At 38.9% G+C, this 60,948-nt stretch overlaps 2 protein-coding genes across 3 annotated transcripts; both read right to left on the bottom strand.

Moving 5' to 3' along the window:
* Nucleotides 1–22,123: 22,123 nt before the first annotated feature.
* On the bottom strand, nt 22,124–40,824 carry atf2 (activating transcription factor 2). Its single transcript, XM_073474032.1, has 12 exons — nt 40,770–40,824; nt 40,053–40,125; nt 38,356–38,452; nt 38,157–38,275; nt 37,923–38,048; nt 37,311–37,489; nt 36,335–36,449; nt 34,634–34,732; nt 31,153–31,407; nt 29,967–30,173; nt 27,122–27,227; nt 22,124–24,078 (listed from the first exon to the last, which is right to left on the bottom strand). Exons 2-12 carry the CDS (start codon nt 40,098–40,100, stop codon nt 23,864–23,866), a joined length of 1,566 nt encoding a protein of 521 aa, XP_073330133.1. The 5' UTR covers nt 40,101–40,125; nt 40,770–40,824; the 3' UTR covers nt 22,124–23,863.
* A 1,027-nt stretch (nt 40,825–41,851) lies between these two features.
* On the bottom strand, nt 41,852–44,317 carry atp5mc3a (ATP synthase membrane subunit c locus 3a). Of its 2 annotated transcripts, none has more exons than XM_073473694.1 (5): nt 44,291–44,317; nt 43,994–44,090; nt 43,128–43,202; nt 42,522–42,712; nt 41,852–42,417 (listed from the first exon to the last, which is right to left on the bottom strand). In XM_073473694.1, the coding sequence occupies exons 2-5, from the start codon at nt 44,030–44,032 to the stop codon at nt 42,303–42,305; spliced, it is 420 nt and encodes a 139-aa protein (XP_073329795.1). In that variant the 5' UTR covers nt 44,033–44,090; nt 44,291–44,317; the 3' UTR covers nt 41,852–42,302. The 2 variants fall into 2 exon arrangements, with proteins under 2 accessions (XP_073329795.1, XP_073329794.1); XM_073473693.1 differs by having other exon boundaries at nt 44,203–44,301.
* Nucleotides 44,318–60,948: the final 16,631 nt, after the last annotated feature.

Below are 60,948 nucleotides of genomic sequence, written 5' to 3'. Positions count from 1 at the left end.
TATAGACCTTCCAGATAATAACCATGAAATTGTTGGATAAGAAAAGGAAATAACTGAGTCAGGGGCAGCTGTAGCTCAGGAGGCAGAGCGGGTCATCTACTGATCACAGGGTTGATGGTTTGATGTGTCCATGTGTCCAGACTGGTTTGCTCCCCAGCTACTGCAGATGCACAAGTCAGTGCATTCCACATTGAAGGTAAATGGGGACGGTTGCAGATGGGATTTGTATTAAAAAAGCCTACGTCAAATCGCATATGCAGGTCATCCATGATGGCTTGGGAAAGGCCCACTTTACAAGCAAGATGGAAACAAATGATCTGTTGAAAGAGGAATAACCTACTGATAAATTAAAGCATTAGGCCTAAGGCAAAATTTGGAATATCAGGTAGAAAAGCGTAATATAAAGGCAGTTAATTTACCATTTATCATAATCATTTGGGAACAATTAGGAAAACCATTTGTATATCAATCAGGAGAGACTTCATTCTCAGTGAATAAATCGTATTTTCTTTGCCATGTGCACCATTAGATGAGAAATATAAGTCTTTGACAATGTGACAAAAATCAGTGATGTCCATTATATTTTAAGAATGAAGGTGAAGCTGAAAGTAGTTTTGGGACGGGTGTGAATGTAAGAATGTACATATGATTAATTATAGTGAAAGGTACCTGCCTAAGTATTATGTAAACCTCCCATCTATGTTCATATTAATTTGTGATTACAATCAGATAAGCCATAAGTTGTTTGTAAATTAGGCACTAGTGGTGGTGATGGGATGAAGATGAATGACTGAGGATCTGTATGTGATGATGAGTGCACTCTGATGAGCTGAGCCTCGGCGCTGGATATGTTGAATTGGAGGTGAATGGGGAGGAGGAGAGTCGCAATGACATGACTCTGAAATGACAGCTGATGACAGCTGACAACAGCTGAGAGGAGAACAGATTTAAAGTTTGACAGCAACGACATGATGGTTGATTTAAACTGTGGTAAAATTTGGTTGGTTTAAGGATGGTTTGGTAAGCTATTCTAAAAGCATTTTTATTATATTTGTAGAAAAACCTGAAACATCCCGACAGAAAGAAAATGCAGCCAGAATTTCTCAATAATAACCTACTAGCTTGACAACAGTGAGGAATAACAATAGCCATGTTTGTTGTGTTTTGTTCATTATGATTATATTAATGTCTTCTTACATGTGAGGGAGACATAACAGGACAATGCCCCTAAACCTGCTGTTCAGCAGCTAGCTAACTCTGCAGCACTAAGCACATACCCCCTGAGCCAAAGAGCGAGTGAACAGCAGCAGCAGTCATTCAGCTACTAACCGAGTAGCACAAAGCACACTGCCCCTGACCCAAAGAATAGAGCACTCACCTACCTAGTAAGGAGCAACTGTTGTGCCAGGTCACCCTTCTAGACTGAGGTACGTTTGTGGCGGTTATTTTGCTTTTGTTTATATAATTGTGGCATTAACAGTTGCTTATATAGATATTTATGTATTTATTAGATTGAAAAAGCTAAAAGAGCTTTTTTGAACGTAGCTAACTAGCCGCTAACACATTTCCCAGCTTCCTTTTGCTGGTTTCTACAATCTTACAGACCCCGGCATTAACTGAGTCCCATAGTCAGCTGATTGAGAAGCTGCGATAGAGTAAGGCAGAGGGAGAACTGCGAAAGAACGAGCATTAAGATAGTCCTCCGGTAATGTTCACAGAATCAAAGCTAAATGATACAGTACCTTTAATGAACGTAAGGATGCATGTTTCAGTGGAAAAATGTAGCTGCTGTGCCAGTAGATTTTCCAGCCTTTGTGGACAGGTGGCCCAGTGTCACTTCTTGGCAGCGGGGCTCGACTCTCTGATCAGTAATCTGCTCGGTGTCTGCTCCGGCTGAAGAGGACACAAACCTGTGGAGTGCCACCATATTGTGTCTTATTATATTTCAGTCGCTGTAGAAGAACAGCATCTGTTTAGTGTGCCATGTTCCCATGAGAACAGTGTTTCTGAGCCGGTGGACTTCTTTTATACACTGCTGGTTATCTTACCAGCTCAAATTAGCTGACTGGTCCCATGAGGAGGTAATGTTAATAGATATTTTAGAGGTGCTGATGTATGAATAATTTGATTATCGCGCTTTATACTACACTGCATTGCAAACATATTGCTTTCTGAGTAGCAGAGTGAGTTCTTTGCGTTAAACAAAAATGCTTCTTATATTTGTAAATAACACCAGGAGGAAAGAATAAAAGCCGTCACTGAGAGAGCAAAATTAGACATAATAATGTAACACTGTGAGAGTTATATCTGTCAGTACAGAGCTCTCCAAAACTGTGGCAAGGCAGCCTGAAGCTCCAATCATCCCTAGAAATATTCTGGGCTCAGCTCATGATAAAGCGTGACAGTTTTAGAAACAGCAGTGTGAACACTTCTGCACTGAATGAGAGTAAGTTAAGCACAGAGGTAAAAAGAAATTCAACATTCTTCTATCCTAACAAACAGTACTACCCCCAAAGTACTAATGACTCACATCCTGTCTGCCTAAAATTTGGTAGTTTTGTTCTTCATGGAGAAACTACGCTTTGGTCAGCTTGAATTCATTACAGTGAATGTCAGTGGTGAAGAGTCCACTTTGTGTTACTGGTTGTGAAAGAGCAGCTAAGGCTGGCGGAAATGTCATTAATTGTATAGATACCTGTATTGGACAAATTTTGACCTGATGATGGTGCTAGATAATCATCAGAGGGTTACCAAATTTAATATTAAGGTTGCAAAATGTAAGAATCGTTGTTAAAAACATGAAAAAAAATCACTAAACTTACCAACAGAATGTGAGGAAATAAGAGCTTTCACGTTATATTAAAGACATCTATGGTTTGAAGTTAGCATGCTAACAAGCTAGTCCTGGCCAGTTCTTTCGCATAATACCACTCCGAGCTCCCAGTCTGGGCCACTACCTGCACTGCTTACTGAGCTAACTAGCTAACGTTAGCTGTAGTTAGCAGCAGTAAGCAGTTACTCTAGAGATATGCTGCCCCTTGTCTTGTCGTTGGTGAGTAAATTCGAGAGGTGGCCAATTGTTACATATTGCACCTTTAATATTAATTGTGAGGGGAACATGAATGTCCGTACAAAATGTCAATGCATCCAATACTTGATGAGACATTTCGCTCAGCACTTAAATAGTTGCTTGTGACAGCTGAGGAAAGGTCGGGAGATCGTAAACTCGTTTGGATAAATTTACTGTTTACTGCTGAACTCGGTGCTGCTGAACTGCTTCTGCTGTTCAGTTGAATGCCCTTGAGATGCAGACAGCTTCACTGTGCTGTGTTCACACATAGATCGAGCAGATTGAGCTCACAACAGTCACCTTTCTTGACTATATTTAACTCTCAAACGAAGGCTGTATGTGCGATCCTTTGCGTGATCATTTGTCAGTTTCTCGCTATCACACTTTTCACATGAGCACAGACAGAAAAAGTTGCGAAAATCAATTAATTTAAGGATTTTTATAGCAAATCCTTTTCAAAGCAGTATGTGTCTTTTCACAGACTGTCAGAATGGTTCTGTGCCTCAATTCAAGATCAGCTTTCAATGCAATACTTTGTAATACTTCCAATTACAATACTATTAAAGTTTATCACAGCTTTGATCTTATTTTCATTATTCGAAATTCAATATTTGGACCATTGTTTTTATCTGTAATAATTACGCTGTACTCACTTACTTATCCGAGTTTGGACATTACTAAGGCACGGCAGCAAAAACAAGCAGTTAGACAATCAGCCCCAAGGTCAATCTCGCTCCTGCCTGCTGGTCAAACTTCGACCGACCGCATGTGCCGTAGTTTTGCACACACACAGTTTTCTGCACAATGAAGGATTATTATTGATAATATGTGTGCACTCAATTCTGGTTTAACCGCCAAATAAAGGATTATCCAGCTTAACTGTTGAAAAAAACCTGTCTGATTGTGTTTCTTGCCTCATTGGACTTTCAACCCAGTCGGCAGAGTAAAATGTTGGCAGTGTACTGGAAACCACAGATTCATTAAACTTGTACACACGATCTGATATTGTTGTGTATTGTTACTGGAACATCATAATTAATGTTGCTCCAAGGCCATCTTGAAACTGACAAATCCAGTTTTTGTGGTATTATAACTTACCGGAAAAAGGCCTGAAAAATACACACATGGGAGAAGTTATCCTTTCAAACATGTTTAACGTTGTAAAAGGATCTATTTCAACCTAAACCATGTTATCCTAAACCTAACCAAGTATTTTGTTGCCAGTACGACGTAGCAGTGACATTTGGAACATTGTGCAGCCGACTTCGTAGCAACAAAATCTGGCATTTGAAGCCAGAAAATAATCTTTTCCTCAACGTAACCGAGGGGTTTTTGTGCCTAAACCTAATCAGACCTTAAGCACAGCAACATACAATTTTAAGCTGAATAATAATGAAATGTTAGGTTTCAACATATCTGTGGTTTGCAGAAATGTACAATGCCAACATTACACTGGGGATTGGGTTGGGACTTTTAATTGTACACAATTAATTGTAGGGCATTTCAACAATGTTTTCAACAAAACTTTGAGTGCACAATGTTTTCATGACCAATTAAAACAATGGCATGAACGTATATGCATTAAAGTAAGACCCAATTTGTAATAACCTTGAATTATCCTTAATGAAAACTTATTTAGTTTAACAGAGGCACCTGTATCAGTCATCTGTATTTCTTCTTATTGCAGTATTGTGGTTTCATGGCAGCTGGTAAAGGCAGAATGACTGGCACTGATTGTTGCATAAACAGCAAACCAGCAGTCAGAAATGAATGTATTTCTGTCTGTCCAATCTAATGTATTTGGCTTGAGGCAGTTTTCAAATCAGCAGCCCATGAATATCAAATCATTCAACATTACCCAGAAGAGAGCGACTGGTGGACATCTGTTAAACTGGTGTGTGTGGATGAAACTCTCCCCCTGCAGCTTGCTGGTTAGCATATCAAAGACAGGAATGTATCTGTCAGACAGAAAGAGACAGAGAAACAGAAATAAACATTTGAGCTGGGGTATTTTCGTAAGTATTGTTGTGTCTGGACATTTTAGTCCACACAAAAGTACCCTCACCTTACATAATATCTGGGATAAGACATTACACAAGCAGCAGGCTAATGACTGTAATCTGCCAAGATTTGACAACAGAGTTGCTCTTTGTTTACAAGCACCGAGGTAGAACCCCCCCACCACTAACCCTATTATCCAACCTCATTTATGAGTCCCCTGCACTGTGAGAATACATAACACACACAGCGGAGAAGAAAGGGGAAGTTTGCTGCCGAGGTAATTCAGCAGCGAAGAACGCCCAGAACTGTTCTCCATTCTCTGGATGTATTTCAAAGCGATGTGAGATTGTCAGTTTGTACGTAATCTCTTCCTGCGCCGTTAAGCAAGGACAATCTCACTCATTGTCGACACGCTGCCTTGCTCGCCTCTGGCTGGTTGTCGGCTCTCAGAGAGCTGCATGCTCCTCCAGAGGCATGAGAATCAGGGATCATTTAACATCCTTTGTATCATCGGATGAGTAAACAACGTGCGCTCAAACTCATGATGGATCAGAGTTAACGTTGACCATAAATAAGCAAAGGTCCTGAACCCAGCTATCTGTAACATCAAAACGATTGTGCAATAACTTTCTCAGATGGATAAATGGTTACCCTGTGGCTATTGTTATATAAATTACAAAAATAAAAAAAGAATAACTTTACTTATATACTTTAAGAGCTCTTCTGTAGTGACCTCACTGAACTGTACATTCCTGAAGCAGCCCCAGTTCACAGATGAAGACACAAACACCATAGTTAATACAATGCATGTCCAGTTGTACAGCAAACGGCAAATAAAAGCACTTTTCTAAACGTTTGTATCATGTGCTAACGCTACCTTGCTAACACTAGCTAGCAAACTTTGACGTTACAAAAGCCAGCTAGCTCAAGTAAATGTTGCTTACGCTAGCTAACATTAATGTTGCTAATGCTAGTTAATGTTAATGTTGCTAATTCTAGCTATGTAACGTTAGGGCAGTACAGTATGTTGGGTGCATATTGTGGAACTCAACCATTTTTACTTTTGTTTCCACAAACTGGCAACTACAGAGACTGTTGATCTGTGATGAAACACAGATATCAGGTGATACCAACGGCGTTATATACTATTGACAAACCTTGTTAGAAGCTGGAACAAACCGTCATAAGCTATTAACTCACAATCATGATAATGTTTTTAGGGAAAATGTATTCTGAACATTTCCACGAGCTCTGATTTGTCTACATAGAATCAATATGACCTTTAATCTTACATGATCTATTATTGGTGCTTTGTTGTTTGACTGTATGAAAGATATAAGGTATTATTATTATTATTATTATTATTATTATTAGAGATTCCTATGGCATTATAGTTTGAGGCTTACGGCCACTGACCAAAGGCACCATAGTGTCGAGTTGGGAATGAAAGCATGGTGGATGTGACATGTAAATAGCTATCGACTCGAGCATTGAATTCAAGAGCAGTGATGTGGAAACCATTTTTCATTTTGATTATCGGGGCCTCCTCTCTCTGATTGCTCAGCCCCCTCCTCATGACAAACACAACAGACTGTCACTGATCGCTCTCTGATCATTTACCAATCAGCTGTCATTGAGAGAGCTCCAGTGTTTAATTGAAAGTAATGGATCAGGAATGCAGTAGATGAAGAAGATGTTATGAATGCAAAAACAAAGATAAAAACTTTGAAACCTTTTCCTGTTGAGTGTACTGTTCAGGCTGTACTCTAACATGTTATGTCGAGGAGAGCTGTGGCATAAAATGCACAGTTGACTGAACATTCAGTCTTTACCTGGCTTATGAGGTGGACAGAGTGGTTGAGGATAAAGTCGCCCTAATTCCCCATTATTGCTTTCCTGACCAGGGGATTGTGGAAAGCTGCAATTTTAGATTTGACCCACTATGGAAGGCATTAAGTTTGTTTGCAGTGAGACATAAATGTAATAAAAAGGTGAAAATATCAGCACATGGAGCGATCAATATCTGTCACGGCTTACGTGTACCAGAGCTGCAGGTTTACACAAGGACAGTCCAGTGTGTGTCAGGACAACAGGAGCAGTTGCTAACAGTGATACTATAAATGGTAACACATTGTGTTCAAAAAATCACAATATCGAGGTTTTTGTTGTTGTTGTTGTTGTTGTTTTTTTTTTTTGGTTATTTACTGACTAAAAATGTGATTGTTGAATGCTCAAAAATAAAAAGTTACTGCAAAAAATGTTACTGGTTAAACTATCAGCTGGTGACCATCGGATCGTCTAATGAGTTAAACATGTTTTAGATTTGTTTAAAAGGTCATTTTACGAACATCTGAAAAACATATTTTCTCATTTGCCTCCGGTGGAGAATTTTTTCTTGATTTGTTCAGAGATATCACTCGATGATTTCTGCCTCCACATCAATTATGAAGGAGATGGATAGGATATCTATTGTGGTGCTCAGGGGTTGAAGATTATATTTAAAAAATGATAGTAATGTTTCATTTCAGGTTACATTGTCTGCATAATCTATTAAAATACACTATTTTTAGTTATATTATTAATTTTTAGAAGATATTTTTAATCAAAACTACTTGAAATGGAAAAAGGAAATGTAATTTGGGTGAAATAAACCTTTAACAATGAATATTCAAGACTGGTCAATGTCTTCTTTCAGACTAGTGGAAATAAAAATTAAAAAGTATCATTAGCATTTAGGTGTTTATTTTAGTTCAGACCTCTCTTTGGAAATGTTTGCATATTGGCATATTTCATTATATTACACCTCATTTTCATATTTAAACATAAAATGTCATCATATAAGTAATCAACTGTTTCCTGGTGACATCTACTATTTTAATTCTTTAATTTGTTCACCTGAACTGTTTTGCCTTAAACAAAACTCCTATGTTATTTATACCAGGTTAAAGGTTCGCCCAAATTACCAAACAAAACAAATAATAATTTTCTCTCTTACCTCTAACAGTCACTTTAAAAAGACATCTTGAAAAATCTGTCATTTATTATTTGTAGCTCAGAAGAGAAGAGAAGCTTATGTTTGACCTTGGAAACACAGCTTACAAAACAATCTCACTACAGTACGTGTTTCACGAGGTAGGTTTTCTGGTATTACTCTTGTATTACATGGACTTCCCAATTCTCAGGAATTTGTAGATGTTGCAAAATTGAGGTGAAAGTTAATTCTTGAATATCTTGTTTCTTAGGAGTGAACAGCTGTTACAGAGTAACTGGGTCACTTTATCTGGAAAGAAAAACATAACATAATTCTTTGATGCTGTGAATGCTCACATACATTTCCATTCACCTCCATAAATCTTCGAGACAAATATATCTAAACTTGGACAAACTAAAGTACTTATGGTATAATTTTGTTGTATAAAAGCTTGTATCACACACATAGATGAAATAAAGTCTGTGCACATAAACATAAAAAAGATGCTAACATCAGTGTGAGGTTAGAATCACAGTTTTTTTTTTAGAAATCAATCAGAGACGATATCTGACTTCAAAGCAATTTTAAAAATCCTGAAAGCCCGTCTTAAAGCACAAACAGTAATTAGCCGTCACTTCATTTAATGGGCGAATGTTAAAACAGTGATTAGCTTGTCTTTGTTGTTGATTAATTCATTCGCTGGAGTGAAAGCAAGCAGCTGCAAGTCTGCTAATCAGTGGCAACAATCATCACAACACGACAATCCTCACCGCTGTCTGCTGTGGATGAAAGATATTATAGAGCAAATTAAAAATCCAAACTATCGATCATGATTTCAGGACAAAAACATGTCTGAAAACCTCAAGAATCTGAGCTTGTTAAAGAAAAAATATGTTCAATGTGCCAGACATTTTGCTTTGTTCAAATTTTAATCTTTTGCTTTGTGCCAAGAATTGTAACGTGCTCTGCATGTGCCACACAGAGGGACACTAGATCAGATATTCAAAATTTACATCCCATTCAACATGAAATATTTATGTGAAAGAAATGAAAATGAAATGAAAATAGAAGAAGGGAAAGGAGTAAGAATAAGGAACAAGATGGATCATGCTTAATCTAACAAACAGATTTATTTGTTACATTTTTTAGAGATGTAATCCGAATGTCTTAATGTCATTTAAAACAAAAGACCCAGTCATGTACAGGTCTGCGAGCTACTGGATGGTCATATATGTGCACATTTTGGGTTTCTGCGACTGCCAGCATCTACAAAGACATGTTCAGTAATCACCTATAAACTGTGTCTTTCTTGAAGGTTACTTTGAATGTAAAATGTTTGTAAACAGATGCAAATGGTGCATGATTACCTGTTAATGTCTGTGGATAACAAGCTCTCATTCCTCTTTACACTGGATGATCTAATTAGTCAAGCCCAGACAACAGACACAGTCGCTCTCATCAGCATGACAATATCATGACAGTGAATCAATAAAGACAATCTCTACATTCCCCTTGTCCAAAATAATGTCAACCAGATCTGTTGAAAAGTGCACTGTGTAGTTTTGGGGAATACATTTTAATCAGAAGAGAACGATCTTCATTGATCTATTTTTATGGCTAAACAAACTAAATAAACCTGGACCTGGACCCTGCCACCTTTCTAGCTTCAAACAGAGTCATAGGGACCTTATTTTCGTCTGAGAACAGCTTGTTTATTCAGTTATGGACAAATAAATACTTCTTAGTTTTGATTTTTACCTTATTAATTTCCTCTCCAAAACTACACAATGCCCCTTTAAGACCATACATGTTTATATATATAAATAAAAAACAAGAATCTGAAAAAAAACAATAGCAACGCGAGTGCTTTTCATGATTTCTTTTAAATCACCTCAGAGCTTTCCTGTTAAAGTCGACATTTTGACATGTCATTGCAGTAAAAACCACAGGTGTAATTAATTGCACCTTGATAATGACTATTGTACCTGCTGACACAGCGGCACTTGAATAAATGGAGCCACTGTTGGTGTTATTAGGAACACCTTCCTATAGTGACAAGTCCAAATGTCTGCTGTGAAAAAATCCATTATTTACAATGGCTGTATGAAATCACTTCATCTTCAGTATATACGTAGATCACTAAATAATGTATATTTTATTGGAGCGGCAGATTTCTATGTGTGCAGTGTACACACTATATGCAGTATAGTGCCCTCAAATATTCCCACAATGAAACAAATAAAAAGCTTGTACACCACTTGCTGCTAACAATCCCACAATGCAATGTGTCTCATATTAAAGATAAGAAAATAAGAGTTCAAATCTCACTTTACCATCGACTGTATTGTAAACTATTGAGTGTCTGTAAGGAGGCATCAGTGAGTAAACAAGGCTTTTGAACAGGATCAAAGACTTATGTGATGACAGGTAGTGGTGTGCAGATCGATACGGAAACACAGATATTTCCAATCCCAAGCTTGTCTTTTCTTGGGTTGATTTTGAAATTAAAAGATCAGCGTTTGAAGTAATTTGGGGTAAATGTGTATTATCAACAGGGACACAGCAGAAAAAGTAACTAGGCTGTCACCATCTTGATCTAGTGTAGATAATACCCAGTTGATAGGAACCATTCCTCCTTCCGCCCGTCAGGTACTGTGGCAACATCACAAATGTTTTGAGCATCTGATATTTAATCACAATACAGAATGTGATGAGGTTTTGCAGTGGTGGTCTGAAGCTGAGGAGGAGAAAGGTGCTCAATCACTGAGCCCTTCAGCACTGGCAGGTATTATCCAGGTACAGAGAAAGAGAGAGAGTCTAGCTACTGATGTTTATCACTGTCACTCATCAAGAGTGATTTACGTCTGTCTAGGCTTCAGTTTGTGTGTTAATGTTCAAACAATGGGAATTCCTGCATTCCTAAGACTGAGGTTGTGTCCGAAATCACGCAGTCGTTCATCATGTTCGTGATGGTATGTAACGCTTGGTTAGTGACCTTTGGTGGCACACTACTTTTCACAATGCATTGTGGGATACTTTGAGTTGACTTAGTATAGTAGTAGTAGTATAATTATTCCCACTATACATTCGGACGACACTACAAAATGGCAAAGTTACTATATAATCCACTATATAGTTGGTAGTAAGTGATTTTGGACATTAGTACATTAATTTTAAAGGATAGACCAACACTAACAACCATGTATGAGTCATCTTTCAGTATTTTCTCACTTCCTGTCTCTGTAATATCCATTCTGTTTTCAGCTGCAGATTAAAGAATAAGTTATTTATTTACACCCTTGTAACAGGTGAGCTTGTGCACCCACTTCAGGTGTGGTGCACACTGATGGCTGAGTGATGAGTGAATTTTCAAAATTGGGTGAAATTATCCTTTAATACATATTTGGTGCTTTTGTGATTATTTACAGCAGCAGGATGCTGTGTCTGGCAATGATACAACTAGTATGTGTGTTCAGTGAAGGAAGGTTGTGCTTCATTTACATGTTTTATTGTTGTTGGACAACAGTGGAGCTCTATGGATGAAATGAGCTATATTAGACTTTAGCGACACAGAGAAAACTAAGTGAGTTCAAGTTGTTGGCTTCGGTCTTTCATGGGATTTGCTGAAAATGAGAAAAATATTAAATATCATCAGATTCAATCAGTGGATGCTCATTCAATGAAAACTGAAGACAAAACATCCTGAGTGCCTCTCTCTCAGCTCTGTTTGGAGCCACAGCAGCTGGGACAGCAGAGCTGAGCAGTTTACTTTGTCTCTGTAGACCCGTCAGACAGACACGGTCCTCGTTACACCTCTCTAACACAGTTTATGAGCATGAGAATCATAAGACAGACTTTAATACCGCCAATAAAAGCGGTGACCTCACAGTCCCTGGTGTCATCTGATAAACCAGAATAATCCCGCTCTCCTTCATGTGTGATGAGAAGATGCCCTCATTAGCTCGGCGCTGCTCTTAAACATCGGATAGTTAAATTGTGGGTTAGCAGCGTCTTCTGTAATCCCATTAACTTCATCAAGCTCAGCCCCGACTTAACTGCCGGGGCTGAGTCTCGCTCAGACAGAACTAATTCTGTCAAATTGTGTGCATCTTGAACACATTTTCAAAGTCCACATAAGGATTTCTGAAATCCACATCAGGGTGAGGCTGTTTTTAAACCCATTTAGTAGATTTATGGAAATCCCATTAAAGGGTGACTGCCTTGAGTTAGTGCTGTAGAAATTGGAAGATACAGCTGTTGTGACAAAAATGGACTTGGCTCATTTTTTATGGCTCATGATGAATATAAAAATGCAGTAGCACAATCAGAGACTCAGGGACGGAGATAGATGCCTGTTCATCTGACTCATTATGGTCATTGATGGAAAGAAAAAGATTCATCGACATCATAAAATACAATTCAGGGGAAAATAGAACAGCACGGAGTGTCTTGATTGATTTAATTCAGAGTGACAGTAGAAAATGGGCGCTTTGCATACTGTATTTCTTACATTCTCATCCATATTCTGCAAGGTCATTTCAGATAACGGTGAGTCAAACCTCAGACAGCCGCTTCACACATTTAGAGAAAATGGAGCCAAGCATCATTTAGAAGTTAATGAATTTCACATGCAAAACAGAGAGCAAAACAGTGTTTAACCTTGAGTTGAGCAGCAGCAGCAGCAGGGTTATGTGCAGATGTTGTTAAAGCTGCTTACTTTGTGCATCACATCAAATTAGAAACTAAAACCTCCCCCTACTCCATATGATGCCCAAATAATTAGTTGAATGAATATTTAGCAGGATTTATTACACACCTCCTGATGTAGTGTGGTAAAAAGCTGCTCTGTAGTCTGGTGGTACAGCAGCAAATACTTCTGTATTGTCAGACAGCAGCAGAACAACTGGCATATAACACAACATTTAGAGTCGGCCTTGCTACCGAGCTATATCATGCTGTTGGCTTATTATTATGAACACATCACACTGATAGCTTTAGCTTTAGCTCAACAAAATGACTGTTACCAAGCAATCGACTCTGTAAGCTATAGGATTACCTGTGCAGTGTTTTACTTCCTTTTGTTGTTTCTTCCTGCCTTTTTTGATTGCCCTATTAGTTTCACCTGTCTCTCATTAGTCTTCCCTCCTTTGTGTATTTAAGTCTGTCTTTCCCTCTCTCTTTGTCAGTTCATCTGTTTTTGTCCTCACGTCAGTCCTGTGTTTCTCATCTGTTCCCTGGTCCTGTTGCCTGTATTTTTGTTTTTGTTCCCAGCCACTTTCTGGTTTGTGTCTTTGTTTATGCATTCCTGGTATTGTCTTGGATTCTCTTTTGTTGCCTTTTTGTCGCCAGCCATTTATTGCCAGCAATTAGTTTGTCTTTCTTTTCTTTTTTTTTTTGGACACCAGCTTTGTAAAAAGCTCGCTTTGTGTTTCCAACCTGCCAGCCTCACTGTGTCTGCATTTGGGTCCTCACATCTTGCATACCGGAAGAGTAAACTTGATGTATTAACGGTAAAGTTGATAAAACAAATTGCAAAAACAAGATGCTTAACATTGTTATATTACTGTTATTAATCTTAACACAACCACAAATAGATACATTACCTATTTGCTATGCACCCTGCATGTGTTTAAAAAACGAATTTAAAAAATTTTTTTTTTAACTTACTTCAAAAACAAATGCACGCACGCTTGACAGATCAGGATCGTTTCAACCTGAGGTGGTGGTGGTCATACCGCTTTTGACCACAGGGGTCGCCAGAATCAACTTAATGAAAATTCCTTGTAGTTGCTTTAAGATGATAATAAACTTTATTGATCACATGCGGGGAAATAGCTGCTCAATATAGATTAGTAACTGAGAAAAACTGAAATACTACATTTGGGATACAAATTGAAGCATAAAAACTAGTAAACAAAAATAGCAACTATAAAGTTTATTGAGACAAATCTGTGTCACGTTGTAAATGGTGTGTTTCATGAAGCATGAGGTTAACAGTTGAATATTGTTATTATCTTACAGTCTAAATCTTTTTCAATTTTTCGTCCAATTTATCAAAAAAAAAAAAAAAATGTTTTACATCAACCCAACTTAGAGAATGAAATATCACAAAATGTTAATGGTAGAAAATCTTCTGCTGCTCAAACTGTTATGCTCTGACAACAAAGTGAATAAAAAAGCTCAAATGTAAGAAAAAAAGAGGAATCCATCATGATAACCACCGACCATTAAGAATGTTCTCGGAGCCGGCTCAATAAAACCCAGTGTACAATATGGCCCACCATGAAATGATCGACGGCGTAATGAAGGAGCTAATGAGGGGGATCAAGATCGCTGCAGAGCCAATAAATCAGCACAACTGTGCCTACAATGATACAGGAGCAATAAGTAACACTGGTCAGTGAGCGGCGTAGCGGATGGGGGAGGGGTGGGGGACTCAAGGGGGGAGGGGGACAGACATGGGTGTCGACAATGCAAGTCAATGTCAAGAGCACATTGATGATGTTTTATGGCTTCTTAAAGAGCACGGCTTCATTTTTAAATGCAGAGAACGAAGTGAGAATTTATTCTAAAACATGATCATAAAACCCTTCAGTGAAAACTTTCGGATTAAAGCATATAAATATGGTAATTATTGCAATTAATAAGTATTCCTGTTGACACCTCTGTAGATGAAATCAATCCTCAGATCCCGGCTAAAGTGTCTGACAATCAATACGGCTTTGCGCCGATCAGCAGTTAGTGAGGAAGATTCCCTCATGTAAGCATGTCGAAGCGAAAGGTCAATCAACATTTCTGCGGAGAGACACCTTAGGAGGCACCTTCGACAGCACATTCTGAAATCACTTAAAAGTAAATTGTCCTCACGCTGAGATCAGAAGACGATCCCACAACTGTTGTCATCAGTGAATCGATGTTTATGAATAATGAAACAGAGACAAACATCAAGACAGTTTTTGCACGTACTGTCATGAAAACAAAGAGAGTGAAATGCCAGTGGAGGAGACAGACAGCAGCTTTGGTGATTAACTGGAGCAAGAGAAAAGAAGCAAGAGCAACGAACATAATAAGAATAATTGAAGTGAAAAGATGAGGCTGGAGATATTCTTTACTTTTCTTATTGTCAACAAATCTTATCATAACACCAAACTCAAATGTGTCAGTCTGTCTCTCAATACTCAACCCACTGCACGTTTCTGCAAACCACAGATGTTGAAACTTTTATTTTTAAATTTTACCTTTCAATATTCCATTTTATGACGTGGCAATGCTGTACTTATAGTCTGGTTTAGTTTAGGCACAAAACCACGTGGTTGGGAAAAGATAATTTTTCTGTTTAAAATTTTGATGCCGGTAACACGGCCGGAAAATGTTAATGCAGGCCCGTTGTCAGGGGGTCATAGGGCACAGATGACCCTGGCCCAAGGCCCAGGGGAGAGCCACACAAATGATAACAATTTACATACTGATCTATATCACTGGAAATTCAATTTCTATGTATTAACATGATACATAAATTTAGAATGAATTTAGTGTTATCATTAATATCATTGTCACTGGCGAGAACAAGGGAATGACAGGAGCAGAGAGGGTTAGGGTTGGCCTAATTTCTGGTTAAAAAAAAGAAAAGAAAAAAAAAAAGCACCAGGCATGACGGGCGAAGCTGGACATTTCAACGGCAAGGAGCTAAGCACACTACCACATGAAACTAACTTTAGCCTGCTTAACATTTAAGCACGTTCACTTAACTAGATTAAAAAATACTGCTCCAATGCCCTTATGAGGATATATTGCAATGTGCTTACAAATGAGTGCAATTAGCAAATTGTTCCAAAGTCAGCAACAAAATACTCAGACTGCTCCTGTGATATGTCCCTCTATTAGAAACTGAGTGAGAGCCGAGGGTCCCCTCACAGTGCTGAGGGAGAGAATATCATTATTATCAACACTTCAGGTGACAACCATGTAGGATTTCAGTGGATGATGGGCCCAATTTGGAAAACTTTATCCCAAATCTCTAATTCCTCACAGCTAGCCTAAAGATGGCTGAAAAATGTCCAAACATCTCGCTGCCGCAGAGTTGACAAGAACACTTTCTGACGATTGCTAAAATCCCCCAGCTTGTCGGTTGACGCTGGTTTCAAATGAAACCTTTTGAGAATGGGAAATCAATCCTCAGTTCAAGTGTGTACTAGAATGACTGCACTTGTACAGTGACAGCATGATGGTGTATGTGCTGCAGGTAATGATCATGATCAATATAATGAAGGAACGTGTCTAATCAATATCTTTAAATTGATTTTGAACAATGGTGCTCTACGACACAGAGGAATAAGATTTACGAGACTTTGGCCACACGGGCAATACGTGTTAGTAGAATCAGTTCATTGTTGGATTGCGGATCTTTTCATGGGAATTGTTGATATAAGTCGGCCTCATCATTTAAGCCATAACTGTATTTACTCACAAAAATAACATCTTTTAACCTTCCTTATAAAAAATAGTAAAAGAGTTCCCACCAAACGCCTCATGAAGAGCTGTAACAGAGCGACCAGCAGACATGAGCGGTCCAGGATCTGACATCTAGCACATAAAGGAAGAACTCAACACGTCTGAAATGTCAGCGGGGGGTCAGGACATGTCGTGTTCTGGAAGATGTCAATCATGTTTAAAGTCACTTACCCAGAAGCCACTGTAAGGGTGGACGACAAGGACTATAACATGATCTCTTACTTGAGTTGTAACATTTTGCAGGCGACAAACAGTAAAGTCGAGGTGGCAGCTGAAGCAGAGGGAATGGATGTGGATTTCTTTTGGTCAGAGATGGAAAAACAGGATCTTGTAGCTGTTTTAACATAATTACAGCATCATTTTGAGTTACAGAAGATGTGTTAGAAGAGCTTACAATAAAAACTTAAGATGTAAGAATGTTACGTTTCAGACCTTTATAGACACGTCTAACAATCAGCTATGGAAAGTGACAAAGGACATGTTCTCAAGAAACAAACTTGCATCATTTGTTTTTAATTTTGTCTCACTCTATACTTCCACTGCACTACATTTAGAAGGGAAGTTATGGAGTCATAGGGGTGCCATAAAAAAATAGGGGGAAAAAAGAGAAATGAATCAATAAATGAAGAAATGTCTTATTTGTTTTCTCATTCTTTTACACATTAATTATTTTTATGGCACTCCCGTGACTCCATAGGAATATTGTTATTTTTACTCCACTACATTTATCCAACAGCTGTTACTTTGAAAAGGGTTAGGGTTAGGGCTAACCCTAACCCTAACCCTAACCCTTAATCCATATATTCCATATATTTCCAAAATACCTGCCCTGCCGCCTTGTATCATCAGCAGCATACATAGATGGTTCAGGCTGCAAAGAGAGACACACAAATGTATTTGTGTCTGCTCTATGTTTCCTGTTTGCACAATATTTGTTATTGTTTATTTCACCCCTAACTCCACCTTAATTTGTAAATGTTTAAATTCTTTGTACGTTTTTTTATTTTTTTTATTTTCTATTTTTTGTATTATGTTTTATCTAAGTTTTAATAGCCTTGTTTTTTTGTTTTAATACATGTATATGCTAACACCATTGTCCTCCACATGTTCTGTAGATATGGCAGAATTGATAATAAAGTTGACTTAGTTACCACAAAGATCCGAACAACCACAAAGAGAAACGTCAAAACGACCACAATGAGACGCAAAAAGATAGATAAAAAAAATAAAATTTCAAAACAACTACAAAGATGGAGACAGCTGGAATGATGTAAAACGATTACAAACAACATAAACATTTAAAAAACAACACATTTCTATTTCAGACTGGGTGTCTTGCTTTTACATTTTTCTGGGGGCCTTTTTGTTTCATAATCAGTCTATGTACGCATGGAGAGTGAACACAATAAATTATTAATAACAGAATAAGCAAATTCACATGGGAAACGTGAGTAATAGAGTGACCTGCTCATACAGTAACAGACCTCCTGCCATGAAAAGACCTTCATGAATGCTAATGTCAGCAGAGACGACCGGAGGAGACGTCCTGGAGCCTCCAGACACACCAGAGAGTGGTGCCGGCGCCCAGGGGAGGGATTGGCAGTGTCGAGCTCTCTCGGTGCACGTGCACGTACCCACTGGGGATTTGCCTCCACCCGTGCAGTGCACACTGAGATAGCTGAGCTGATACACCCCTATAATACTATTAAATAGATTCCCATCCCTGGTGGTAGAGCCAGATGCCATGCCCAGTCGCCCTCCAATCAAGAGCGAAAGCAAACAGACTCAGTATGAGAGTATGTGGAGGTTGCCAAGTGAAAATAATGAGTGGTTATCAGTATTTGTAGAGAGAACATATTATATCTCATCAGGAGTTCAATTAAATGCCCGGACCATGTGTGAAAAACATATTTGATTCCTCACATTTGAATAACAATGGAGGCCATCTTTGCTGGGTGCTGCAGGCAGCTTTGCATTGTGTCCCATGTTTGGTTTGGGACACGACCAGTGTATTTACATAATCTGAATTAAATGTAAATCAAGCTGTTTGATCTCTGTCTCCCTGGATTGGAGGGGTTAAAGCGTGTGCTTAAAAACAGCACCCCTCAGCAGGGGGGGAGACCTCATTGTTGAAGAAATCTGGAGTTTGAGGCCTGGAGCGTCTTCTTTTCAGCAAACCTCAGCATTTTAAAAATTTACCCCTGATGCCCCCTGAAGGAAAAGGGTAGCCAGTTTGTGTTTATGATACAATTCACGTAAATGAGGCTGTTTGGCCTTAATCCTTGCCTAATTAAGTGGCAGTCTGCTGAGGCAGGCTGCTAAGGGCCAAAGCGTAATACCTGTCGAATTATGGGAACAGCTGGAGCAGGCTGCCTGTCAGCAGATCAGCTCCACATTATCATCCTGCTCATTTATCGAGGGGCTAAAACAGAGAGACTCCCAATCAGCACGCTGGCCATCTTTATTTCTGTTGCCATTCTTTCCCAATTAGTCTCAGCCGTATGTGACGGCTAGGCATCCACACGTGTGCCTCATGATTTGGTGGAGACTGTTCCTGTGTGTTGGTAGAGGGAAAAGCAACTTAATTGATGGATTTTATTTCACAAACAACGTGTGGATCATCTTCACCACAGCTCCTCTTCCTCCTGGAGAAAACGGTGATACCTCTCAACGCCTTCATTAATGAAAGCTCCTCAAATTAACATTGAAATCATCATGGAGTGAATAATGAATAACGCAGAGATGTTTGCCAGGGGGAATTTAATTAATCAAACAATCAGAATTAATAGTCTGCATGTGGAGGTGAAGAAGAATAGAGAAATCTCACTGTGATGATGCTCCGCTTTCTTCCTTTCTTTCTTACTTTCTCCCCCTTTGATTCCACTTCAAAGATGCAGAGCCTCTCTGTAGCATCTTTCAGCTCCAGCTTTGTAAATATGCAGCACAAAGCCAAAAGTGTTGTTATTCACGAATGCTGTGACCTACATAGTAACATTTACAATTCTCCACTCTCTGTGATCAGCAGCTAATCAAGGCTGCCCTAGTTAAACACTGCGAGGGAGCGGCGGTGTCGTGGCAGACAAAATCCAGTCTCTTGAAACATAAAAGACGCAGAAGAGAAAAGAGATTATTTTCTCTCCTTAACTCCATGTGACAATGACATCTTTCTAAAGAAAATACTGTATATTCTCAAATTGAAATTATATGAGTTGAATTAGTGAAATATTGAATCCGCGTTGTGTTTTTTAGTTGAACACGTCTTCAGTTTGAACAGCTTGTTTGTTTTCTTCAATCGACAAAGATGTGCTCCGTCTCTGTGAGCCGTCATTATAATTATCTGGATAATGTTATGAAAAGCAGATACATGCATTAAGTCAGCCACATCCATCTGAGGCATGTGTTTGGATGTGACTCCGCCTGCTGGACACTCAGTGCCGGTGCCGGTGGATTCATCAGAGATGCTCAGTTTTGACTTGTGTGCATCATCTTCTGCTCTGCTTTCATGTTTGCTTACAAAATGTGTGAGGCTGTCTAACAGTATTCATGTTATATAATTGCTGTGTGTGCAAACATCTGATCAAGTTTGAGCTCTCTTTATTTTATCATTGACAAAAACTTGGAGCAGTTTGTCCCTCTGACTCAAAGAATCTTTCTCATTCCTGTAGTTTATCTTATCCATGCACGCAGTTCTTATACTGGTATGACATGACATACAGTGAAGCCACATTTTCTTTGATATACAAAAAATACTGTAACACTAAAATGAAAGAAGTGAAGATTAGAAATCTTTCGCTCTTTTTAAGCAGACAGACAGTTGTAATGAACACACGGGACTCTAACTTGTTAATACATTTTAATAGTTACCTGTACAGTGACTATTCGCAGCAGGGGCAATAGTTGATAATGGTCATTTTATGGACCGCCACATGATGCACTTTCTTTTTCAGTAAACTGTATGTGTTGTCTCCCTATTTCCTGCCTCAGTGTACAGTATGAGGAGCGTATTTATATCCTGATTACGTCAGCATCACCTAGGTGACTCCATTTCAGCTGTGTTTTGTGTTCGGTACAAAAGTCAGTTCAGTGTTGACTCAGCGAAGCAAGTTTATTTGTATGGTGCCTTTCAACAGAAAGACATTTACATAAGTGATTTACATGAGGAAGAGAAAAGCCAAACGACAAGATATAAAAGATGCAGGAGACAGTATAAAAAATACACACATGGTACATACAAACTGTATATATGATGAAGTAAAAATGAAACAGAAGAATAAAAAATGCATTGCCATTAAACAACAGTGCAAGACAAGAATAGACTATTATATAGGCATTAATCTCCAGGCACACCTGTATTCATATCCATGCAAAATATCCTCTATAACATGTGTTGTCTAATCACTCTCTACATGTTTATTTTTGGTTCCCTTTGAGCTTTAAGGATTTTTTTAGCGTACAGAAAATGCCTTCGTATATGGAAATGAATGTGTACAGGGGACTGACATTAAAAACTCACAAAGTGTTGTATAGTTGTACTGTGCTCTAACAACCCATCATATTTCATCATCTGTTCATATATTCTCATATTCAAGTCTTATTCTGCAAACTTAGTAGAGAAAAAAGTAATGTACTATCAAATGAAAATATTCAAGTGAAGTACAAGGACGTCACAGTAGTATTTGAGTGCTGTGCTTGACTAAATGAATGTAATCACTTTTCTTTGGCTGTTTCAAATAATTGCATCCATTGTAATCAGTCATTTCCTTAATATCAGGTGTGGAAAGTAACTAAATACATTTACTCAAGTACTGTACTTAATACCAGTTGCAAGGCTCTTACACTTTATCTGAAAAATTCTATTTTGTGATACATTGTGGAGAGTCGTACTTTTTTCTCCACATTTATCTGACAGCTGTATTTACTCATTTCTAAAATTAAAGATTTTACATAAAATATGTGGTTCAAATGAGCTCCACCACAAACAGGGTAAATTAAAAGTGAATTAAACTTTGACTTTTAATTGGTGTTTTTGAACTTTTTAAAGATCTGATTCTTTGATTCTCAATTTTATACCTAAAATCACTCAATCTGCCACTCAGAACACCCCCAAGAAATGCTAAAATAGGGGAAGTTCACTCTGGTTGTGGTAAAATGTGTGATGAAGTATAGTTGTGGTAAAGTTCTTATTATAATATTTTCACTTAACTGCACAGACTGATATTAAATTAAAAATATGGTCAACTCCAGACCACAAGGTGGCAGTATACACCACAAGAAATATTTCTGTGCACCAGCAGCCGCTTTAGAGCAGGTCTTCAGATCATCATACAGGACTTTTGGGTGAGATGTTTTCTATGAACGCTGCAGTGAGACAGTCTTGTTTTAAAGCTGCTATAGTATGTGTGGAGGACAGAGCTTGTCAGCTATTGACATTATCATCATATTGTTAGAAACACAGCGTAAAGCCATTTATTTGTTATTAGAAAATGTGAATATTCTTCTATATATTTCTTTCCACATATAATTCATTCTGGTGAAACCAGAGTGCAGACATAAATGGAACCAAAGCTGGATTTTAAAGAGATATTAAAAGGTTTATTACAACAACTTATCAATTCAAATTTTATACAGAACTTTCACAAGTTACAAGTACACTTTCAACACAGTATCACACCCTCCTCCTTTTAAAGCCAAGGTAAAACAAATAACCAAAGCTTCCATAAACTTAGAACCAACAACTCAAGTTGTAAAAACTTGTTTAATGATATTTATCTGACTGAGACATTATCGAATAAACAGTTAAATTCTCGCAGAGAATTATTATCTCATGCAGATAGCACATAACAGTAAAATTAAAAAACAAATCATACTTTAAGAAAACATGTTAGCTTCTCTTAAAACTACACAGTAGTAAGCCAGTACAGACTAAGAGAAAAAGGCAAATTGAGTTGTGTGATTTGCTTCCTACTATTATTTCAATGATGAAATGCTCACAATTCTTACAAGCAGTAGTAGTGTTACTCTAATATATATGATGTGATTCCAGTTCACATCTGAATGCTTTAATTTTACATGACAACCTATCAATGAGTCAGAGAGAGGCCTATCCTAATGATTGAAACATCGTTAAGATCAGTTTTAACTGCTAACAGAGTTCATGTGATCAACAGGGCTCAGCTACTGAATCCAGACTATTCTATAAAAAAAGTACATAACACCTAGAAAGATCACGTACAATGTATCATTGATGTTATTTACAATGTTTTCTAAAAACGTCATCTAGAGTTGCGATCATGAAAACAGCATAATGTCCTTAAGTGTTCTGCATTAGACACCGAAGCCATAAAGAGTCACTTAGAAAGCAAAGACAGTATACAAAGCATTACTGAGAAACTATGTTCATGAGACCCTTAATCTGAGAAAACAGCGATCAACTCAAGCTAATCTGCATTAAAAATGTACAGAAGTAGTTTATACAAAAACATTAATGGCACTGAGTCAACGTCACCATGATTGAGTAATGGAAAAGGTACTGCAATCCTACAATCACTGCTTCAGGAACAATCAGACTACAGATGGAATGTCAATGAAATAACACACATTTCTAATCAGCTCACCTCCTCATTAAGACTAGTGTTTTTCTTTTTTTACAAACATTCAAACTGCACAATGCGACTACAGCTGATCTCACAGAAAAGTTGTCAAATTTAAAAATGGATTCAGCCATTTACATTTGTGTAATGTGACAGTATTCAAATCTACGTCTAAAAAGCTGCCGGTATCTTACATGTGGACTGTCAAAACTCTAAAAAGGTAAACCCGTCATCTCTCAAAATGTGCAAAATGGAAAAAGCAAATTTTAACAAAAAGTGACTTCATCATAAAGATAGTGCTTTTAAAAGACATGAACACAAACTAATCGGAAATGAGCCACAACACACTTTGGTATGGTCTCTAACGATTCACTGATCAACCTTCAGAGGCTGATCGCCTTCAAATAAAAAAATATAGAAGATTAATTAATAAATAAGTCACACAAATACAAAAACATTTTAGAACCACGTGTTTTACATCTTACACCTAAAGTGCCTGTTCTTTTGTCTTCATCAATTCCAGAGAAAACATTTGCATTTTCAAAAGCATTGCCTACAGAAGACAAAAATGGACCAAACTTAAACAAACTTAATTAAGAATAAATTAAAAACAATGTGGTCCAAACTGAAGCGGAGAGAGAATCCCTTTCCTCTGTGTGTCAGAGAGATCAAGGAGGCAACAGCCCTCCAGTGCTGACGTTCGTGGACAGTTCAGGACGATCAACTCCCTGAAGGCTGCGACGGGGTGGCGCCCCTCCGCGACTGGCTCTCGTCTGTGCTCTGGTTCGATGTGGTGGTGGACGGGGCGGAGGTGGCCGGGGTCGTGGAGGAGGAGCTGACCCCGTTGGACGTGCTGATGGAGCTGTGCTGGATGGCCTCGTTCTGGGGGCTGCCGGGGACGGACATCTCCTCGCAGCTCTCGTCTTTGTCGGAGACTGTGTTGGGAAAGACGAGAAAAAGAAGATGCTTGTACTGTAATATTTTGGAGTTTCTTACAGTCATTTTATGATCCAGGAATGCTCGGGAAAGCTTTGTCACGTAGGCCTAATCAGATGTAAAACAGCTATTTGCATGTGGTGTATGCAAACGGTTTCATTAATCCCCATAATGCTACTTCTGCACCCCTTCCTTTAATTAAAGCTCCAATGTCAATTTAAACCCACATCATAAGGGTACATTACATTCTGGGGCATGTGGCAGTGTTTCCCACCCCTAACTGCATTCTCATTTGTTTTTTGTTACCTTGCCAACTACTGCAGCGACAGATGATTACAGCACCTGATTTTAATGATGCTCACACTGGAGAGTAGGGAAGACTTGGAGTCGAAATGCCACCAGCTGTTAGGCAGTTGCATTGAATTAATTGGATCCTGATGGAAAAAAAGACTCCACTCTCATGCTCTGTTTCGTAAAGGAATAAGGAGCACAGTGATAATTAATATTGTTAATGATATGAAGTCACTTGTTATGGCACTTTGTAATTAATGACTGGGTTTCCTTTTTGAAATGTAAAATACAGATTCCATAGCAAGAGGAAGCAATTAACGTGCAATACAAATGTCTTCACATTAGAGGCTTCATCCGCCTTCTTGACTGGACTTTGACCGCGTGATTTAGTGCAAGTGAATGTCAAAGCGCTATAAACTCCCTTGCTGTTTTACTATACAGAAGGTCAACCTCAGAATAAATCAGCTTGGTGGTTTTGTTCCATGTTCAAGTGAACATTATTACTCCTAACGACATTAAGGGGTGGCGAGCTGATATATCATAATACTCAGAGATTCTGGTTCCCTGGGCAGCCGGAGCTTCTTTCTGCTCTCCTGATTTCTGAAGTGGGGTTCGCTGTAAGCAGATGGACAGCTTGGTGTGCCAAGTGAAAGCGTGTCCTGGCTTGTTTGTGGGGTAGTCTGGATAATTTCCCCCCACCTGCCATGGCTACGCCTGGGCAGGACGATGAAGGGTATTACCAGGTCTGGAGGGCAGAGGAGCCTTACGGGATATGTAACACTGACAAAATGAACGGCTTGATGAGGCCTTTACATGAGCGAGGGGCACTGATCAGTCACAATTAAATAATGTGCTTTACTAATTTGGAAAGATAGATTTTTTCAGTGATTCCCAACCAGGAGTACTCGTGCTCCAGCGACAGCATGTACTTATGCAGTTGCCAGGGGGAGGGCTACATGAAAGACAGACTCAGTGGAGCAGCTTAACTAATTTGAAATAACATAAATTACAATTTCAATTAATAATATTAAGTTAATACCAGTAAATCACATGTTGAGATTGACTATGTGAAAAATAGTTAGCGAGCAAGCAAAGATGTCTACACAGTTAGCTAAAAGTAATGAATAAACAGTTCAAATGGGTAAATGACACGTATAAACGGTTGAAATAGCTAAAACATTTTGATATTTTTAACTAACTAACCTAATTCAATCCTTGAAATAGTGCAAAAGCTCAAAGTAGTAGGTAAAAATTGAAATATATAACTAGAAGTAGAATGGAAAATTGGAGAAAATAGCTTAAGGTAAAGAATAAATGGTTAAAATTGCTAAAGGTAACCATATGCAATAGTGTAACAATATTCACGCATAAATAATCAGTAGTATTAAACAACCTCCAGTTTGACATCAGTTCGAAAGAACACATTTGGAACATGATGGGTGGTCTTGATGAAGGGGCACTTGAGCGTAACTGATAGGGCTGTGGGGGGACATCAGACAGAGATGGTTGGGAACCAATGGATTATTTCATTCTGCCACTTTACCAGATATTTATTTTCACTCTCACATCAGTTGGCTTTTCTTCTTGGCTCGTCTCAAAACAACCCAACCTGTCATCATGAGACAAACTGATGAACTGGGGTATTTGGATGAGGTTATATTTTCCCAAACAGGGTAAAAAGTGATCCAAAAGTCATCCTTCAGAAAGGTCTGGAAACACTGGACAGACATCCTCAGCAAACACATGAGAAAGATGACCCACTTCATCTGCGGATCTTACTAAAAAATAAGAAAAACAATCCAGGAGATACCAAATGAGACCTGGCTCTGACAGCCCACTCTAGCCTGGAAACCATCAGTCCCATAATACACATGACGTGTGTCAGTGGGATGGTTAGCAATAAGGGATGCATAATGAACAGCCAAGCCTGCTGGACACCCCACAACGAGAACGCTCTGCAGTCTTGTCAAGCTTGCTGCTTTAATGGACTCATTTCAGAGGCAATCATTGTCAATACAAGTCAGCGGAGGCGTTTAGAGCACAGTGGAGAAGTGGCTTGGAGCACACTTGTTCTCGTTGCATATTGGCTCACCTGTGAGGGAAGGTGAGTTATGACCAAAAAGTCAGAATGACAGTGCTCCAGTCTCGGGAAACGAAGAAATATTGGTGATATAATTCTAAATGAGACCACATGATGAACAGGAACTGGCATGGAGACGACAGGCTGACTACAGGAAATTTAAATGAACAGGCTGCAAATGGCAGAATCGTCCCGTACATTCAAATATTCATAAAGATGATCATTGTATGGGAACTGAATTTAATTACCATATGTAGGTGTTACAAAATGAGAGATCATGCTTTCTCATCCATATCTTGACAACCCAAGCATTTAGTTTTTGGACTTCCTTGCTGCAGACTTTTAGCTTCATTCTCCTTCAGACAAATGTTTACTTTGGGTGTCGAATGTGGAGAAAACAGCTTTCTTGTGGATACCACCTGTGGCCTCCTGAAAGGACTCAGACACTGCTGCTGGTGAGAATTTGTCAGAAACAACACTGCCAATAAATATTTTAACTTTTTCAAAGTTTTTTGTTTATGTTTTTTATAAAAGACAGAAGGGATGTGATATGTCAATAGCTCTTTCTGCGTGGCCTCAAGCAAGACATGTCCTTCTAGTGGTTAGCTGGAGCTCGTTTTCGAAGCATTTCACTGGCAGCCTCGGGCTGAGAATAATGGAGCATTACTCACTGTGATAGCCAGATTTCTTCTGCATGGCGGTTACAGGGCAATCTTTATGAGCCAGAAGAAGCTGCTTCAGCTGAGCCACTTCGTTTCGCAGCAGGGTGACTTCATTCTTTGGGAGAAACGAGACACAACAGGCACTCAATAAAATGGTCACTCTGGAGCGTACAGTGTGTCAGATTACCACATGAAGACAAACAGATGACATATAGTTTAAATCTGTGAAAATAAAACCAGAGAGTTACTTTATATCTTATATTTAAAAGGTCCAGTGTGTGGGATTTAGGGGGATTCGGGAGGATCTTTTGGCAGAAATGGAATATAACATTCATAATTATGTTTTCATTAGTGTATAATCACCTGAAAATATTAATGATTGTGTTTCCATTCCCTTTATATGAGCCTTTTATGTCTGAGGAAGCACTTCCTCTTTAGCGCTGTACTGCCCTGTTTGTACGGTAGCCCAGAACAGACAAACTGATCACCAATCTTTAAACTGCTTGTGTTATTTTCTGTGGTGCCCAGTGTTGTTATACTTGTTTTGTTTCTGTCTTTGCCCTGTTGTTTTTTTTTGAAGGCTTTTTTAAAGACCTTGGCCAGGGGACAACACATGAAAAATAGCCTTTTGGCTAATCTGGCATTTTTACTCATGAATTACCATGTGTTTATTATTTGGCATTCATAACTCCTCTAAACTAAACTAAACTGATACTGATATATCTGCAAAAAGAAAATATCAACTTGCCTAACTTCCTGGTATAGCTTGAACCCAGAAAAGACAGCTAGATAAGGACCTAAGTCATCACAGGATCCTGAGTAAGAATGCACCCCAAAACTTGCAAATATACAGTAAGTGTTCAATACTGTATATACAACAAACTGCAGCTTGAATGTGGCTTTGTGCCCCCTCTACATGAATAGCTGTACCTTTTATGTGCCATCAGATTTTAATGCCAATTATTAATGGGATCACAGGGGTAAATTCTCAAGACCTCCTTTGTACAGTAAGTAGATGAACACTACATTACTGCACAGAAACTCATATTTTCTTCCCCGAGAAACAGCAAACACAGGGAAAGGTAGCAACATAATGAATGAATTCAGAATAAAGTATGATGCACTTCTTCATTTATGCTTTTCCTGCACAATAATTATGGGCCTTCACTGGATACCGACCAGAACGTTTGTCAGAGGTGAGCTGTTCGGATCGTCAGTGCAACTTTGTGGATGCTGCCGAGATTTACACACTCGTGCCGTTACAGCTCCCGGGGGAACCGAGGATTTCTGCATGTCGTAAAAGGGAGCCACATTACGCTGAAGGTGACTTTAACTGGATTTAGAGCGGCCGGGGGCCCGCGGAACACCCAATGGCAGATTTAAGCTCCTTCTCTTCTCCTTTAAAGGACTATGGGCGGCTTAATCTATTAGTCTAAAAGCAGCCAATTTATTTGATTCCATCTGTTTAGTCTTGCTGCTGTTGGCAGGGCTGAGCTATTGTAAGACAGATTTAAACACAGCTGGAAGGGGGCGTATGTATCACATGTAGCCAATGCCATATTCACTGCGCTCTCACTTCTGTAACTGCTGCCAGTTGCAGCCAATATAAACACTGGTGCTCCTTTAAAACTCTCCCTCCACTCTGCCATGAGGGAGCGTACAAGACAGACGTTGTAGTCAAGAGTCAAAAATGTCCACATCCGTTACAAAAGACATACCATTTTTAATTTAAAATACAAACTGTTTGATTGATTTACAGTTAAAGCCATGACAGTAATGCTGCCGCTAACACTCAAACTGCATCACACCTGGAATTTTAATCTGGACTTTTGAGAGTTAAACTTGTTTCTAACTTTGCGAATTAATCGAAAGTGAGCAAATGGGCCTTAGGTGATGCTGGGAGCCCTGTGAGCTGCCTGGTCTGACACCTCATTAAAAAACCAGTTAAGGATGATGTTAAAATAATTGTGCATCATTAGAGGCAGTTTCACTGATCAGCTGGGCCATGTCAGCATGGGGGTTTTAACAAAAACTGCACTGCTGATTAATGCCTTCATATAAAGCGCCCTTTTATTCTCTGCCACATGTTGTTCCCTTCTTTGTAGTTAACAGCGATGCGATCTGTTTATAACCCCATTCACACACCTATCATCCCCCCTTTCATCTACCTATATTTAAAAAGAAGCTCAGCTTTTGCACTCATGACAAGTGGTGATATGGTGATAACTTGTTTTTGAACCAAATATTAACGACATGAACCCATTTCATTTCCACCGCTGTCTGTCCCCTCCTCCACCCTCCACATCTTACTCTGCTTTCATAGAAAAATAAGACAGTGAGCAAATAAACACCACATCTCATTTAATTGTCTGGAACACCGATGTGCCGCACCCCCGGCTCACACTTATCAACAGAGACAGCGGATACATGAACTGTTTCGAACTTGTCAGCATCAGATCCTAATTGCTTCCAGCAAAATGAAGGTTCAAAAAGACACCTTTCCCTGGGAGATTTTTGAGGCCATTCAGTAAACTGCTGAGACAGAAGCGAAGACACGCTTGCGCGCGGCTGACATCTGGAGGATACATCTTTATTGACAGGGACGTATCGATGTAAAGGGCTCACACACCGCTGCTGTCACACGGCAGCTCTTCTTAATCGGCTTTAATGACTTCATCACCACAGAAGGGAAAAGTCTGTGCACACACTCTTACACTAACGGCACGTGATGATAAACAGACACAAGCATGCATACATACACACACAAACTGACACATTGATAATAGCATAAGAGCACGAAAACAAAGACAAATGAAGCGGCTGTTGTTACATGCAGTAAGAAGGTAAAGAGCACCTGTAGTTGTCCGTTCATGGAGTTGAGGTCCTCAGCCTTCTTCTCCAGAGACTGGACCCACACTTTCCTTTTCTGCCGACAGCGAGAGGCTGCGGCACGGTTACGCTCCAGGAACTTGCGCCGCTTCTCGTCGGGGTCTTCACTTGTGGTTCTGCGCCGCCGACCCCCTGTGCTTGGAGGGTTTTGCGCAGGGGGCACTGGGGACGCCTGAAAAATAATAATAATACAAGACAATAACTAGCAGAACAAAACCATGACAACATCTGTAATATCCTGCTGTGCAGCACTGAATATTGCATACAGAGTAACTGAACTGATGTGGTTATATACATATTATATTATAGTTGCTGTCACTCGTCACATTATGCACTCAGTTTAGTTACCTTTACATGATTTTCAGGAAAGTAATCTCACCTAATTACCAATTAGATATGTCAGATTACACACAGAAAGACATCATCAAATCCAGCTTTAGATCATCATCAAGTTTAAACAATGCCATATTATATGTTGTTCTGCTTACAAACGGCTTTATAAGCAAGAAGGAATCATATTTAGTTTTAGCTAAAAGCTAACCGTGAAAAAGCTAGCTACCACAAATGTAACCGTCTATTCAAGCTGAATACTGTGTGAATACTACTGCTGATAAAATACCTGGACTTTGGTATCAAACACCTTTTTTTCATTTAACAAATGAAGACAAAGATCTCAAAAAGTTGTCTGAACACAAGCTGCTGTACAAGAAGTGACTAAAAATTACTTACTAACAATTTTAAAAAAATTACATTTAAATTAAAAGTATGTAAGATTACAAATCTGACCAGACATTTGATGCCAGCTTTTGTTACTTGATAGTCTTTGTTATTACAGGTACATCTTGGTCAGTAGACAAGTATTACTGAGCTTGAACTGTTTGTAAATAAATAAAAAATTACTATTAAACTATTTAAAATCATGATATGACATTTGTTGGGGGCTGTTTTGTTTCACATTTAATCTTGGCCATATTGCTATTTTAATAATATTTTGATGAATTGTACAGCCCTACAAGCTAGGAAATGTATTCTTTGACTTTGATAAGATGCACACACCCACAGATCACAGACAGTCTCTTCTGTGGAACTACATTGAAACACTCTGTGCAGTGAGTAGAAGTTTGTCCCTATTCTGGAGTTTGAATGCTTACAGGTGTCTCTGTGGTGGAGGTGGCCGGCTGCTGAAGGGAATGAGGAGAAGGTTCCTCAGTCGTAGGCAGGTGAAGCGGCGGAGCAGGAGATAGGACTGCGGCCGGGACTGGTGTTGGGGTCGGAGTTGGAATTGGGGTCGGGGTCGGAACAGGAGAAGCGGGAGCAGCAGTGTGGGTTACAGAGCTGCTCTGGACTTCACCACCATCTCCGTTGGTTACCTGAGGAGGCTGCTGGCTTAACGTGGCTTTCAGTTTCTGTGAAGATAAATCAGCAGTCATGAAATGTTGATGCAAAGAAATGGTCGGGGAGAGAGGAAAACTATATTCATTCATTATGTAAACATGGTTAAAAATTAAGTCATGCTGACAGTAGACACATTTTTGCTATTTTATCCTTTATCATTCAATAAATAATAAAACAAAAAAACATACGACTATATAAAGTCAACACAATTAAAGCAGAATATCAAAGTTTATTTTCATTACGGCAAGTGTTTTTCACTGTATTGACTATGTTACTATATTTAACTATGATTTTCACCTGTGAATACCTTCTTCTAAGCAAGTAACCCTAGTTGTGACAGACAAACAAGTTTATTACAATCAACAAAGACTGCAACTGATCCAAATCCAAACTGTTTAAATGAAAAGCTAGAATCTCAAAACGTTATAGTTAAAACAAGAAATAATCTGAAATCATGGTCATTTATATCTAACTGATCTAAACTTAATAAAAAACTTTAAAAAAAAGACTAATGAGAATATAAATGCCATGTTCAACAGTCCATAAGACCTACTGTAACTTGTTAAAATACACATTTGAGATTAATTAAAAGTTTGAAAAAAGTGACCAAGCAGTGTGTGAGATCATTTTGAACACAAACCAAGTCCATCAGTTTGAGACCTGGGAGACCAGAGAAATTGAAAAAAATACCTATACGTATTATAAAAACGTTTGCACAAAGAAGCTGAGGAAAGTAGAAGAAAGATGGCAAATAACAACTGAGCTACAATTATTATATAGCAGTTACTGACTATCATCTGACAACAATGGAGTTACTAAGTTTAGAGAAGTTGACAGAGGATAAAAACAGAGAGCATGGGTGGTAACTATGTGAAATATCCTCCTTCAACAAGTTGTTATTCCACTTTCCCCAAAACTAAAGATTCAGTTTGTAAAAATGAAATAAAATATTCATAAATATGCTTTATTTTGTGTTGAATCCCCTGAAACTAAGAATAGTTGTGTTTTTGTTACTTCAGAATGAGCCTTTTATATCTACAGAGGGAGCAGGTCCTCTTCCACTGAGTCTGCCATGTTTGCACAGCCATGTTTCTACAGTGGCCCAGAATGGACAAACCAAACACTGGCTCTACAGATTGGTTCCTTTCATGTATATCGTGGTTTTAGCATCCATTGTAGGGGAGGGTTAGGCAGGTTGCAAATCTTACACACTGGACCTTTAAGGTTATAGAATGGGATTCTAAAAAATAAATAATCAAAAACTGAAATTGATTTTAAAAAGTAAAATTACACTTTGCAAAGACACAAAGCAAAAACTGAGCTGACTGATGTTATATCCATATCTCAGAGTTGATGGACATCCTAGGCTCATAATGTGGTCCAAACTATGAAAACATTTTGTTGTTTTTTTTTTTACTAGGACTGCATATGACAAACACAAACACAGCCCATTCACAGAAACTGTTTCTCTGCGGATTGGTGCCCATGATTCACAGGCCAATTCCTCCAGTATCAAACACCGAGCAAACAAGGTGAAAGTGAATGAGCCTTTCGAAGCAATAACAAAGTGAGAGGGAATACATTTACATGAGAAAACAGAGGACCACATTATTCTAACAACTACCTTTGCCAGACCAATCTATCTACCAAATTAGTTTATCGTGTAATACCCTTCCAGAAGCTCTTCTGGCAGAAACAAGATATTATTCTCTTGGAATGGCCCATAGAAAGAGGGAAAAGCCAGTCAGATTCATATTTCATCTCTGCCATGGAAACCTCATCAGTGTAATAACCCTCCATCTCATGGGTGTTATTCAACCATCTGCTACTATATTACTTATCTTTATTTTGCAACTAATTAACAGCATAATCTTCTAAATTCAGCAAGTTAATTATCATTATTGTGGTCTTTGCAGCATCATCAGTCCTTGTAAAGTGCCGTCTCTGCGCCCCTTGAGAGCCGGGTGGGGGCGGGGAGCAGGCAGGTTGAGCGGGGGTCTGTTTTCTTGACGCGGGCTCATTAGGTGTTTGCTGATGAGCCGAGTGCAGTGGGAGGTGCCGGCAGTAAGAGGGGGGGTGCAGGTCAGGCAGGATTCTGCTGAACAAAAGGTTCCATGCAGGGTGAGGCCGACTTAATGTGCCTCGCTGAGCGTGTGCCAGGATGCCCCCAGCTGGCTTTCGTTGGTAGCCCCCTCCGGTTGGCCCCGGTGACGGCGTGCTGAGCGCAACGCTGTCTACGCGTTTGTCATCTCCCTACCCCATGATCCCAAACAACACCCCCTCCCCTCCCTCTTGTCCTCCTACTCGCCGGTCAGGATCAATCCTTCCCTCCCAACACACACACACACACACACCTCCTCGCCGCAGTTTATCTGTTAATTTCCACAGGCGGAGCATGCTGCGAACACTTACAGGTTCTGTGATCCGCGCTTCATCACATTGCCACTGATCTCCCACACAACACTTCATATCCCTGCCCTTCAACTATCACTTCTTACACAGGACGACTGGGTTACAAGACTGCTATGACCGTCTTCTCCCCACAGAGAAACAGTTGGAATATTTATGTAGTTCTTTTCTTTCTTTCTTTTAGTAACTGAATTATTCTGAATCAACACGACTGCAACTAAGGCTAATTTTCACAATCAGTTGATTTATCTATAAAATATCAGAAAAAAAGAGTCGTTAGATGTCTTTTTTTGACTGACCAACAGCCCAAAACCCAAATTTATTCAGTTTATTATCAGGTATGCCAAAGAAAAAGCAGCAAATTCTTCCCTTTTCTTTATTGGTATTGTTTTCAGCATCCAGTTTTGTAAAGCACTTTGGACTGCGTCTTTGCGCTAAGACGTGCTATACAAATAGTTATTATTATTATCATTAGTAGTAGTAGTAGTACTATTGAAAGTAAAAGCAGCAAATGTTTATTTTTCTTTTAAAATGACTACGAATAATTGATTCATTTTCTTTGTACGGAATAATCACCTAATCACTGCAGAAAAGAAAAACTACATGGTAACATTGATGAAAGAGGGATACTAATTAAAATCTAACAACGCCGTTTTCGTAATACTTCACACCTAGCCTTTCACTAGCGCCCTCCTCTGGTCAAAGAAAGCAGCTGCTCGCTGATCGTCGAGCTCTCTCATTACTTTGGTTGTTATATCTCTCTCAGATGGGAAATAACAGACACAACATGGAAATAACATTTGATGTAAAAGAAGAGATAATTAATACCAGCTTTGCTTCTGACTGGACGGGCTGTGGCTGCGGTTGTGGCGAGGGAGGTCCTGGGATCCCGGGGACATTAGGCACTACGGTGACAGGTCTGACAAGCTGACGGCAGAGACACAGAGACAGATCAGCATAGATAAAATTAGTCTTCGGCAGTAAAAAGGCAGGCAGTGCTCCCCCCACACAACACAAACACACACACACACAGAGCCACGGCAGGCTCTCAGAGTTTCCTCATATCTCAGCCTCATTACGTTGGATGGCCTGTTATTTTGTGGAGGCAGCGCCACATGGAGATGCAGTGTGCACGCTAATGAACCTCTGCCTGCCTGCGTGAGAGCATATGGACAGGGAAGCTGAAGAGAGGATGGAGAGACACGAGTCGAAGGCCAGAGCCGGGCCTCCTCTCGCTGCTGCTGACAATGAGACAGAGGGAGGAGGGGAGAGCTGGAGGGGAGGGGGGGGTGATCGAGTGAAAGGGAGGCTCACTGGTGGCTCATGTTCTCCATCTACTTTTGCCCTCCTTTACTTGTCAGCGGCTTTCCCAGTCCCCACAGACTTGGAAGATGTGAAGTTTTTTCCCCGCTGTGCTGCTATCAGGAGATAATCATCTGCTGCTCAGTGTTCCACACAGACAATCAGCACTACAGTGAACAACAAAACAAGCTTCCACATGGGGGAGTTCAAAAATATACCAACAAGACTTTTGTTTACAACATGTTTTCTATGAGACTCTATCGGAGTTGTAGTTATAATTGGTTAGCAGAACACATTAGTAGTATCATCTACCAGCTCTGCCAGGAATCAAAAGCTAATCGTACAAGGACAAATGGCAGCGAAGCATCCTGGACTGGAGCCTGCTGTGCTTTAGCCAAATCCATCGTCTTTGCAACAGTGACACACAGTTTTACTCTAAAGTCCATTATTTCACTCAACCTCCACAGCTCGGCGTTGTCTGCCAAATCTGAGGTGCCAACGCTGTAAATAGTCCCTCTGTCCAAGTAGAGCAGAGAAAATATGTGGTAATAATGCATCTGAATGTCACTCTAGAAGGACTTGAGTTATACTGAAGTGAATGATTGTCTGTTCAACATTTCAAATTTAAAATGTGACTAACAAACCGTGGCCAACAAAGCATAAAGTAATTCAACACGGTCCAGTGATTTTGTTCTACTACACGCTGGACTAAACGGGTCATCTAAAATGACTCGATAGAGGAAGAAAGATGCTTTAGTTCATTGGTTGAGTGGCTGTTCTGGAGCTTAGTAGGACGTGACTAGAAGTTCTAGATCAGCTACTAAATGGACCTTGTAGTAGTAGAGATCATGTGGTCAATTGTTGTTTTCAAGATCAAGATGAACTTTAAAGCTCTACTTTGACACCAGTACGAATGAAGAGTGCTACAAAAAATGTAAACATCTACAGTTCCATGTAAACTTTACCTGCTGAAGATCATGTGATATAATTGAAAGCTCGTTAACAGTTACTTAATGGCGCTTGAGATGAGATCGTCTTCTCAACAAATCCTACTGGTCCAGTGAGTAAAAGGTCACTGCATGAGTTCTTAAATCTCTGATTGTTTTAATCAAAGAGTCATTACATTTTTTCAGAATAATCAAGAAAAAGTCTCATTTTCGAAATTCTGCTTAACCTCTAACACACTGAAACAAAAGATGAACATAACACAACCAGCAGAACACTCACAGGGATTGTAGTTGGGATATGTACACTTGAGCTTGTAATAGACGCAGGTATAGCAACTGGCATGGTCTGGCCATTAGGCAGCTGTAAGAGCACAGGGAAGGTGCCAGACACTGGGCTGAAAGAGGAAGAGAGAACAAATCCCAATGAGTAAAATAACAAAGAACTTTGTGATTAACACACAAAACAGAATTCGTCATTGATTACATACAATGATGGCTACTAATATACAAACATTATGTCGTAAACGGGCAAAAACTTATGGAAATAAAGTGCAACTAAAACAAAATCCAACTCAAAATACACCTGTTGCGTGACAGGTTCAAGCAATAACAATGGGTGAACACATGTTGTTACATTAGACCCCATAAGTGACATCAGTCTTGCCCAGATATGGACTTCTGGGGATTTTTATACATTTATTTAAAATAGAGGATACCTTTATCCAAGTAACCTGCAACTCCACCAACTTTACACATTTAAGTGTGTAACTGGGCTTTGGGAGTTAAATTGCATATGTGCAGTCAATCATAATTGTTCAGACAGATATTTAAAAGTCCAATTTACTTCAACTTTGACCTTTTAAACTTACTGTAGCTGTGACTCTGTTTCACGAGCAATTTCACAGGTATACACATCCATTTGGCTAGCTCTGACTAGCTTGTTTAGTTGAGTAATGACCTCCTATTGTCATTTTGCCCTAAATGTAAATGTAAATGTTTTATTTATTTTTTCACCACTTGAAAATTGTCCATATTTGAGCATTGCTGATGTTGTTCTTGAAGATGGGACTGATGAGGTCTACAGCCAAACATAAAAAAAATCCTGCAGAGGGCAAATAAATCAAAAAACAAAACAAGCACATGCCTCATGAAATATGAGCTCACCAGACAAAACTGCACAAATATAAATTAAAAGAGAAAAAAAGATGACTTAATGAAACTATGATTTTTAAAAATGGACGTTTGGAGTTACTTACACTATAGGCCTATTAGTGGATGGGACTTGGGTTATAACAGAGCTAGATGTTGGTGACGGGAGAGCTTGCTGTATTACAACACTAGCCTCTGAGGTTGCTAGAAGTACATTGGGAACTTGGAGGGATGCAGGATGGACTATAGCAGATGTTGGCAGTGAGGCTGGCTGCAAGGATATATCCTGAAAACATCATAGAAGACCTTAACTTCAACAAGTGTTTAATCAACACCAGATTCTCTAGATTACTTCTAATGATAAAGATTATGCCTAAATTTCACCGTATTCTTCTCGAAATTAGCAATGAAAGAAATAAACAAATGGAAATATATTCGTTTAAGTCATGTAAGATTTCCCCAGAAGGTTTCTTAATAATGATTTTGAGCAGTACTATTAGTATTTTTTCAATAAATCAGACACAAGAAATATCTTTGAGACTAAGTCAAATTAAACCAGTAAATAATCTGATTACTTATTAAACTGATATTCATTCCAGTGGATCTGTAAATCAAGAGTAAATTACAAATCACAGAAACAGCAGAACACCTTTCATTCACTCATGATAGCCTTGTAAACTTTCTGTTGTTAGCACAAACAGCTTAGTCAAAGGCTGTACCTTGTCATCATTTGTCGTAGATTCAGGGTGAGGCAGAGGGCTGTCTCGATGTGCCTCCAGAGGTGTGGGTTCCTCAGTTTTGTTGCGTATGATAGGCGTTGCAAGAGGTGACAAATCCAACGGTAACTAAAGAAAATTAAGAATAAATCACCTCAATAAAACAGATCAGGGATAGAAATGCTCACGATGGGACAAACATATGATTTGCTGACAGAGTTAGACAACAACAACAACCTTTTTAATGTCATCTTCAGTAGCTTTTTTGAAGTCATGGTCAAATGGACTTGCAAGTTCGTTGAAGAGGCCGACCTCCTCGCAGTTCTTCAAAAAGCGGGTAGGTGTAGGGGTTTGGTCTGTGATGGAAGAAAACCTTCAGTCACTGTCAGGTAAAGTATCAATTACATCCAAATATCTCAACTTCAGGAGAACTTACCAGCAATGATGACACTGTCGTTCCTTGCTGGGCCAAACTTCAGGGTCATCTCATGTTTGTGTTTGTGGACAGCCAAGTGATCCTCATTTGTAAATCTCTATGGAAGGTCAAAGAAAGAAAACAGGACAGGAGGACAGTCAGACAGGACCTGTTTGGATAAAGTCCAGAGCATCTGTTTGAAGTATAAAGCATTTATTAAAGTGCAGCAACTGACCTTGTGACAAACATTATGTCTTATATTAAACATCTTTGCTCTCATTTCTCAGATTAAGCCCAAAACATTAGTTACTGCACCGCTGCTTTAGCTTGGAATACAAATGTGCGCTCCAGGTTTAATGTATTTCATCAACATTTACATATTCATAATGGCACCGTTTATGCTAGAAACACTAAATCAGTTTAAACATTTAGTGAGAATTTTTTTTTCGGATTTCGGGGACCTGAGGTTCAGTTCATACTTTGGATATGCGCACTTATATATACTGAGTTTTTCAAAAAGGATGACACAATTACTTTTAATACTCACTAGCTCTGAATTGGATTCCTTTAAGGCCAAGAAAAATGAACAAATACATACACTGCAAAACTGGCAGTGTGGGGGGAACTCTTTGTATACCACTATGCAGGAAAACCATGGGACATTCAATTGTTTTGAAATTAATAAAGAAAAATACAACAACATATGACAGCAGATCAATTAGTTTAATATGGTAAATCATGCAAATTAAAATACATTATTTCTAGAATTTGTTCATTCTTTCTTCAAATCATTTAAGAGGGTTGAGGGTAAAGCCCTACTGATACTAGATTTTTTGCACCAATGCTGATACTGATATTAGGGAGTAAAACAATTCAGATATCAATATATCAGCTGATATTCACACATGTTTTTTTAAATAACCCCTTAAATGTGGTTATCAAACACTGATAAAACAAAGATTCATACATAAAAGAGGCAGGATATTTTACAGTTTAACAATAAACTTTGTCATCCAAAATTATATCAGTGCACTGAAACAATACACTTCATAGGGAATTTTGTAATTATAAATTACCCCTTTTTCTGCATTATAATCTCTAAAAAAAGTTTTCAAATCAGTGCATTTGGACAACATGTACACCATGTACACCGTGATAGGCCAATATCGGCCAACTACTATATCGGTCAAGCTCTAGTGACTGGTTGGGTATATATGGGATATATGACCTCAGTGTTTTGAAAATCCCTGACTATGACCAACTGGACACGGGAACTTTCCCAGAGCTTTCCTATTTCCAGCAGGGGCTCCGAAAGCCCCGGTTTCCCTGTATGCTAGTTGCTTTTTGGTAATTTGATTACTTGCAAATTTGTTTGGGAATCTGCACCAGTAAAATTGTAAATCAACTGGGTCTGGCATTTTTACATAACCTTGTGGTCCTACTTTCTGATATGGCTCTGTTTTAAAATTTAGATTAAACACCTGAATCATTTTAGCTCAAGTTAAGTTATGTTTTCATCCACAAGCTAAGTGATGCACATATAACCTTTGGCAAGGAAGTATTTCAGTCCAAGTCTAAGAGCACTGAATGATTTCTTGGTCTTTGAACAAAATATGATGAAGTTGCCGTCTGTAGTGTCTGTGTGCACTGTGTTTATGTAGGTTTAAACACAAGGTAATTTGAAATAGTGGCACAAAGTGACATTTGTGATGACTTACCTGTCCACACCCAGGAGCAGTACATTGGAAAGGTTTATCATCACTCATATTAAGGGATTCCTGTTGTGTCACCCTGAAATTAGACAGGAAAAGTGAATGTCAGCAGACACAAATATGTGCATTAATGTGTGTACCAAGGGTTAACTGTTTGTAAATGACACCAAGGGTCCTTCAAAATGTAAAACAAACACTGTGGTTATAGAAAATATTATTTCAGCAAACGCACAGAGCTGATATCGAGTAATGTTTGACCATCAGACGGTTGAAAGCTGGAAATATGGACAAAGCATATCGATGATGGGCGGCTGCTTTGGTTGTTTACACCTCAGTGTCATAAAAGACGCAAAATTCTCGGTCCAATTACTTTGGTACAAATACACGGCTGAGGGGGACATCTTAAGCTACCCTCGGTTGACAAAAGTACCCTTTAAGGGTTGTAAATATCACTGCTCATCATGAGTAGGCGTCAAACAAAACATATAACGTTATTACAGAGAGATTATCTGCTCCAGTCGCTTCCATGGAAAGCCTGAGCCCTGCGTTAACATACAAGCGTCGCCATGTTTGGACCCTAATATCACAGTAAACAGAGGAGATGTCAACGTTTATTTCGAGGCCGTATCGTTGTACCGGAGCACAAGTCCCTCCCGGTGACAGAAATTATGTCTTTTACAACCGCTTTGTAGCCATTCACTATGAGTTTAGGTGGTCACTTACCCCTCAGCCACAACCCTTGATGTCCAAAATCCCACGTCTGTTCCGAACTATCGCGAGAGCAGCTTGGGCTCTTCCGTAAACGTCACAGTCGGACACAGCCAAGATGTCAGTAGCTTTTTTTTACTATGTTTGACCCTCATCAAGTAGTTAAAGTGACAGCTATGTAGGAATTTGATTAAATATGCCCCCCAGACATGTTTTTAAACACATATACAAGCTTTCAATAGTAATTTTCTGTGTATATATAAGAATAATATTTCGTTTAGTTACTGAACACAATGTACCCTTCTTCCATTCCCCATTCATGTCCTGCAGGCTTTAAGTTTCCACACCACCTTTATGTAAGTTGCAAACTCGTTGGAAGGTACTTAAGGTTATGTGCACCACACATATCTGATGATGTATCTCATTTACAAAAATGCATTGTGGTATCCTGCATTAACTTTTAATGATGTATCTGGTAACCACTAACACAGCTATTGACAGAGGGATTTATCTTTTAGTTTTAGAAGGCTACTATTCAGTGATATTAAAAATATATCAGCAAACATGTTTGCCTTCCTTTCCATCCTAAACGGTCAGCTACACAGGCATTTGTTTGGTCTTTACCAACAATGAAATTCTGCAACTGTTGATTTTATCCTTTCTGGTGGATTGATCTGTCAATTTATTTTGATGAATCATTGTCTATAAAATGTAAAAGGTCCATCAACAGTTCCCAAGGGGACACATTCACCAAAACCTTAAGATATTTCATTTACAATGAAATAAAACCTGTAAAAATTGCAAAACCACACTCTTGAAAAGCTGAAATAAGCAAATGGTGAGTAGATGTGCTTGACCTGTGACAAATACTAAAATGTATTAATTTTAAATTGATTGACTTCATGGTTTCAGCTTTCATTAAATCTATTAAATGTTCTACTTGCTACTTTGTCTTCGTGCTGCTGCAACACTTAATTTCCCCTTATTCTCTTAAATCCAGACCAGTTTTTAGACAGGAAAGTCAAATGACTAATTTTTAAGACAACCCAGCAGTAACTTCTCAGGACATTCAAAAAAGTCAAAATCCACTGTATAGCTCAATTAAATCATCTAGATTTATTTCATTTCATTTACAAAAGCAAGCACTCACTTGCTGCCTAATTACATAACCATTTAACTGCAGCTGAACCAAAAACCCATTAAGGTGGACCCCAAAAAGCTTGCATGTGATGTTGTGAGAAAACAAGGCTGAAAGTATAAGCAGCCGCTTCACAGAAAAGATGACATTCATGAAAGCTTGACTGCTTTCTGCTGCGTTAGCGAAGATATCCCAGACATAAAAGTTACTGCCATTGTTAAATAGTCAAATACATGTATTTTAATCACGTAATTTCTTACATTTGTACAATACATGTTTTTCTTATTTCGACAGTGTCTGAAAGACTTGAAAATGTACATTTCCATGACACGAACACGGAACAATTTTGGTAGCCACAATAAAATATGTAGTCACATCTGTAATGAAAGTGTTTCTATGACAGCAGAGTTTTACATAGCGAACAGGATAAGGAAAGCGACCATCAAACAGAACAGTCCCATGGCTTCAGACAGGGCAAATCCCAGGATGGCATATGAGAACAGCTGCTGCTTCAGAGATGGGTTCCTGCAAACAAGAACAAACTATCAATACACCTATAGAAAAACAAAGCACGCACCAGAAAACTAATAATCTGAGTACATTTTTTAAAATTTTTTGTGAAAACAAACCTAGCATAGCCAATGATGAGACTGCCGAACACTGTCCCAATACCAGCTCCGGATCCAGCGACTCCGACTGTGGCAGCTCCAGCTCCAATGAACTTGGCTGCGGTGTCAATGTCCCTGCTGATAGCGCTGGTCTGGAAGCCCCTCAGTGTGACCTGGCTGAGAGGGCTCTGTGGCATCACAGCAACACTGCTCTGGAGCACGAGAAGACAAAAATTGTAAGCTTTCATCTTTATAAATTAATACCATGAGACATGACATAGCATTTTGTTGACAAAATATATTGCTTAAACTGTATGAGCGAGAGGAGAAGCTGACTAATTACTTCCAACTTTCATGACCACATTTAATCATTTTTTTCAACCACTTTCGATGATAACCCTTGAAATGCAAGGACTTTGAACTGGGACTTTTTGTACTTTTCAGATTTCTGGCTTTTGTTCAGACTGATGTGAAACTCTTACACTATACATTTGTGATGAACATTTGGCATAATTTCTGACATTTTAAACAGTACATGACTAGAACCAATCTGCCAAAATTTATTCTAGATAACCAAGTAAATGTGTAGTTAAATGACAGTTGCAGTTCTGGTGAATTTCTTCTTACCTCCGTTTTGGTCTCAGGCCTGGACAGCACAGAGGCAGACAGGGGTCTGTAAAGAGCCCGGGAACCAGCACGGACCTGCGGCAACAGCACACATTTAGTTACACAAGACACAAGCTCAGTAAGACATGAATCACATTGTTGGTCGCTATTCCTAGTCTGCAGGCACATGAGCAGGTGGACGGCACCTTGAATGTCACTTTGTCAAACAGTGTCATTCACTGTAGTGTACACACTTGATGACCTGTGGCCTTTAATGTCTGTCAGTACAGACTGTGCTGTCAAAGTCAATCAGCTGAGTTTTTGTTAACCTGTGGTGCCGGCAAACTGTACCGGACACTGACAGCAAGCACATGAACAAATGTAACTATTGTAGCTTAAACTGGTTGGCCTACTAGCGCAACCAAGAACAAAAATATGACCTTGGTGGGTGACTGTCAACCAAGTCTACATCTATTTAGAAGCTAATAATGCCCAATTAGTCAAAGTGATCATATGTGTATCAATTGCACAGTCCTGTCAATGGGGTTTCAGGTGAACTGTGCACTAAATTGGGCTAACAGAGGCTTGCAATGACCTTAGCTAACGGCCATTGCAGAAAATGTCCGCTGTGAGCTCAAACAGAGGTACCGTGGCAGTTTTTTAAGCCAACTTACATGCACATTAGTCATGAACACTAGAGCTATATCGGAACCATATAAAAAGCCTGTCTGTCATTCTTAAGCATTAGCTTGCTAGCTTGTTGGCCTAGTCTGCAGATACCCTTGCCAGCTAGCTGCAGTCAAGTTCAACCAGAGGCCCACCGGATTTATTAGCGACACCAAGAAAGCAGGACTCAAGATTCACAACACTAAAACAATCAAACTCACCAGAGCCGGCGTGGAGACGAACTTTGCACAGGCGTACATTTTCTACTTTAGGTCGTTTTAACCGGTTCGGTCAAATCTGGATGAAGCCCGGGTCTCTCTGAGGAGGGAAGACCGGAGAGAAGTAAGGTCAAACGACTGTAAAAATGCTCCACAGAGAAAATAAAGGCATTCATATGCACATTCACATCCATTCTGCATGCCATCCTCACTTTTGCGCTGCAATGTGAAGTTAGGAGAGAGGATGAAAGGGGATTTGTAAGGATACGCTTCTCATTCAAACTGCCATTACACACTTACCGACTGCAGAGGTCGAACCACAGTGGAAGAGTGCGCATGCGCGTTGTGATGTATGTAGAGTGCCCGGATGATGACAGTGGAAGGTCATTTGACAGAAACTTTATTGAACACGATCACAGCAACAATGTTCATTGACAAAACCCAACTGTTCCGTGTTAATTGATGGATGCATTTGAATTGTGTAAATACAATTAAGAAGGATGATACACATGTATTGTCATAACAATTAAAGAGTTATTTTAATAGAGAGTGACAGCTCCTGTTGGTTTGGCTCTGCTGCAGTGTTGACCTGAAAACAGTGACAGTAAAAAGGAATGTGGGCCAAAAATATTTTAATATAAAGATAAAGTGACTGGAGTAAAGGACAAAACAGACAGGCTCATGAGCAGTTTGCGGGCCCCTATTAAGTTATAAGATAAGTTAACAGAGGAGAAATTCAGGTGTGACAGCCGCACAATGACAGAAATAAGCACATATGAGTAAAGGCTCTTAAAAATGAATGATTGTAAGTATATATAATTAAAAATAAGAATCGATTATATTGAATCTATACCAAACCAATTAATCTCAAAGTCAGCTAGCTTCACGGCTAACAGAGATAACTGGCAGCTACAGTTAGCAGCAGTCAGCGATCATTTTAGCAACAATAAAGCTAATCTGTCCGTTAGGAAACTTTGTAAATCCACGAAAATTGAGGCAGGGCAGCCGGAATACATCAGAGGGAAATCCAAAACTGATTTTCTTCATGAAATATGATCCAGTTTAAAAAATAAAAAAAGTTATTGGTGGTGTATGTGACATAATGCTGCGAAGTGTTACCTGCTGAGATCCTATCTGCTGACCTAAGTTACATAGTGCAGAATCAGGCAATCAGGGCACAGGGTGACTGATACAATGATTTCAAGGTAAAATAGTTACATAATGTTGGCCATTATGTATGTGCCAATACGAGATACATGAGCCTAAAAAATAGTCCCCGAAACATACACCACTTACTCCTGTTTAGGGGACATTATCGAAGGACTACATTGCCCAGTAGTTTTAGGAAATCATTTAGCCTTTTTTTTTTTTTTTTTAAAGATTAATGCTAGTAGAAACAAATGAGCTTGGGGCTGAGTGCCACAGACTGGGTAGGGAAGAAGGAAAGTATTGACAGATAGATGATACATTGTTGGCATTTGTTGAAATAACAACTAGAGACCATCTTGTGATTGTCATTACTACATTAACTCACGAGTACTCAATACTCATGGGTCGGACCATGTCCATCTTCAATCTGGGCCCTCATTCTGATCACAGATTATTCCCTGCCTTGTACTTTATGGCAATGATCATTTGATATTGTGCTTTCGTGGTGCATATTTCCAAGCAAATTTGCAGTTAATCACATTACCACAAATCATCTGACACACAATGAATCTGTTACCCCTAGGGCTCATGAGTGTCTGGGGCCCTGGGGCGGGTTGGTAATCCAGCTGGTTTAGTTTTGCACCAAAGATTCAGATTTATTTGGAGTCCCAAAAGGCAATATAGTGTTTGGTTTGTGAGGCCGGGAACCTGGATGAATAGGGTGCCAGTTTTGGTTCAGCAACTACGTCTGTGTGTATTTTCTCCAAAAAACAAAACTTTATTTCAAATTCTAGTGGAGATCCCAGTGTCCAAGAATACCAGTTATGTCAGGCTAAGTTTCTGGGTTTATAAAAAAATCATGTAAAAGGTAACAAGAGATTTGGAATATTTCAATTTGAGGGAATAGTCCAGCTATAACAAAAAAACATGGAGCCTTTGGTCAGACAGTGTCAATAAGCATCAATGCATGCAATAGCTTCAATGTAGAGCAGGAACACTCAAATACACCATATGAATGTAATACCTGCAGAAAGTGTTTGTTTTTTTTCTACATAAAGAGGAAACCAGCAGTTTTAAGGAGATACTTTATTTATTTTAAGCTGCATTCACCATAATAAGTCAAAATGACAAAACACTGAATTTTGAGTATGAATGGGTCATTCGTAATATTTTTTATTCCTTGTGGGGCGACTGTAATGCCACATGACTTGAACTTTATTCCATTATGCAAATTACTCAACTCAACTCAAGAAAAGTGCAACAGACTTTTAGGGGAGCTTAAAAATATGTCTATTTATTAAGACATTAACATGTTTCGATAGGAAAGAAGGGATAAAATCTATATGTAAAGTAAGACACCCATTTTTAATTGTCCTTGCACATCTACAGTAGACCTTGACTCAACTGTGGGAACAAGGGTCTGTTCAATAGGTGTGAATTCTTGGCTGTAGAACCAGGAAACAGTGGTATTTTAGAGGAGGTTAGCGTGATCCGAACTAGTTTACAAAAGACCATGTGCTTCCCTTTCCTGTATATTTGAGTACAGGGAGAGTCAACAGCACAGTCACACCTTTTTCAGTGGATCAAAAATGTAGCTGGAAAAAGGAGAAATCCTTGTTCAAAGGCATTTTATATCATATTGTGATTAGCACTGCACCTGCAAAGAGAAAATCTAACATCTAAGATACATTTTTTTTTTTAAATGGCCTTCATCTTGTGGCTGCAGGAGAAGCAGAATTTCAACTAGTTTTTCAAAATGAGTTTTTCCCTCATAACAAAACCTGCCTGCCGCTGTCCACTACTATCACCTGTTGTGGTGTGAATTTAACACTCTGCCCGGAGGGACTGATGGCTCGGGGCCCTGTCGGTGCATCTCACCGGCTGCTGGTGGAGCTGTAGGCTACCAGCACCGGGCGGATTTGTAATCGTGATGAATGACTCCACAGCAGCTGGTCTGTGATGGAAAGGTAATGAGCACAGGGAGTCTGCCTTTGCTGCATGCTGGCTTTAAGAGAGGAATGTCCCAGTGACTCCTCAGGTATGATCGCTTCAGTTTTACAGGCTGCGAACATGAAGCAGCCACAGATTCTCCACTGACCTCACTGAGGAGGAACAGTCAGGAGATCATGAACCAGAGACACTGAAGAAGGCAGTGAAGGAGCTTATACGATTAAAAGCAGAGAACAGCGATCCTACTTTATCCTTCTCTATTTCATAATTTTCTTTTCAGTTATGTTCTATAATGTTGTATCCTATTCTACTATGCTTTATTTAATTGTATTACAGTCCATTCTGTTCTATTATGTTCTGCTCTATTCTACTGTATTTGATTCTATCCCGGGCCGCTCTGTTCTATTTTGTTCTTTTCCATCCTAAAATATTTGTTGTGCTGTTCTGTTCTATCCTGTAGTTTTCTATTGTATCACATTATGTTCTGTTCTGTTCTATCATATTCCTGTCAAATATTTTCTTCTATCCTGTTATGTTCTTTTATACTCTACTCAATTCTGTTATGCTTTATTCCATTCTATTTTGATCTGTCCATCTATAATCTGCTCTATTTTATGATAACCTGTTTTATTCTCTTCTGTTAAATTAAGTTCTGTTCTGTTCTATTCAATTCTATTTTATTTTGTTCAATCTCTTCTATATTGTTTGTTCTATTTTCTGTTCTGTTCTACTCTAGTCTTTTCTGTTGTATTCCTTTTTTCTCCAATCTATTCTATTGTGTTGTGTACTGTGAGCAGAGTTTGTTCCATCTCTTTATTTTGAGCTTGTTCACTTTGCAGTAGCCTGTAGCAGTTCCTCTCTATTTCAGTCTATTTCACTTCATTTATTACCAAAAGCATATACAAAGCTCAAACCAAACATCTGTATCGTAACACCTGAAAACAACTTCAACATAATCTGATAAAACTAAGCCTCATGTCAAGTAGTTAGTGTATCATAAAGTCACAAACCTGTCCATGCATCATTATATGTGAAGTCCGGCCTGAGACTGAAAATAGCTTGAACATGCAAGAACATGGTAATTTCCATAAAGGTCCAGCAGAGGGTGCAATAGGGTCTAATGTGATCACAGCCTTTGTTGCCAGGTTCATGGTAACTACACAAAAGAGATGAGAAACATAGACTTCGCACAACAGCATTGCTCTAAAATGCCCTGGCAGATAAACCAGAACAGAACATTTTCTGCTTTTGATATACACCTTAATAACTATCCCATTGATAAAATACTAATAACCTCTTAATCTTCCTGTTAATGATTTGAGAAGAGAGAGCTTTGAAAGCGCTGTGACATCTTTTTAATTGCACACTGCTGATATCGTGTTTCTGTTAATGCAAATGTAAAATGTAAGAATGTATTGTCGGCTGAGTGTAAGGCAGCCACTTATAGGTCAGAGCTAACCCTATGATAAAACAAGAAGATTTACAATATATTAATTGCAGGACGGCACATATCAAAGTGGCCGTTAACTACCTGAGGTCAATGTCATACTGTCTAATTAACCGGGCAGCGGCTGTGTGGTCCTACACGGCTGTGGAAGGTGGAGAGAGCAGCCGATCTCACGCACCCCCACCACCACCACCCTTTACCCACCTTTTACTTCCTCCCATTCAGAGGCACGCACGCACTCGCTGTCTGAGTTGCATAGAACACTGAGACATTCCATTTGCATGCCCGCCCCATCAAGCTGGATGCACTCAGACTGGTAATAAAAGGCATTGACCCCCTTAACCTTTATGAATTACAATTTGTGCCTGCAGCACGTCCTGTCAGAGGCCTCAGAAAAGCAGGCACCTCAGCCAGGGTGTGTGCGTGTTGTTTTGCAGTTGTTAAGGAGAGGGGAAAAGGTTTTTACAGCTCCTCGTCGGAGCTCCTGACAAGCAGGGAGGAGGCGGTCTGACAGGAGAAGCAGGGTAGGGAGGGACTGCAGCGCTGCTGATGGCTCCATGCTAATCTCCATTTCTGGATGCTGCACGAAACTACTGAGGCTCCTTTTCTTTGTCAAGACCAAGGATACACAGCCTGTAGGGCTGCAGTTCATCTGCGTTCTACATCTGACTTCTTACTCTGCCGCACATCACTTGAGGCAGTTCCCTCTCTTTAAAGAATGAACTAAAGCCGCTAATTAAAAATCAGATAAACATCTGTCTTGGCTTTCATTGCATGTTGTCTGTTTCAAAAATGAATTTAAGTCCAACACTTGTTGACTGTTTTGGCAATATAACGAAGAGGAATGAACTACAGAAAAATACAAAAAAGCAACCTAGACTTACGTAAACTCAGTAAACAACTATTATCTTAACGTGCATTTGCATGACAGACTGATAAGCCCACCTTACACTTATTTAATTACTTACTTGGTTGAGCTTTATCTATGTTCGGAGAAGCATAATGATTAGTTCGAATTCGGTATAAACATTTTTTTCTGTATTTTTAACTGGTTCCATTTCTATTTTGCTAAATAAATCTTTGACATAACTCGGCCCGCAGGATATGATAAAAAAAACTATATGTATATATTATTGCAATTATTTTGACAGATATTATGACTGTGATATGAATCACAATTAGTGAGAATGATCATATTTCTGCATCACAGTTTTCTAGATGCTGACAGAGTTTTGGGTGACAATGTTGATTCCGATACTTATGACATATATATGCAACAGAGGTATATATCATAATTTATATATAATGAAGCTAAACATTAAACTTTGTTGTTTAAAATTCTTGCACTTCACTTGGAATTTGATAATTATAAATTACCCCAAGCATCTGTTTCTGCAGTATAATCTTGAGAAAAAAGTTTTCATATCAGATGACATATATGCTGATACCGATAAATCTGTGATAGGTCAATATCTGGTGAGGATTAGTATTTCAATTTCACTGTAAAAACGTGAGGATGTGATATGTGTTGGGGTCTGTCCCAAACAAACCTGTTTTTTTACATCTGGAGAACAAGATTTGAACACCAGGGCATTAATGTAGCATTACATTACTTGATCATAACGCTGTTTTTAAACAGATTTGACTTTTATCTTCAGATTTCTGTTTCTGCGTTTTGAATATTGCACTTTGCCATATTATGATTTCAATAAAACTTAAATAAACTGTGCAGCCCAACACGTAACCCCCCCTACCTTGAATGACATTGTGGTAATTCGGATAATTATAACAAATTAAACCTTTAAAGTCCCAACATTAATAAATACCACTGTAGAAGCATAATTTTGACGACGGTAGACTCTCTGTTGTTTATGCCAGTGGGTTATGAAAGGACCTTTTCAAATTGTATTTATTGCAATTAACAATCTACATTTTAGAGCAATTTAAGATTTATTCAAACTAGATGTGAAATAATTGATCACAAGAAACCATTTCCAAAAAAAATATGACATGCCATTTCTCCTGGGTGGCACTGATGATAATTACAACAGTGATTATCATTCACCATGATAACACTTGCAGTTTTATTCCCCTGAACAGGTGGAAAATCAGGTGGAAAACTGAATCCAGGTCAGTCGTTTTTAGGACCTACACACAAACCGCAGCTCTGCAGAGACTCGGCTTGTGAAATCTGTTCAGAAAAACAAGTTTCTTTAACCTGCGTGGGTCACGCGGAGAACCTGAGAACCCTTTTCACTGAGAGTGTAGACAGCCTTCAAGCAGCTGGTCCAATAATCCACAGTAGGAGTAGACAGGCAGATCTCTGATACAGCTGGAAATCATCCCACAGAAATGCACCGAGCGTTCTTTATCTCTGAAAGATTTAAAGGACATTAGCATTCGCAAAATTGATTTTTCAGCAAATCCATAATAACACTGATCTTTGTACTGCTGGTGAGCAGAGCAGTTGGAAGTGGTCTAAGAAATGCTGAGGCTTGCAGTATCATTAGTGTTTATCCTGACTTTTTAGCTAAGTCTGTAACACCTCTGTATCCACTGGGCGCCCTCTGCTTAGGTATGTTCAACTCAGACAGAGAGATTTTGTTAAATAATTCCTCAACAGCCCCACCATCATGTTGATATTGGCTGTATTCTAAATCAAGTTTAAAACTGACATTACGTTCTCACAAACACTGGCGTGAACTGAGCTTTATTCCTCTTTCCTTCCTCTGTTTAACATCAGGAAATTCAGGCGGTGACTGTGTGAACAGGAGCGTGGCTGACAGGGGCAGCCGTGCGATGATTGGTTTACGGATCTGCGCGTTTTCTTGTGACTTCAAGGTCACTGAGATTTACAATCAAATGGCTTATGACACTTTAGTAAAAAGCCACCCAGAGCTGATGACAGGAAAAGAAAACGAGCCGGCCACTTTCGAGGGATCTGCTTGACCTCACACTGTGGTCCATTACTAAGATGCACTGTTGTCTGTTTTTATTATAACATCTAACAAAGACATGCACGTTAGTTTTAGCAGACAGAAGGTTGTTAAGGACGGCATATGGAGGGTGGATTTGATAGACAGACACTATATGGTGCACACAGTATAGTACATTAGAAGAACGGTGTGTTTGAAGCTCTAATCAAACTGCAGTTACAGACTACTACACAAAAGAGCAATTAAATATGATTTAAAGGCCAATCTGTAATGGCAGTGTGCTGCCCCCTGTTGAAATATTATTGCCCTACTACTTACTGTTTTAGATGGTGATTTAAGGTGCTGTTCTGTCTAGTTTGGTTTATTTCAGTCGTAGTTCTGAAATATAATGCTTGTGATTTAAATATATGTGGATTTGGAGGCTGTCAAAGCTTAAAATAAATCTATATTTTAAAATCACAATGCGTTCATAATATTCAACCCTTACACTTATTTTCCATCAAGATGCCACTCTTTAACTATTGCAAAAAGAAATTAAAAAAAAAATCAACATACAAGCACAAAAATAAACACAAGCTTTGTTTCAATCATTAATGGAATTTCATTACTGGATGTGAGACTTATTACACATAAGCTGAAATCCAAGGCATGTTTACTTTGCACTCATATGGAACGCTGTTGATTTTTATGGGGCGCATATGGCTGCGTTTTATTGTGCTCAATTAAACTGCTTTAAACTAGGATTAACTTTTTGGAGTTATATAACGTCTCCTCACTTTCAGCGGCTCGCCGTGCGCCTGCTGCAAACGTCTCCTAAGCGCCACTCACAGATTCGGGGTGTCAAATATGAAGCTGTCACAACAATGTTAAGCGAAAGAGCCCTTCCTGCTTTTAATGGCCTGACCTACATCCCAGTTCAGAGAGCTAATAAAGGCAGTCTGGTGTAGGTCCTGGTGCTGCACAATGTCACTCACAGATCCCCAACTCAGCAAGATCCGGAATGCTCAATTAGTTGCTTTTATAGGCCCCATTAATATGCATTAACTCGCTTTGCAATGTATGAGCAGAGACAAACAGTCGCTGGTATCAGCCAGGTAACAGATTTTTCTTAACCCTTTATTAAACATTTTGGCATCATAAAAACCTTTGTAGAAATAAAAAGCAACTGGAATATAATTAAGTTTAGGTCAAAATACAGTGCTGGAATGTAACTATAAAGTACTTCAGTACAAATTTGATGTACTTTACTTGAGTATTGATACTACATTGTACTTCTGTTCCACTGCTTTTCAGAGAGAAATGTTGTGAAGCTGGATTAATTCATTGATTTTTTTGTAATTTTTCCACCAAACATGCCAAACTTTTACTTCCAGTGTATAAAATGTGACTATTTGATACTTAACTTCGATAACTGACTAAATATTTTGGGTTTTGGGCAAAAAATACATCTGAATATGTAAATGTATTCACTTGTTAAAGTTAGTTAGCATGTACTTTTTACTTGAGTAACATTTTCATTTGATTGCATTTGATATTTTTTGATTGCAACATTGCTGCTTTTACTGAGGATCTGGATAATTCCAGTCACAATATGTGTTTTCAAACCTAAAATGAGAATGTAGACCTAGTACAAAAACAAGACAACACAACAGCTATAGGAAACGTTAACATTTACATATAATCACTCAGCCTGCCACAGCTCCACTTGAACCAAGACAACAGATAGCTCACCACAGAAACCTTCACAATCTGGTACCACTCCTCCCACACAATAAACCGATCTGGCACACAGCAAGCTGAATCAATCATGGCACTTTATTATCCTGTCACTAGTCTGCTTCCTGCAAGTGTGTTTACCCTGTCCATGGCCCTGCGATTGTGGCTGTTCAGTGTACATTAAGACAGACATAATTGAGATTGTGGGCGGCCGAAAGTGCAGGGCTCAACCTGTTGTCGTTAATCTGTCATATTGTCGAGAGTCACAGCAGCAGCGACCTATTGGAGGCTCCACCTTGGAGGCACGGCTGACGGCGCTTTGTTGTTCATGGCAGAGGGCCTCACCTATTTTAACTTTATTGGTTTGCCACCAACGGAGAACCGTAGAAAGCGTAATCTATTGCCCAACCTCTGACTTCAATTTCTTCGCTCTGCTCCTAATCCATGTTAGGTACTTTATGATGAGGAGTGACTCTCTTAAAACTCATCACCTCGACATTATACGCTGGTATTCATGATTTGAGTGATTAAGGATCAGGCTAGGTCTCCAATTCTAAAGTGTTATGATGAAAAATAAGTCGAAAAACTCAACGGAGCAAACAGCCATGCCCAGCATAATGAAAGCTTAATACTACTCTTTGTAATATACAAAATTATACAGGCAATCAATTTGAATTAATTGGTAACCCTTCAGATAGCAGCAGACTCTTTTTAAATTAGATTACTGATGGCTGTGCTGAAAATTTGCCTTCACTTTGTATAAATTAAAGCTCTGGAAAAGCATTTACAAAATAACAAGATATAAATGAATGCAATCGTACTGTTGGAAAAGGTGCTTTTTACAATCACACAACATATTAGAAATAATAGCTAAATCTTGCCTCAGCGGTCTGTTATTAATTACCTGGCAAATAGGACCTGTCTGTTTTCAGACTGAGTTATAGTGGTGTTGAGAGATCACCAAAGAAAATTAAACAGCAATCAAAATACATTTCTATCATCATAATTCTGATTGTCAGGATCACCTTTCTCAAGAAGGCTCAGAGCAGCACTACAAATCCTGAATTTTATTAAGTAGCTCAATTTGAGGGCGTTCATATTTTATATTTATGTCGTATTACAGCGGCGTCATACATGTATCCTGCATTCTTGTTATTTCTGGTGAACATCATGATTTATTAGACACAGAAACATGAGAATGCTGCCATGAAAGTGAATTTAATTGATAGTTAGAGAAGAGCTGTAATCTGTGGCATCCTCTGTGCAGAGCAGAACGATATGTTTACACCAACAACACAGAGCCTCCACGAGGTTTTTTATCACATCATGCATGCCTTTTAGCCAGCTTTGATTCTGCACTGCAAAAATTCAAAAAGCAACCGCTTAAATCTCAAAGAGGACGTAAGTATCTGGCTCTGCGTCTTCAGAATGTGGCTTCTTTTATAGCGGGGAGGTTATATCAGCCTGGAGACCCATAAGTTATGAAATGTCAGGATCCTATGCATTCTAATTGAGTGTGGAACGGTTAATGGCTGTGGAAATTCAGCCACTTGACGTCTTATTCCCCTGTGTGCCGTTTCACAGCCAAGCCCATGAGCCTCAATTAAATGACAAAATGGGCCCATTCTTGAAAATAACAACAATAAAAACAAAAGCCTATGTAGCAATAATATTAGGTCTCACCTTGAATCAACAATGGTCACAGCTTGCAAATGGCTAAACGGAGACACTGTGATTAGAGCAGAGACAGGGGGCCCCATGTGAGATGTTTCTTACCAGCTTAACAGGGGAGTATACAGTAGTTGGGCTGCAGCTAACGATTATTTTCATTATAGATTAATCGTTAGGGCCATAAAATTTCTGAAAATAGTACAAAGAAATGCCCCTTTATACTGTAATAATAATATCTTACAATTTCTGGTATTGCCTGACCGACAGAATGAAACAACAATATATTCAGTTTCAAATCAAAGAACACAAAGAAAACCTGCAAATATTTAAATTTGAATAAATGGCATTTTTGCTGAAAGAATTACTTACACAAGAAACTGATTATCAAAATTATCGATTCACAAATCTACTTTTTTTTTTTATCAATTCCAATCAGACCTGCCAATACTGACACTGATGCAAATACCAGAGTTCTTTATCCATGAATATTATTATTATTATTGGTATTATTATTATTATTATTATTATTATCTCCGCCAAGATAGTTATGTTTCTAGCTGTGCCCGTTTGTTAATTGGTTGGTTTGTGTGCAGGATTACACAAAAACCAGACAACAGATTTCCATGAAATTTGAATGATGTGTCTTGGCCCAGAATAGGCTTCATAAACTTTTGGTGTGGATCCGAATAAGGGAATGGATTGAGGATTTTTTCTCACTTTCTTTGAAGTGGTTCCATGTAAAAAGAAAAAAAAAGCACTTTACATGTATTAATCACTTTTTTATTAACCTTATGTGAGTGGATTGTCTTTTTTCGTCTCGGTGCCTCTATCTGCTCTGCTTATAGAAAGAAACAGTAGCTTTATTTGGAGAAATGGACCGGCTCCCAGCATAACACAGAGTGTCTCTTTAACATTATAGGTGGGGGTTTTGACATTTTCGTCATGTTTGGAAATAATGCATGGATCTTGATGAAAAAAATCAAGCATATTTAGATAGCTGGTATCTGTGAGTGAGAACAACTCGATGCAGATCCTAATAAAAATCTATTATTCTTCCACAACACAATGGAGATTATGATTCCATCTGCATTGTTTTGTTGTTGTAGTGGTTGGCTGTCACAGATCTGGTGAGCTTAAATTATGGTGAGGCACTTATGGGTGGTCAAAAACTGAGAGTGATACAGGTCTACCAAGCTTGATATTGGATTAGCCTTGAATGAATTAAAGGGGACTGTTGGGCTTTGGCGGAGGTATGCACTCTACTCAGTGCCAGTGCCAGCTGGCGCTACCACACAGCACTACTTATGTAAACATATTCCAAAGCAATTGATTTAAACTGTAGGTTAATTAGGCTTCACCTAGAAACAGGTGTACAGAGAAAATTGCTGCGGCAACTCCTTTAATGTTTTGAAAAACTTGAACAAATCAAGTGCACAGTAATGTATTACCAACTACTAGTAAATACATATGTATATATATATATATATATATATATATATATATATATATATATATATATATATACATATATATATATACATATATATATATATATGAGTTCAAAACTAATAAGTACATTTGAATGAGTGCAATGGGAAATTGACATTCAATCAATCAGACTATGGAATCTGGATCGGTACATGGATCTTTGACATCAGTGAATTACATCAGAACCCAACACTTACATTGGATTGTTCCCGATTCAAATTCAAATAGTTGCTGTCAATTGAATGATCAACTCATCCTTTCAGCTCTATGATATACTGTACATGTAGTATATGTAAACATAATGTTGAAATATGTTTTTGAATGAATGAGAAAGGGATCTAATTACTTAAACTTCGAGCTGACAGACGGCAGGTAAAACTCGGACTGTACCCACAGGACTAGCAGAAGTTTCTGTCAGAATCAGGCCTACTTTTTCTACCAAACTAGATCATGTCCCAAAAATATATCCCCCCAAATACTTAAAGTTACCTATGTGTTACTGAGTAAAACTTTTAAAATCCAGAATCAATAGTGCCTAAACCTTTTTCCCATTTCCAGCAGATGTCTGCAATCTATAAATACACATGGACCATGTCCTATTAAATCCTGTGATATGGTGAGGGGCTAAATATTGACCCAATCCTGATTGGAGTACATTTTTTTCACATCCTTGCTTATTGTTTTTATGACTCTTTGACTTTAACCCCTTTACTGCTTCACTGATTTCACGCAACAAACAATAGCTTTTCAATAATTCAATTTATAGCTCACCATAAATGGAATTCAAAGGACAATGCTGTTGCAAATGAACACGGACGATGCTTTTGGCTCAAGCGACGGCCCGTTTGCCAGAGGAAAGAGAGAATATTTATTTTACGGTTGCCTCACATTCCCATTAAAACGAGGAAGCTACATTTCCAAGCGCGTGGTATAAATGTAATATACAGAGTTAAAAGAGACAGATGGTGGAGTGAAACTCTCATGTGGCAACGCTGTGCGATGGTACCACTGCAGCCAGTGCCAATGAAGAAATCCTCCCAACACCATCCAAGGCCAGATTACATCTATTAATACATGTTCATGTGCCCACTCACATACATGTTCAATCCTGATACCCATGTGGCCACAGCTCGTTCATCATTTATTGTTAACGTTGAAACACTGAGAAGTGATGTGCAGGAATGGATCTGAGACACAAGCACAGAAATGAATTACCCTCCTATTTATTTATTCAGGCCTTTCTGTCAATCACCACAATAATCAGAACTAACTCATTCAAATTTTGAGAAAATGAAGGATGCATTCCTTCCAATTTTCAATTTGGAAGTGGCAACTATGGCCATGATGAATGTCTGAATAGTCCATCTTCTTCCTCTCATTTCTCCTAACCTTTCCTGACAGCTTAGATATTGCCTACCTGGTAATTTGCTCTACAATAATTGTTACTGTGAGATTTCCCCCCAGCCTTTAACAAGGATTCTTAACACCCTCTGTAGGTGACAAAATGCAATTACAAACACAAGTGCCCCATCGTGACTGGTCATCAGCAGCTGCCACCTCCATTCCCCAGCACCAACTGGTTCCATTAATGGAAAAAAAAACAAAAGACATGCAGACAGATTCAGCGAACATTTGCTGCAAATAAAACTTTAATTAAAAGATATGGAGCTGTTTTATTGATTAACAACATCAGTGATTAAAGTGAACGGCTGACATTTTTTTCCAGGCTTGCTGTTCTGTTCCCTCTCAGAGATCATTTATTTGTTGTTTATTGATAAGTGTGTTTGATGAATGCAGATGCGGCCGTTCAGAGAGCGGGCTTGCTGATGGAGCGATCATATTGTGCGAAACACCAGGCTCAGGCAAGAACAGCTGTTGCGGCTCCATCCGCTGGGACGCCATGTTTCACCACCAACCCGAGTGCACGTGCAGACGCGCTGCTGTAAAGCTGCAACCGACATACTCGCGGCGTCCTAACAACTCTATGAATTTTATGACACATCACCAGAGCTCTCTCATCTCTGTCCGGCACTAAAACCTTAATTATTGGACTAATTGCTATGGCTATATTCATCTCTCTGGTAATCCTTTGGTGATTACATTTTGTGTTCAATACCAGGCTTATCCTTTAATTAAGAGGATTATTAACCTTTAAAATAGAGCCATGTGGGATTAAACCCTCGAATGTTAGTGTCAAAAGCATTTTTTTGCCTTCATTCCGAAACAAGCTGAGAACGAGGTGCATCATTTCAATCATAATCAGGAGACTGTGGGCTGGTCAGATGGCTCATTGCTGCACCACAGTGCATGTTAGCCTTTTTAAGGAGCTGACTTACACCAGCAATAAGCCATCATCCATATCTCCTTCCAATTAAAGTCTACAGAATGCTGACACATTACGCCTGGTGGGCTAACAGTCAGTGCAAAGAGATGGATAATGATGGAGATCTGACCAGAGAGACTCTAAACATGGTGAGAACAAGGTGAAAGGGTGAATGAGTCAATGAAAAAATAACATAATACAGATCTTTGTGATGGCGAGCCTTCAAGGTTTTCTCCTCCAGAGCAGGTGAGTTCAAAGTTCAAAGTCATCCTAAGTGGAGCGTGATTGAAAATCATTGGAGATCTTGGAAATAAGAGCATGTTTTCAGACAATGAACAGGGTGGATTGATGCGGTTTGAGGACAAATCATTGATCTACACGAGGCCTCGTCGTGTACAAACTGTGAGGAGGAACACATGCTCTGATTAGTATACAAATCCATGAATATAAAAGATGTTAAGTTGATACCATCGGTGCTGCCGCGGTCATCCATTGCGGCATCATTTTGTCTGATCAATATCAGCCCTCATCAATAATGTAACAGAACTATTTGGCACCAATGAGGCGAACATGAACCAAGAGACCATGATGCTGAACCTCCCCGAAGCTGAGTCAAGCAGTTAGAATCGAGAGCTGTTTGCCCATGCCAAAGCCACGCTGCATTATCCAGAGCAAGTCTTCATTTGAATGTCCTAATTAGTTAATTAGTTGGTGGTTAAGGATGATATGAGCATCTCATCAATCTCTCTATCTCTAAAAATAAACACCCTGGGACGGCGGTGGTGAGTCATTAGAATACTGATGACTGTGGGAAGTGTCTGTGAGGATTAGAGGTCTGCTTCTGACACTCCATATTTCCACAAACCACCCAGCTCCATAAAGAAGACTAAAGAGCCATTGCTGTGAGCATTGTATGGATGACAAACCAAGCATGACATAATGAGTTTACAGAGAGTCTGAGGAGCGCAATTAATGTTTTTTCATGCGTAGCTTTTGGGATCCATTTACTTGTTTATCACTGATGGAGGGAAAATGAGAATTAGACATGAGAATGAAAGTTGTTTTCGTACTCACAAATGATTAAAAGCAAGTTTATTTTAAGAAAGTGTGTGTTATGACTTTTAAAACTTCTGAAGGTTATTTTTTTTAAAGAGGCTACTCTTACCCTACCAATGTCCTTTGTTGTAGTCTTACTATAGTTAATTAACTAAACTATGACTATATATGTTAATAACCTTTTTTCATGACTAAAGGCCTTTGCAAACCAAGTCAATTTTTTCCGTTCAAAATTGCAGCACGTTTAAAAATAAATACAACCTCATTTTGTGTTATTCATGTTTACACACTGACTCGGAAACGTTTGTCCATCATTCATTTTTTTGGAACATGTTCGGTTTTTTGTCTTGTTTGCATCCTTTCTTGATGTGAAGTGATCTCACATACTGCCAATTGCTGTTCAGAATCAACTGGTTCACAGAAATTGGTGTGTTCCAGTGTTAAGCAGCGCATCAAACTGGACCACTGACATCCTGAAATACACCTGGAAGTGATCGGGATAATCAGGCAGCTGCTTTTTCAGCAGGTGAAACTCTCCTTGCTCATGTCTTGTTTTCAGGATTGTGAACTTTCGCAACAAATGGAATAATGAGGTCTCTGCATGTAACACAGATTTTTGAATGCATATGGAAAAAAATGGACTTGGTGTGAGAAGGTCTTAAGACGAGATAATGACAATGATCACCAGAGTTACTGCTGACTGCTGCTAATTGTAGCTGCCGTTAAGATGAGTTAACTATGGAGGTAGCAGTAATATTAGCTGATTCTGCCCAACTGGAGCTCAGAGTGTTGGTGTTGTTTGAACAAAAGTTGCTAGGGGTTAGCTGGTTAGCATGTAAACACTTATGATATCTATGATATCTCTGCAAAACAATAAACAGATGTCTTAGATATAACGTCAAAACTGCTATTTACTCACTTTTAGTTGATCATTTTAGTTAATTTTGGAATGTCTTAAACTAAATATTTTACATATGGCACCCTTAAATACTAACTGTGACTATATCAACAAAAAATATTGTTGACAAAAAATGACTCGGACTAAAATGTATGTAATAAAAACTTTACCAAAATCTCTTTTTATTTTTGTTGCCAAAAAGAGGAGACAAAATATTATAGACTGTTTTTACAGGAGCAGTTCCATTTCCTGTGCTTGACGCACTATATCTGGAATGGAACACACAATGAACACAATCAAGACTCAGAGTATTATCTCTGTGGT

Source organism: Pagrus major, chromosome 9 (genome assembly GCF_040436345.1).
Source record: "Pagrus major chromosome 9, Pma_NU_1.0".
Taxonomy (NCBI): Eukaryota; Metazoa; Chordata; class Actinopteri; order Spariformes; family Sparidae; genus Pagrus; species Pagrus major.
This window is presented reverse-complemented; position numbering and strand designations above follow the sequence as displayed.

Bases quoted from the DNA above. Each gene is read 5' to 3' on its own strand.
- atf2 (XM_073474032.1), bottom strand. From the start codon at position 40,100: ATGAGTGATGATAAACCTTTCCAATGTACTGCTCCTGGGTGTGGACAG. The intron at 38,049-38,156 runs GTTGTTGTTGTT...AATTTTCTTTAG, and splicing joins CTGAAGATGACATTAAAAAG to TTACCGTTGGATTTGTCACC. The intron at 34,733-36,334 runs GTGAGTGTTCTG...CTCTGCCGTCAG, and splicing joins ATATCCCAACTACAATCCCT to CTTGTCAGACCTGTCACCGT.
- atp5mc3a (XM_073473694.1), bottom strand. From the start codon at position 44,032: ATGTACGCCTGTGCAAAGTTCGTCTCCACGCCGGCTCTG. The intron at 43,203-43,993 runs GTGAGTTTGATT...CTGTTGCCGCAG, and splicing joins TCGTCTCCACGCCGGCTCTG to GTCCGTGCTGGTTCCCGGGC. The intron at 42,418-42,521 runs GTTTGTTTTCAC...TCTTGTTTGCAG, and splicing joins CTCATCATTGGCTATGCTAG to GAACCCATCTCTGAAGCAGC.